The sequence below is a fragment of the Pagrus major genome, chromosome 7, assembly GCF_040436345.1.
Source record: "Pagrus major chromosome 7, Pma_NU_1.0".
NCBI classification, from domain to species: Eukaryota; Metazoa; Chordata; class Actinopteri; order Spariformes; family Sparidae; genus Pagrus; species Pagrus major.
In genome coordinates this window covers 3,335,769-3,407,857 of record NC_133221.1, presented here as the reverse complement: position 1 = coordinate 3,407,857, position 72,089 = coordinate 3,335,769, and the positions used below count along the sequence as shown (strand labels likewise).

At 41.8% G+C, this 72,089-nt stretch overlaps 1 protein-coding gene across 1 annotated transcript; it reads right to left on the bottom strand.

Annotated features, from left to right (window-relative positions):
• Positions 1 to 56,304: 56,304 nt before the first annotated feature.
• Positions 56,305 to 70,997, bottom strand: tmem81 (transmembrane protein 81). Its single transcript, XM_073469569.1, has 5 exons — positions 70,776 to 70,997; positions 70,548 to 70,693; positions 70,344 to 70,459; positions 69,863 to 70,056; positions 56,305 to 56,409 (listed from the first exon to the last, which is right to left on the bottom strand). Exons 1-5 carry the CDS (start codon positions 70,995 to 70,997, stop codon positions 56,305 to 56,307), a joined length of 783 nt encoding a protein of 260 aa, XP_073325670.1.
• Positions 70,998 to 72,089: the final 1,092 nt, after the last annotated feature.

Sequence of the window (72,089 nt, the reverse complement as noted above, 5' to 3'; positions counted from 1 at the left end):
GTAGCTGCATCCAACCGGAGAGGAGATGAACCAGAGTCACGGCCCGGGTGGCGATAAGAGAGCCATTAAAACTTTGAAATGGGGTTACCTGCAGAGCTTCGGGATGTGAGCTGTCGCCGGTTTTAAAGGGCGAAGTAATGCTTTAACAGCAAATGAGCCTTAACTTTCATCAGAAATCAAACATGATCACAGGGCATCGGAGATTTTATAGACAGATGCCGGTCTGATGCTTTAAGCTGCTTTAATGTGAGCTCTCTGTCCGTCTCACGCTGATGAACAGGGGACTTTAAAGGATAAGTTCAGCTTTTTTCAAGTTCTGCAAAAAGTTGTGCGCGTGCCAAGATTTAAAATCTTCGGAGGATATTTATCATTTTGTTTTAAAAGTTAGTTTCTTATCTTTAAATTCATAAATTGGTATATATTCTAAAACTGATCAGAAATATGCCTCAATTAGTCAGTAAATCTTACGTAACATTCAACGTTTCAAGTAACAGCATTATTATAATCTAGGTGCTGTATCGTGGGCAACTGGACTTGTTTCAGTCTCTTGAAGACGTTTAACTTCTCATCCAAGAGGCTTCTTCAGTTCTAACTAACTGGACGGGAGTCGCAGGGCTTTAAACTGTGTGGGAGTGTCCTTACAGAGTCGTTGGGGCCACTTGTGGGTCGTTGATCGTTCACACCTGGGCTCACCTAGCCCTGGTATTTCACAAGTCTGATCTCAAGTCATTTGATCTGAAAACCACAATTTTCTACCTATTTCAATTTTCTATAGCACAATATTTGAGCACTTATCAGATCCTACTTATTTCTAGACTGGAACCACCCAAATTCAAGTAAAATGATCTTGCCGCATGGACAGATAATTTCACTAATATTAAGTAGTCAAATTCAGTGTTTATGTCTTTTTTTTCCTTTTCTGCAGTGTAATAGTCTCATCTCCATATGTACACCTAATGGTCTCAGTAAATACTCCTGTATAGTGGCTTTGGGAAAGTATTGCAAACATTAAATGTATTTTATAGTGATGGTAAAGTGTGGAAAAAAACACAGTGGCGTGAATCGGTCAGTCTCAGCCCGACTTGAGCTGGCTGATGGCGTCCCCTGACCCCCACCAGCTTTGTCAAGTGGCCTGTGGCTGGTTTTAAAATGTAGGGCACATCATGTGTTTCTAATGCCAAAGTCTGTTAATCAAGTCAGTTACAAGCTGTCAGCTGTTTAAAATGGTTTTGGCAGAGGAAAGAGACTGGAGCGCTACAGGAATGAGTCCTGAAACTCAGACATAAGTTCGCATTTTTCAAACTTCCGGTTCACTCATCATTCTGAAAGCTTCTTCTCAAATAACTCTTTATTCTTGTCACAGTATTGTGCTGCTCTGATGACAGCTCTGTGACAGCTTCAATAGTTTTATACACTGAAGAAATTCAGAGGCGTTAATTCTGCAAATGTTTAAATCTCACCAACGTGTACATACACACGAAAAGATGGCATTTAACACATGGAAAACTCTGAGCGGATAACAGACTTGTTGGTGAATCTGGCATGAAACATTCGTATGAGCGAGAAGAGAAAGTTTTTGGGCTAAAAATACGAAATGTTCTTGCAGCCCCGAAGTTTTTTTCCCTGTGGCGTTGTGGCACTGAGAGGATCATTAGCTGAGTGAGGCTGGGACTGGGAGATAAGGGTGAAGAACGAAGAAGAAAGAGGGATAGAGATGAGAAGAAGAAGAAGAAGAAGAAGAAGAAGAAGAAGAAAAAGATAAATCTGGATGTGTGTCAGGACGGGCTGATGGGGGATAAGGAAATGGAGCAGCACAGATGAAAAGGAAGGAGAAAGACAGGAGGGAGGAAGGACTTATGATTAGCATTTCTGGCTAACACTGGCAAAGATATTCACTGATGTGTGTTGAACCTTTTTATAATAAACCAATAATACATGAAGACAAATGATGGAAATGACAGAGAGGAAGGTGAAGTGGAACAGAGTGAAGAAGCAGAGAGGAGGGACGGATCGATGAGGAAACTCTTAGCTTATATGGGTCTGCATAGTTGATTTTAACAACCTTGGACACTGTGGAGACAAAGGGCAAGTCAACACACACACCACACACACACACACACACACACACACATACACACACACACACACACGGATACAATTCATCCATTTTCACCCAGAACCATTTGTGCCTCAAGCTTTTCACCTTTTATGTTTCATCACACATACACACACCTTTTGTGTCACTAAAATCACTGATGTTGTCCAACTCAGCCGGCTTTAATGGACCCCCACACACACATACACACACATACACACACACACCTGCGTCTCCCTGGCGACAGCTATAATGAGGCATCGACAGACCTCCATCCGCGCCAACAGGCTGCTCTGCAGACGAGCATGTGATTGGGTGTCGGAGCAGCGGCTGTTCGGACGCTCCATTAAAGATAAGACTATTAAAACTATTATCGCCCAAACAAGGAGGCGCTCTTCCAGGCAGAGTGTGTGACAATAAACTGCTCTCCGCTCCTCGGAGGGCGGAAAAAGTGCAGAGAACGTAGTTTAATTCATTAACGACCACCTGCTTCGCTGCTGTGTTGGTGGAGATAACTGAACCAGCTGTTATCTCCCAGAGGAGGTGGTGGTGGTATTTCTGGCAGAATCATTCCCCACTCTGGGATTTAATCCCAGCAGATAGTTGATGTGTTAAAGATGATAATGGCTCTAAAGTGAAGAGATAGCGAGAATAGTGAACGTGTCATCGGGCAACACGTGCAGGCGTCACTTCCTGCGTACGTACGAGATGCGATAAGGTGATTCTCTGTATAATAGATGTGCATTTCAAATTCATGAGTGATGATGTCTGGGGGAATAATGGAACAAAGAGCTGACGTGTGGAGGAGAAATCCTCAGAGGATTCTACTGGACATCTGAAAAAAATACATATATATTGTTCTATAGTTCACCACAAACCAAAAATACATCCTCTTGCCTGAAGTGCTGCAGGAATCATTTAATCATGGAGGAGAGGCTCATGCTCACGACAGCGCAGAATGTAAACATTAACTGGCTGAAGTTCAGGATGTAGATCGGGTCGTACAGTACTTGGAAAAGGTGTCGGTTCAATTCCCTGGCTCCATGATACACATGTTCTTGTGTAAGTGTATGTAAACATTTTTACTACTTATTTCAAACCTTTGAGCACTTATCAGAGCCTGATTATTTCTAGACTGGAACCAACCAATTTCAGGTAAAATGATCTTTTAGTGGCCGTCAAAACATGTGAGAGACGGGGAAAGTTTTACAAACATACGTATAAAATACTCTCACCTGTTGTGCTATAAGAAGCATCTTATCATGGCGGAGAGGTAGAGCGGGTCGTCTAGTAATCGGAGGGTCACTGATTCGATTCCCCGGCGCCTTTGGCTGCATGTCGAAGTATCCTTGTGCGAGATACTGAACTCCAAATTGCTGATTGAGCAGGTCGGCACCTTGCATGGCAGCCTCTGCCATCAGTGTACTGCATGAATGTGTGTCTGAATTGGTGAATAGCGACCAGTAGGAAAGGCGCTTTAGAAATGCAAATCCGTTTATCATTTCACCATCGATGGCAACCTCGGCTAAGCTGTCACATGAGGGGTTCGCGTCATTGAGCGCCACAAGATGGGTGCCATCTAGTCCCAATGTATCTAGGTAAGGTCATCTTGATTTTGCAGTGAAATATCACTCCATCAACTGTGATGGAGATCCATATCCGAACCCCTAGTCCACTGTTTTGCATGGCCAGCAATGTATATCACCTCCAGTGGTTACCTTTTATACTGCCTGGTGTATACATCGCATACTTTATTAGTAGTCACCCCTCCATGAGAGTTTTTTGTTTTACAACATTGAATCAAAGTAGATTTAATGTGGCTGCTCAACAGAAAAATGACCGTATTATCTAGTGGAAACAGCTAAACAAAGTGATAAATTAATTACAAACATAAAACACAACACAGCTGTTTGCCTAAGTATTCAAAACCTCCGAGTTAGTGTCTATAAATGCAGCAGGGAGTCTTTGTGGATGGGTTTCTATCAGCTTTGCACATCAGCACTCTGCAATTTGGAACAGCGCTCGAGTTCTGCTGGGTCGCACAGGGATTGTGAGTCAACAGCCTGTTTCAAGTCCAGCCACAGAGTCTGGATTGCATTGAGATTTGGATTGTGACTCGGCCCCTCCAGGACACTAACATTGTTGTGAAGCTTGAGCTTTAAGCTGGGATCATTGTCTCTGGCAGGAAAACAAATGATCTCCCAAGTGGCAGGTTTCTTGCAGACCGTATCAGATTTTTGTCCAAGATTTCTGTGCACTGGTGATGCAAACAGCCAGCTGTTGTTATGTGCAGTCTCTCCAATCTCTCTGAAGCCCATTTCACAGGTCTCTGGTAGCCTCTCTCACTTGTCTCCTCCTTGCACAGCAATTCAGTTTCTGAGGTTCTTTCTGAAAAGTTGATTCAAGTAAGCATATTCAGTGACTGATATTTTCTCGTGTCTATCACTTGCTGTGGTGTTTGTATTGGTGTTGCAAGCTTGCTTCTGCCAAATCACTGGCAGTGTAGGAGTGCCCAACCTTACAAAAGTTGAAGAAAACTTTTAAATGAGGCCTCGTTGATCCACATGAGTGAAGATTCAGCTTCTTTCTCGCCTCGAATTTGTTCAGGAACTGATTTTGGTGAACTGCTCAGGTGAAATAACCGCTAGCCTACTTCTCATGCTCAGACTCCATTGGCTCACATAACGGCGTATCAAACCACAGACTGAATTTATCAGATCTGTCCAATATCAGATAAACGGTTGTGATTGGCACCGGGAAAACCGGGTCAGCTGCAAATCGGTCAGGAACAGGAGGGGCTCCAGACACATGATCCTGCAGATTCACCTAAGCAAGACCATAAATACAGCTTCCAAACAAAGCAGATATTAATACTGCCTCACTTTTTTCCAGTTTAGTATTGCATTGCCTTTAAAATGCAAGACAGTGTGAACAATAAAAACATGTCTCATCTACCCTCTCTTCAGTTCAGACTCACTAAAAGCCTGCATGAAGTTAGACGCTGTTCTGAGCTCTACTTTCTGACATCAACAGTGAACTTCCGACAAGTGAACTACAAAAACATTCACGGGGGTTCATGGAGATCACAGCCTCTGCTCGCTGTTTGTCAAACAGACTCTGAGGGTTTTTCCTTTTAAGAGTTTTGTTCATTTTATCTTGCATGTCTGAGACGACTCAGCCTGTCAGACATTTTATCAGCAACATTGTGTTATCACCGCTAAGCCTGGGTTATCAGCTGCAATGTGGGCATTCAGCTTTGAACGTGTGTGCAGCAACACCACCCTTCAATAGACTTTTTTTCGTTTTCCACGTCAGATTCTGCTTAAACGGAAAGCTCATGTTTGGTCATGTCCTGATTAAAGGTTGTCTGGGGATCATGTTGATGGTTCAAGGAGAGACAACATACTGTTAATGAGTGAAAATCAAAAATTTGGTTTGATTTCCTTCAGTATTTGAGAGTAAGATGCCCTTTCGGCTGCCTCGATGTCTTTTATCTCGTTTTTTGTGGGTTCAAGCTGACAAAAGTCCCGTCACAGCTAAAGGACGACTTGTTTTTCCATCAGAATAACAGGAACAGGAGCTTACTTGACAAATCACAGGAAAATAAATCCTGAGGTCCAACCTCGCAAAAAACTTTTATTATGTAATAAAAAAAAACAAGTTCGACAAGTTGTCTTTCAACAAATTAGGGTGAAAAAAGAGACACATTTAAAGAAGAATGATGCAGCCCAGTCACTAGGATATGTTAGCAGTTACATCCAAAGTACATTACATGCTTATTAGCCATATTTTTAAAGGACACTTGGGGACATTTCCAGCCGTTTTTGTGGCGACCAAAACCAAGAAGAGAAGTCGGACCATCTACGTGCGTGATAGTGGCGACAAAACATGCATTTTAAGCCAAACCATGGTGTTTTCCTAACCCTAACCAAGTGCATAAACCTAACCAGAGCATAAGCACGATGTTGTATAACCTTAACAAACGTAAAGTGGCAACATAAAGAAACATTCAGTTTTACTTCACGTGTGGTTTTGCAGAAATGTATTTAGCTAGTATTTATTGTGGCGACTGAGAATGATGACAATCAAACATGTGATGATCTTCTTGGTCAACATTCCCTGTCTGTTAAATTCACCTGTCTTTCAAATCTCCTTCCAAATTTTTCCTTCCACCCAGCACTCAAAACAAAAACAGCTATTTTTATTAAAATCATGACAAATGCTGTCGATCAAATAAGAAGAAATAAAGACACATAGGGATTGAAGCAGAAGCATGACAATCAACAGCACTTTGTAGCTAAATGTTAACTAAACTGCTGCTTTCTTCAGAGCTGTCAGTTCTTATAATTCAGATGAAGTGAAGCAAAAAGTTACCAGGCTCACGAGTTTGATTGATTTTCCTCTGGAAGCTGATGCTTTTTTTCTCTTCTGGGAGAATGTTACTTGTTTCAGAGTATCTACTAAATGCCTCTGTGTTTTGTTTTGTATTCATGAATACTCATCAGCATGAATTAATTTGTTTTTCAAGAGGAAAAAAAGAAGCGTGCAGCGAGAAAAAAGTGAGAAGCTGCAGATCTAAACGGTGAGAGAGCTGAGGCGAGATGAGAACTGACTGTCATCGGGGGAAACTTTAAACAACAACACGCAGCTGCCGTCACATAGTGTAATGTGTTTAAGCATGTGTGATAAAGGTTGTGGCCTGCTGCTGAAAACAGCAGGCTGTGGATTTGTTTGTGATCACACAGTTTTCGAGTGAAGTTTGAAAGCGTCACAGCAGGAACTTGAAGATGCTTGAGGTTTTTTGCTTGTGATCTGAACATATTTGTTCTTTTATTTCTGCCAGTGGCCTTCCTCTTCCTCTTCCTCTTCCTCTTCCTGTACGCTTGGAAACGTGTTCTTCGCTCATGTGTTTATGTTTCGAATGTGTCTGCCAGTGTGAGCCTTAAATACGACGGTGTGCTCGTTGAGCTCTTACCGGCCTGTCAATGAAAAGAGCCAATTAGAAGCATTATCAGTCCGGCTCCAGCTGCGGCTCTCGGTCCAAAAACCCACTCAGAGTAACAAATTAAATGCACATTTGCTTTAATGATTCACGTGGTTCCTGGAGGCTTTAACGCCTGGTTGAAAACCAGGTGCGCGCACAAGTGACAGGAGGCATTGACACGTTTGCATAGCATTATCCTCTCATGCAGTATCCTGATATACATGTGAATATTTATAATTGAGTGACTTTTGTGACTCATTTGCTCGTCTGTGAATTTTCATCTCAGTCATGTAGTCTTGTAGTTTCTCTGGATGAGTAGTTTAAGGACGAAAACACACCAGAAGCATTCAAATCTTTTGATACCTATAGCCAGCAGGTGATTTGAGAAGGGAGGAGGGGTGAGACCACCCCCTCTGTTAGCACAATTACCAAAATGCATCCTCTTTAAACCTCTCCATACCCCCTGAGATCACAAATAGGCGGACGGCTGTCCAGGTCCAGACCCATGCTGGCCTATCCGGACTTGGACCTATAGCTGATAGATTACGGGCTGGAAATCCTGGAATATTCTCCTTCACGTGACATATACATGATGTCACAGGAGTTGCATTAAGAGTCTGCAACAGGTCTCTGGGCCAGGATTTTGGTCGGGGTCTTCTTACAGGCTGGACACACTGGATGCGTGTGCAGCACTGCTTCGCTTTTCATTTTGGCGTCCATGTTAACAGCTTCAACAGTTCACACTTGATGCATGAGACCTGCTTCTCATGTGCATGTCAAGTGGCTGCTGCGTCGCTTCATCTGGAGATTTGGAGGCTCGCCCATTCCTTCTTTCGCTTTCTCTCCCTCCCTGTCTCCCTCTCTTCATCCCTCGTGCTTTTTCGCTCATTCAGTAAAAATCACGTCATCATATTTATTGATAATTATCAAAGGCAAACTCCAGGCAGGCAGGGGCAGCACTGCAGCAGCGGCGCACCAGCAGCGCAGTACACAGGTATCCAGTGTGCCCAGCCTGTCAGTCCAGCAAAGTAGGTAGGATTTGTATGCAGCCGGAGAAGTTGAGCTTTGACTTTCCTTTTAATTAGAGCTGAGCTTCTCTTAGAAGTCCAGCCAAGTGAGCAAGCTGAGCTCTCCTCAACAGCATCCATGGTGAAAATAAACATTAAAGTCGCTGCATTGGATCTCCATCGACACTTGTTCATAAACCCTTAGTAGTACGACATCATATACTCTTGATATTATACAAAAAACAACAATAAGTGAGCCACATCTGCAGCACTCTTTACCATCTCTTCTCACTCTGACGTGCTTTTCATCTGTAGAGGCACAGCTGCTGTCCACTCATCTTTTTCCTCGATCTGTCTAATTTTCCTCAGATGATCTGTTTAACTTTGTGGTTTCACGAGTGGTGTTCTCTCGTGTCTCTTAAGCCTCGTCGGCAGCTGTTGCTCGTGCAATGCACGTCTAAACTGCTGCTGCTCTGATGAGCTTTTGGTATAAAGGGATGGTGTTTCCTGTTTAGCACAACGAATGTAAAAACGTTCATTAACCGGCCCCAGATGGAATTCCTGTTTTATGGCATCAACTGATGATAACACAGCAAGCAGATTATTGCTGCAGGTATTGCAGTGACTATTATATTAATGATGAACATTATTCCATTTTCCAATAATGCAAAAATGATGGTGGAAGGTTCTTTGCTGGCTGCAGCACTGCAGGAGCCTGCAAACACACCAACAAACACAAAACACGAGATGTGTCCACTCACGCAGAGAGCCGCATGAACTCGCATTAACATATTATCCTGCCAAAACGGCAAAATACACACTTCCTGCAGAGCGGATTCATAACTCAAAGACAATACCTCCATCTGATATCATTACGGTCAGATTTGCGCTGAAGCCTGAAAAACCCCCCTTTTCATATTCATAATGTCTCTTTCATTAGAAAGCAGCCGAGGATATCTGGAAGCAACGCCGAGGCCGATTTAATGAAAAGCCTTTTGGTGTCCAGAAGCGAAGTGATCAGATTATTTAACCAGTGCTGAGAGGTGGAGAGAAGGATGTGAGGATGATGATGATGATGATGACGATGATGATGGATGTTTAAGGAGAAAGAGCAGCGTGGGATATTTAATTTTAGAAAGTTAAAAATCTGCATTCTCATTTGCGACATGAAGTTTTGAGATGTAGTAATGAGGATTCAACAGGTTCTGGTGAAGAGCAGCCCAATGCTGAATGCTACACATTGTTGTGTGACCTTGTTTCATTAAATAGTTTGCAGACAGTCTGCCGATTTAATGCATTTGTATAGTTTTTCTTTCACCGGATATTCCTCTAAACTTTTTTGAAGTCAACCAACAAAAAACTCTCTCAAACTGTAAATATAAAAACAACACCAAAATGTACATAACTGCAAAACCACAGATAAGTTAAAGCTGTTGAGGTAAACTTTCTGTTTCTCTCGTCACAGCGCTGTGCTTATTCTCTGGTTAGGTTTAGGCACAAAGAAAAAAACCATTGGGTCGGGTTTGAAAAACATCACATTTTGGCTTAAAATACCTGTTTTGGTCTCCACAAACGCAGCTGGAAATGTCCCGAGGTCTCCGTAAAAAGCATCCGATTTTGTCACCACAAACACGGCTGGAGATGTCCCGACTTCCCTTGAAAAATTATCCTGTTTTGGTGTCAACAAACACAACTGTCCTCCTTAAAAATATCCAGAAGTTTCACTCTGACAGATGCCAAAACACAGACTCGAACTGCGGTCGCCCACTTGGCAGCCTCGTTGCCAGCAGAGGAAGCAGCATTGAAATGCTATTTTTTTCTCATGCAGTAGTACCAAGACCTGTAAACACACTTGATGGAATTACCCATTAATGTAGCACTGACGCAATACCGGGTTATTTTGATGCAGTGCTGGTATTAGTCTTTACAAGGCTGCTGTCGGGGGTTGTTGGATCAAAACACCTTTCCGGTGGTTTTCTCCCCATTGGTACTCAGTAAAATGAACCCAATATTGCTCCTGTTAAAATTACGTGAATGAGATAAGATAAGTATATAACAAACTGAATAACCTTAAAAAAAACCTAGTTATTGAGGTTGTCACATCATTCTTTAAACTCTTGTTATGGAGGCAGGAAGTGACAGCTGAAGAAAGAGGGGAGAGAGAAGAAGGGGAATGTGTGGGAGGATAAACGAGGGACTAGACGGGAGGATAAAAGGATCGCGAGTTGATGAAGTCGGTGTGCGAGATGAGAGCACGAGGCAAGAGAGGTATCCTGAGATGGAGAAAGAGAGGTGTGCTGGTGTAAAGGATGGAGAGTGGAGGCTGAGAGCGACAAACGAAGAGAACTGAGGAAGAGAAAGAAGAGGAAGGAAAAATAGATCAGATGGAAAAACACTTCTGTGACAAAGAGAAAACTAGATGAGAGGATGCTGACTGACAGAGGTGGAGGATGTTTTAAGATCTCTTATTAAAGTAGGACTAGCACCATGTAAAATAATCCTACAAACAAAAACTGTCTGACGCCATTAGTTTGTTGTTTTTCCATATTTTTCTTACTGTCAACAAACAGTTCATGTCTCAGGACTTTATAACTGACCTGTATGTAGCACCCAGCTGCAAGCCCACAAGCTTCTACTGAAGATATACATCTTTAAAAACCTCACCGCAGTGTTTTCCTCACATTAACTAAGTGATTTATGTGCCAACACATCCTCATACATAAACAACTGAATATGACCTATACAGCGTACAAGCTACTGGTGGAGTGAAACCTGTGTATGGTCACAGTACGGTAAAGGTTTGGTTGGGATTAGGCAACAAAACCACCTCGTTAGGTTTAGAGAAACATCTTGCTTTGGGTTTAAAGTGCCGTACTTGTGTATCTTTTGTACCTATGTTCAATTATGTTATATATGCAATGTCACTTAACTATGTTGGCATGTTAAAACAACTCACCATTGCCTTTTAGTGTCACTGTGGACATGAACAGCACACTCCTGGGTGTAGATCCAACGTGGATATAGATGCGGTAGCATTAAAAGCATCAGACTTCCTCCTTTGCTGTCTTAATAATTACTACAGCCACTGGAAGAAGAAGCGTAAATATGGGCCGTAATAAGCCGCTATCATAGTCGACTTATATGGCCGTTTATTTGACGAGGACGAGCCGGCCTAAACCAGGTCTGACCTCAACCACAGCTGGGTGACACTGCTGATAGTGGCTTCAAACCAGGAAATGCTTTAATATGTGGTTCTGGAGTGCAGTTGTAAATTAAGCCTTTTGTTGTTTAATTGTTTGTTGTTTAACCCTTCCCTCTGAGAAGTGGAGTGAAGCATCAAAACTATACGAAAGCAGAATTTAATGAAGTGTAGTTAGTTACTCTCATTATTAAAAGTAGCCAACAGCTTTGGTCTAACTATATTTTAAAGCACCATGCAGTTTGTTCCTCTGCACACCTGTAGCTCGTCCCCTCATTAGACATTCACCTGAGCTTCCTCCACAGCTGCACAGAATCACCTCATTACTGTCTGTGCACATACAGGAGCCGCTTCCCTCCTAACCCTGCCTGCACACAGTACATGTTCCCTCCAAGCACAGGCTGTCACGAGTCTGAAACCACGTGCAAACCATATATACTGTTATTACAGTACGATCATGAATAAATCGTACTGTCTTGATCAGAAACATTGAATATCTGCTCTAGTTTGACTGTGGCTGATTTTAAAGTCATCAATGATCATGAACGCGAATGTGTCAGTGAATGTGGGAACTCAATGAGTAGAAATCGCTTTCAAGATGAAGGAAATTGAAGTGACACCAAGATGAGAGAAAACGAGCACCCTGCAGAGCAAGCAAGGAAGCCTGTGCATCACAAAATGTATTCAATGAAATATTAAATGATGTGTGAGTGATCCTAACAACTACATGTACTTGTAAGTCCGGCTGTTATTGTGTTACAATATTTTTTAAAATGCTTTAATAGTGTCTATAATTTTAAGGCTTTAATTTGAATTCTCAGTTGGAATATTGTTTTTTTTTTCAGCTTAGACAGAGGCAGTAAAGGTCAAGCTGTTGACGCTACTTGGAACTCAGCGGGGTGTCTTGTTAAAAATAATCAAAATTTTCAAGTCTGTCACGCATTGCCGACAGCGACCCGGAGCACCTGCTGTAGAGAGGCATTTGCAATCACACAATAGGTCGTGACCAGCTCGTTTTTCAGCAGAGTAGACGGCATTAAAAAGCGAGAGAGCAAAGGTTTGGACAGTTTCGTGATGGATTCTTAAGCTCATGAGCCCATTTAAGTTTGCAGGCATTTAATTTTGAGATTGTCAGAGACGTTTGCAATCTCATCCTGAACTCATTTAATGTTTAAGCGTCTTAATGTGACATCTTAGCTTAGCGCTGACTAAATGACAAGCAACATGATGCAGCCGTTTCACAGTTTTAAGCAAATTATCTTTAACTGTCAGTTATTTCCCCTCCACATATCTGCTACAACTCTTTTAGGAGGCTATTGTGTTACATTTTCCAAAACGTTGGGTGCATGTATTCATGGTTTTCACAATATAAGGACAGAAAGTGCCAGTAGTTTAATGTTTGATGCTCTTAATTGAGTCTTAAACTCACCTTAACATGACTCGACCATGCAGAGGTATAAAAACAAGCTTGTAGGAGGAATAAACAGAGAACAGGTGAACAAAATGAGGGAGAAGAAAGATGGTAAAAATTCAGACACATTTTTTATATACATATTGTAACTGATTTGTCACAGAGCTGCTTGCAGTGAGAGATAAGTCACCCACACCAGCCTCCTGCTAGTCGGAGATATGACACCTGTGTATTTGAAGAGACTCCCGTAACAAACGTTGTCTCAGGTAATTATGATGCGATGAGATACTGATTCAGAAGGTTTCCTTATCCAGCCGGCCGGAGGTCAGACGACAGAGATGGTACTCGAGGGCTCGAGATCACTTCAGGTCAGGAGTTAAACCACAAACTAGACTTAATGAACGATCTTTAATACTGCAACACTTCTTGACCTCTTACACCTCATTAAAATAAATCTAATTGGATGTTTGTTATTCAGTCATGTACTTAGAAACACTGATATTTGTCTTCTTGAAATGAGAAAAAATAAATCTTGTGCCCTCCAGTGACAGGACAGCATCACTATGTTTACTGTTGCGTAAATAAATCAAACCATCAGCTGGTTATGACTCAGAATTCAGGAACTTGATCTGCATTTTGACTCGAGGAACGTAGGACTACATTTAGTTCCCATACAAGGTCGCGGCTCAGCGGGAAGACTCAGGGGTGAACTAGGGTGAGTCGACTGCATATGGTCGAACACAAACACCCAAACAACCACAACTTTGCGTAACGCTTCATTCCAACCCAACAACATCACTGCTGCAAACAACTTAAATGTTGCATTTTTTCTTTAGGTTAAATTTTCAATGCTTATGCTCAGTTAGGTTGAGTACCAAAACCCACTTGGTTCAGGTTTGGATGATCATGTCTCAGCTTACAATATACCTCCTTTGGTCACCCCACACACGGCTGGAGATCTCCAAGCTTTCCATCCAAAATATCCATTTATTATCAACACAAACAGGGCTTGAAATTGTCTCTAGGTCTCCGTAAGAATTATTCATACTTTATATGTTGAAACACAGTCTCCGACAGTGGTCACTGGCTTTGCTGTTTAGGCAACAAGTGGGGCAGTGGTGATCTAAAGGTTAGAGAAGTGAGCTCGTGACCACCATGTGCTGGTTCAAATCCCTGGACCAGCAGGATAAATCTGGGTGGGGAAAGTGAAAAGCAGCACTTGCCCCACTGAGGTGCACCTTGAGCAAGGCCCCTAACCCCCACAGTGCCAGGCAGGTCAGACTGTTGTTGTACTGAGCAGCTTCAAAGTGTGAATGTGTAATTGCGTGACTGTGATCAGGATGTTCCTACAAATAAAATCTGTTCATAAAATACCGACCAGTTTTAACCTTTAGGACTGGTGTTCATGGAAACACATTTTCCATTTTTAACCTCTCTTGATAGTCGCAAAAAATGGTCAGTTGGTATCTGCGAGCACGATTTCTATAGATTTAATATCATCACTATTTCACGAACTGCCGTGTCACTGGGTCGCATTTTAGTACTTACATGAGGTTGCATGACAACGCCATCTCCATGCCAACTGAACAAATCCATTCCCTGATGAAGGCCATGAAATGTTAAAGGTAGTCAAAACTTTTGAAAAACATCACAATAAGTAAGACCTTGTGAGAAGAATTGCATTTCAAGGATCAAGAATGAACCGTTCAGGCCTATTCAAATACAAACCTTCTGCCCCCATTGTGATGGTGAAGTCGAGATAAAAATACTGCTATCGATGCCAATTTGTGTTAAGAACTAAGTAAGCTAGTGTGGAGCGGAGATACAAGGCCAGCCATATCTAAACTGAAGCCTCATTACTGTGTTTAAATAGCACATCAGTCCTGGCTAATGGTCCAGCAGCTTCATACACTAACGGAGAGAGATGACAGAAGATCAGGAGAAGAAAAGAAAAGAGGGGGATGAAAAGAAACTGCTTAAGATGAAAAATCAATACCGACAGTGAAAATGAAGTAGCAGGAGACGATGTACTGTCAGACTGTAACATTTAAATTACTCACCATCTGTTACAGAGTTGTCACATGATGTCTGTTAATGAAACGTATTATTTAAGCCTCTGAATCCCACACAGACTTGCTCATATATGCAGACAAGGTCGGGGTCCATCCCGTCACTTTCCATAGCCAATAAAGTTGGTGTTGATTCGTGATTAGTTGACGAGTCAGTTAAATGTTGCTAACCCTCGGTTTGAACAAGTCTAGTTTAAAATTCCATTTAAATGTTTTGGACATTAACTGTCAGGAACATCCCTCATCAAAAACAAGTGCTTCACATCTAAGTTACGCTGATTGTAAACGCCATCTGGAAGGACACATACGTCTCAGCGTTTTCTGTTCTAATGTCCCTATCTGCATTATTTGTCAATGACTTCCAATTCCAGTTGGTTAGATTAAGGCACAGAAACGAACTGAATAGGGAAAATGAAACATTTAGTTGTTGGTTGAAGTAATTGCCTCTCTAATGTTATGTGATCTTAATCTTAATTGTTACGACAACTGATCAAAATTTTGGACAATATGATAAATATAAATATACGGGCCCGGAGCAGCTGCACAAAACAGGCTCACCTTTCCTCTGGGCCGCCGCCTGCTGCCACAGATGCTCCTCATGGGGAACAATTGAAAAAAGAAGATGTTGCTCAGGAAAAAAAAAACGCTACGTGGACACCGGCCCTTAGCCTATCAGATGTGGAAAAAGCTAGCCTGGCTTTACCCAAAGTTAAAAAAGCTGCTTTTGCATGAAGTTTAGGCCAAGACCAAAGACTGCACATGCTTCTTCATGGTTGAACCTTAGTCACAAGAACCTTTTGTTAAGGATTTAAGTTTGAGCTTCTCCAACTCAGTATCAGTCCACCGTTTCACACGTTCAAACATCACGTCTCATTCCCTGATCAAATTATAAATATGAATATGCTACATCCAGTTACACTTTCAAAATAAAGGTTCCTGTTTATGAAAGATTACAGTTCACTTGAGATAACAACTTCCTTTAAACACTCATCATACTATTGACTTCTCATGTGACATGAACGCTTCTAAGGGGGCTTTGAAGCTCATGACTGAACTGTGTGATTCTCGTACCTCACCAGGGCTCATGAATTTATTTACTCGAAATACCAATTCAGCACATATAAACACATATAAACAGCACTGGTACGACCCTGTTTATCCAATAAAATGTCAGATACTTGCTTCAAACTCTCTGTTGCAGCAAAAACAGGCAATTAGGAGTGAAGTGACAAGGCAGACAGCTCCCTCGTCTCTATTAGAGAGCTTCTCATGTCCTCACAAGTCACTTAGCACAATCGCTCTGTTCATTTACTGAGCCCTATTAAAACAGAGAACATGTTCTCTATAGGGTTCCACAATTGGACCTGTTCAAACAGTCTCTGTGGAAATCAATGTCATTAAACAGGACTGGATAAGGCCGGCCGCTGCACTGGTATCAAGAGAGCATCACTTCATACCAGAATGATTTTCGACTTTTATTCAGTCATACACTGCTGTCCAATCATGCACAGTCACACCTGCCGCGTCTAGCAAGCAGAAACACACACACACAAATGCACACACACACACACACACACACACACACACACACACACACACACACACACACATCTCCCCTGAATAGAAAAAATGCCGGTGTTTCCAGGGCTTTGCTTCTATAGCTGTCAGGACTGCAGACGCTCCTTATCTTCAGTCGCTCTCACCTGTTTTTTTCCTGGTGTGCGGCAACAATGTATTGACTCACACCTGTTCCCTGGAAGCTTCAGGACTCAGTACCCTCCCACTGAATACGGTTACGGCCTGTCCTCTGATCCTATCTAAAGGCAGATGCCTGTTGACGAATGGCCACACTCGGCGGTGGATTGAACAAGCCTGCCGTCATAGACAGAGGCGAGACACAATGAATTATACAAACTTGGGATCACACACGTAGTCTCGCCTTGGAGGCATTCGTAGTGATGCGCTTCTTTGTACAACATATGAAGAATAAAGAAAGAAAACTGCAGAGAAAAGTTAAATCCCGGCTGACAGGAAGAGTAAATTCCCTCAAACTTTCTTCAAACTAATACCAAGTCTTCACCCTGAAGGATTAACTGTGTCTCCTTAGGAGAGAAGTGAGTCACAGAGTCTGGCTGTGTTAACAAGATTATGGTCAATACAGCATGACCAACACACAACCCCACACACTCACACACATGCTGTCTTAGTTTATCATTAGAAGTGATTGTCACAGCTCATAATCTGCCTGTGTCAACACACTTAAAGGTACAGTATCCACGCTGTGCACACAGCACAAACACATGCTTGTTCGATGCCATTAAATTGATTGGTCTTGGTTCAGGCTTTTACCCTGCTAACAGCTCAGCAACATGAAACTCTCTTCTATCTTCATGAGGAGCTTGATTCAAAACCTTCAATTCATCCAAGCCCCATATTTTTCCATTGAATTAGTAAAAAAAAAAACCTTTGCAGAGGTTTTTGTACTAAAAAACGCTGTTCTGGTGGCGTCTGACCTGCTCACCAGGATCATCTTATTCACAGAGAATATAACTGGAGAGTAAAATCTCGTCTTTCAGCTTTAACGGCAAAGACTTGAAGAGCATTTATGTTTGTGAACTTTATCCTTTTCACATTAAAGCAAGGTGATTAGTCAGTTTCTGAAGAAAGAACAAGATGAGAAGGAAAGAAGGAAGGAAGTATGGAAGGAAGTATGGAAGTCCTGGCAGAAAAAGAGAGAGGTTACACTGCAGGATGAACGGTGGATGTTACTTGGTAGCAAAACGTTAGCCTTGATGCTAACAGCTGAGCCAAAGGGTTCAATGAGCCGAGATTAGTTGATCTCCCGTTGCCAAGTCGTGTCTAAGGTTCGTCCTATTTACTGCAGTAGAAACACGTTTCCATTGCATGAGGACCATACGGGTTATTGTTCCAACTATTAGTCAAACTCATAGTTGAAGTGTATGTTTTAATACCCAAAGTGTCGTCCATCATCACTCTTTGGCCATTATCTCTTTTTAATAAGGCTGTTGCTGACTCATCAGTCTGAGTGTGTTGTTGCTGGTTGAACTGCATGTGATGATTGCCTAACTAATTCTGAATTCATGAATGTTTCCATTGTTTTAATATGTATATTTCTGCTCATTAGCTGATAAATGAACCGATTTATGTAGGCCTAGTGCTCGATGCTTTATGCTGGAATGGCTGATGACTTGTGGCAGGCGAAAAAAGAAGCGTAAAAGAGAAAAGGGATTCTCAAATTTCAACCCGATCCTTCCTGTGAAGCGCTTTTATAAGAAGGACGACCAACAAAGCTGTGCAGAGGTGTTCTCACTCTTCACGACGCTCCAGCCACTTCTTAATGTACACTAGTCCCCACTTCCAGCCTTACCAACGCACACAGACCACAGATAAATCTAACTTGGCCAGCATCGCCATCTGTGACAAAAGAGGAGGCGGAGAGGCGAGAAAATAAAAGCAACCCCGCTCGCCTCTGGCTCCATTTTTCTTCCCGTCTGTCCGTCTTTCAAGTTTTTCCCTCGAGCCGTCGCCTCTGTCAACTCTCTGTGGAACAAATTACCTGAGCATTACCAGACACACACAAACAAACACACACAAACACACAAACACACAAACACACATACTCCCAGCCATCTTATAACCTGCCATGGGAGGAAGCTCATTCGGTTTGAACTTGTCGCTGTGTGCACTTTAGAGCTGTTGTCCTCCTGTATCCACTTACATGAGTCAGTCTATATGTCAGTTTTTGGATAACTCATCATCACATTACTGTCTTTTTAGTACGTATTATACAGTATCTGGGAACCCTTAAGCAGAAATAGCTCCAGCTTGCCATCTGTAAAAGAGCTGTGAGTAACCAGAATGATGACTGCATATCTGTGAAGTACATTGGTAATATTTTCTTCCCCCTGAATGTTCAGTTTCTCCACAGTTTCTTCCCAGCACTACTCATGCAGAGCTAATAAAAAAGGCTGTTTTAGCATCATTCAGAAACTACTACTGAAATTGTCAGTTACGGCCTCGCGGTTCAGAACAGCTTGTTCAAATCAAAGTCAGCACATCAAAAATCCTGTTGTAGTGCCGGCGCCATCCTTCAGAAGCACTTACTGTAAGATAACATATCTTTAACAGCTAAATCCACAGCAAGTCTACAAAAATACTTTATATTCAGCAATATACTTGATTTTTTTGACCATCAGAACTGCGAAACACAAAAGGAAGCAAGAGCAAGAAAGAAGGAGGGAGGGTTTGGAAGGAAGGAAGAATGGATGGAAGAATAAGATGAGAAGGAAGGAAGGATGGAAAGAAGTAAGGAAGTAAGGAAGTGGTTGGGGGAAGGGAAGGATGGATGGAAGAACAAGATGAGAAGGAAGGAAGTGGTTGGGGGAAGGGAAGGATGGATGGAAGAACAAGATGAGAAGGAAGGAAGGAAGGATGGATGGGTGGGTGGATGGATGAATGGATGATGATGGATGGATGGAAGACAAAAAGGTTTGAAGGATGAAAGGTAAGAAGTGAGGGAACAAGGAAGGTGTTGGAAGGAAGTGAAGGAAGGATGGATGGAAGAACAAGATGAGAAGGATAGAAGGAAAGAAGTAAGGAAGAGGTTGGAAGGAAGGGAAGGATGGATAGAAAGACAAGATGAGAAGGAAGGAAGGAAGGAAGGATGGATGGATGGACGGAAGACAAAAAGGTTGAAGAATAGAAGGAAACAAGTAAGGAAACAAGTAAGAGGTTGGAAGGAAGTGAAGGAAGGATGGAAGAACAAGATGAGAAGGAAGGAAGGATGGAAGAAAAAGATGAGAAGGAAGGAAGGAAGGAAGGAAGGAAGGAAGGAAGGAAGGAAGGAAGGAAGGAAGGAAGGAAGGATGGAAGGAAGGATGGATGGAAGAAAAAGATGAGAAGGAAGGAAGGAAGGAAGGAAGGATGGAAGGAAGGCGTGGCAGAAAGAGAGAGCGGTGACACTGCAGGATAAACGGTGGCGGGTACTTTGTGAGGGAGCGTGAAGGGAAGAAGAGACAAATATCGGAAAGTCCTTCTGCGAGCTGAAACTCCATGTTTTTGTTTTTTCCTGGACCAATCAGGTCATCTTGTTCTTCACACCTTGTAGCTTTTCCATTCACTCAAACACACACAAGTCACACTTCTCCCCACTCACACATAAACACACACACACACACACACACAAGCACATACACCCACATTAGTCTCAAGGTTGCAGATTGGCAGATGGTACAGAGGATCTGTCATCGTCGGTCAGGATGCAGCAGGAGGTGAACCTGACAGCCTCTGTGTGTGCATGTGTGTGTGTGTGTGTGTTTGTACATGTGACAGATGGACAGACGGCACAGTTTGTGAGGACAGAGATGTCCAAGTGACTTACACAGCTTTAAAATCCAAAATATGATCTGAGAGCTCTACTCCCACCAAAACTTTCAAACACATCAAACTTTCCTACAAAGGTTTTCTCAGCGTAACCCTTAAATTGACCTCAGTGACGAGCAGAAGGCCGGGCTAAACCTGCCAGATCAACATCCAATCTGGTCTCTTTGGTTGAGCTGCACCAATGTAGAAAACCAAATTAAATCAACCCATCACTCAAACTTTTATTCCTTTTTGATGAGTGTGCCTCTGCGTGACAAAGAGCAGCCCAGAGCCGCAATTTAAAACAATAAAAACCACACAAAGCGACGTCTTATCACTTTGTATTGTTGCTGTTGTGTGAGGGATCCAGGCGAGTCAAGTGATTCAGGATGAATACATACCCAAAAACATACGGGTCGAATAACGTGACGCTGTGTTTAAAGACGGGTCATAATAGTCGGACCAGTAGGCCTGAAATGATCTGCCGTTCTTCTGTATGAGCCTCATTAGTCATCAGAACAGAGGTTGAGCCGGGTCCTTTTGCCTAGTCACTGTTTCTAATCAGCCTTCACGAATGAACGCAAAGCCGGCAGCAGTCGTCGAGCAAACAGTCGAGACCTAGCTACCTGCCACGTCCTTGGTAACCTGAGGCACAGAGGCTTTGCGCCGACCTGTTTGGTCAGCTGCCCTGCACATACACTTCAATGATAAAAACACATTAGCGTCCGCACACATGCTCACTAACAGGTCAAGCTTTGGAAAAAACGTCAGCTTGTTGTAACCACACCTGAATGTTGCCAGATAGCCTGGACTTGATGTTCTCCGCACCTCCACGACGTATTGTTTCTAACAGTTTTAAAAATGTATATTAAATAAAAACTAGAAGAAGTTTAATGTGACATTTTAATTATCAGTTTGTTACCAAGATGTTTGTTTCATTGATGATCGATGGCTGGAAAATAATAGAAAGTGTTTAGCACTCTGGCTCCGTTTTGCATTTCTCGACCCTCAGGCCTGAAAAGAAAAGACATTAATTTTTTAAAAATGTATTTGAGGCACTTGATCTTGATTAAAATGTAAATATTATTACACATGTTGTTAGTTTTCTCTTGCACGGCTGCCTGTGATGCATTCAAATGATCATGTAGGTTGCACCATGGAAACACATTAAAGTCAGTGAAGGATGGAGCGTAATTAAGCCTCATTAATAATCATGTCCTGTCCTGCTGGCTCTAATAGACCCTCTCATGGTCACCAGGCTTCTGTAAACTCTACTAATCATCTGAAACCTGGATGTAAAACTCATTTTAGCACTGCTTGATCCCGCAGAATGCCAGATTTCACTGCTGTAAATCGAGTGAATATGTATATTTAATTTCTGCCACTAGGGGTCTCTCTATCAAAACAAAACCACGGACAAAGGAGAGAGTCAGGTGCAGATCGAGACCTTCTGGAGGAATAAACAGCCCAGTACCTGATGCTGTTTACCGACGGGAGGAGAGCTCAGAGATAACTTTTTAACTTTTGGGATTAAAAAGTGGATTTATCTTCACTTCTGTTTATCAACCCGACTGCAGCAGTGATCCGCAGAGGTGACCTTGTCGGGTGTTTCTGTTCTGTGATGTTGACTACTGACTGGAGCTGGAAGAGAAATGTACTTTACTTCACGAACGTAACGTTACGGAGAGAACGAGTCTCTGGTGAGTGCTGAGTTCTGTCAGAGTTGACCTGAATTCAAACACACACACACACACACACATCCATGGTACTTGTCGTTTGCTAGCTCATGGCTAATATACAGTAAAGTAATCTGGCTGTTTTCGGCACATAAACTCATTCACAGGGGAGGTATTGTATTAAAGTTTTGTTCACGTTACTTTAGGTCTCACTCTTCCTTACTATTACTCACTCTCTCCAGGAAGTTATAGCAACAGGAAACCAATTTAAAACACATCGTTACCTTGAGTAAACATGTACATTTCAGTACACAACTCAACTGAATCTATAACGAAGGTCTGGTCGTTTTTAGACTTTTTAATGCATTCATCTCGCATATTATATCTTCAGGGAAAGAAACAGGAAGACAATCTGAAGGATGATTTGTATTGCCGCAGTGTTTATTAAAATGTATTAAAGCAGCAGGAAGCCGTTAAACACAAGTGAACTCATAAAGAGTTTATGACAGATAGCTCAATGAGATGCTGCGTTGGGGGATGATTCATGCGTTAATGTGATGCGTGTTCGCCTCGTCTCTCATCGGGCTTTAGTTTCTAATAAACAGGCAGGTGTTACCATGATGTGTAAACCTCAGGAAACAAAACTAGCTTCAAATTTTGTTCTCTAAAAGCTGACGTTGCAACAAAAGGACCAGCTATTAACAGAAAAAAACATGCTGAATGAAGAGAGAGTAAATGGATTCAGCTTTGCCCAACCATATTCATCCCAACTGTATAGTACTTTCAGCGCTGAAGCAGAATGTGGGATGAATCATCAGAGTTCAGCTACATTTGGAGGAAAGTCATAAAGTTCCTATTATTCCGGTTCCTCGGATCCAAATGGAAGAACTCCAACCGCCTCACACTTTCTGTGGAGGCAAAGAATCGAACTTGTTGATGTCTGAAACAGCTGCTGCCTCTTTGCATCTCTATACCCTCCAGAGAGCGTTGAGAACAAGAACCTGCAGGCTATTGATCTGTTGTTTCTTTGGTCTGTTCGCCAAGTGTCCACATTTACATAATGAGAAGATGAATATTCATATCTGTATTGTGCATCTGATATGCAAACTTGGCAATGGAAATATATTATCATGAAAAGAAAGAGCGTATTAAGGACTACATTAAAAAAATTATCTATAAGGATGTCTCAAAGTCACAGTTCAATAAAAACAAGACAAATGACAGTCTGAGACATGTCTACAGGGCTAAAGGCTAAAGGCTCAAGAGACCGTGACCCTTAAACTCTTGAAGTGACGGCCGTCTTGTTCTAATCAGCTGACCTTCAGTTTCATCCTCGACAGTACGAGGTTAAGATAATAAATGTAATCTGAGTTGACTTGTTGGGGCCAAGGTTTTGTTTTTACATACATGCTTTGACCAATTAATTAGACACAGTGCAGGGACTGAACAAGCTCTAACAAATAACCACGTAGTGATTGTTGTGTTTTCATTAATTGTTATAAAGATTAGAAGCACAGGGAAACAGCTAGCGTCAACTCTTACTACACTCTGAACACTTGTTTAGATCCACACACAAACAGCGATGTAAAGACGGCAATTTGTGGGTTTCCATGATAAAAACGATTATCCATCGCTCCAGCACATCTGTGCAGCATCTCCGCTGGTTGCCTGGTAACCTCACTGTGGCGACAACACTCTGGGGGTGAAGTCACCGCACCCAGCTGTTCATCCTGAAGCAGCTCACAGTCGTTATGCATCACAGCCAACCTTCCTCATCTTGTACACAAGATGGATACGAACACACACAGAGAAGCAATTAGACCTGCAATTATCACAAAAGTGCTGAGAGCCCACACACGTTATCACAGACACATATTATTACACCTAACAGCAGAAGATGACACCCACTTTGTCTTGGCAGTCTTCAGTGGTATAAAAACTGTTCAAGTTGTTGTCTGGAGGAAGATGCTCCACAGCTACAGTCCAGAGGCCTCAGTGCAGGAAAATGTCCTAACTGCTTGTCCTACCTTTACCCTGATCCTAATCTTCCTATTACAGAAGCAATTTTTAATCTCATGGCTGTGTCCTATGCCTTCACTTGTCACTGGTAAATTAACTCGCTGTAATGCAAAAGGAAAATATGAGCCTACAATTTAAGCTTCGATGTGTCAGCGGACAGGCTAACAACAGCTTCAGCTCCTCCAACATTTATGGTTTGAGTAATGTTTTGGTTTTCACGTCGTTCCCCATACAGACCTCACAGTGGTGCTGCTGTTTTTTGGCTAACATAATTAATTCTTCAGTCAGGGTGAAAGTCAGGTGCTAAAATCCTATTCTAAGAAAAGACAGGAAAGTAGATTTTCTTCAGGGGATGGTTGATTTTTGAGTCTTACTCCTGTCAGAGACTCAAAAATCAACTATCTTACAAGTTGGACCTTTAAAGCAGTTTGGAAACACGTGTCTGTAATAGCAAAAATCCTAAATGTCATCACAGATTGTTGTGAAGTTTGTTAAAAACGCTAAAGAATAAAAGATTTGGATCTCCTGAACGTCCCTCTTATGCCACACTTTTTTGAAGAGCTTCACTTCTGACCTTCAACCTACTGACCAACTATGCTTCCAGGCTACAGTATCTCACCATGTCACAGGGAGATTATCGTGACATTTATTGTGTGTTTTTCCCTTCACCAAAATCCTTCCCGCTACTGTAAAATAAACATAATACCATGCTGGCACAGGGGAAATGCTTTATACCAAAACATAATAGTCTTTTGTACTCTTTCTTTAACGTTAAACAAGATGAATTATCGAACTACCTGCTCCGTTTGAATTTGGCTCTTGAGCCAGATAATGCTACACAGTCGAGAAAAAGGTGTTTTTTTCCCTTTCATCTCGACATCCTGTTTGTCCCACCACAACAAAAAAAATCAGTGTTTTTCATTTTGTAATTAGACGGCTGCGTTTATCAGCCGATGTGTCCTGAATTAATTTCCTTTCCTTTTTAAAGAGTAAACGCGACAGAAAAGACGGGAGATGGAGTGCAGCGGGACATGAAATCCTCCTTTTGTTCCCGGTGAATGCAGGCAGGCCGGGCGCTACTTTATCTTCCTCCGTGGAGGCGGATGCACGCTAACACAAGCGCTTACACACACCTGGAGACACACACACACACACATACACACACACTGGGGGACAGTACATGCCTGCTTAAATGCACAAACACCGATAAACTGACATGCATTGACAAACCGCCAAGAACACGAAGGCACACACAAAATGCAGACTCACACTCACAGTGAAAACAGACACAAATACACAACGAAGCACCGTAAACACGAGGAGACTCCTCCGCCACAGTCATTACTGTAACCTTGATCATTGTTGGACCTTGTTCCTACATCAGTTTCTGCAAAAACACACTTAGAATAATGAATAAATGTAATAAGACGCTTCACCACAGAGTCTCGCACACCTCGTTAATTATCTTCAGAGATTCTCCGAGGAACTAATAAGAAACTCACTCGCGCTGTAATGAACGAATGTGGTTGAGGCTAAATAAAAGAAGCTGAATTTCATCCCTGCTTAATGTCTCCTCGGCCGACCACATCCTGAGCTGAGGGATGCTGCTTTCAGTTAACTCCTCGGCTCATTTTCATTTATTTATTTATTTACTTTTATGTTACGGGCATTGTAGCATTACTTTTGGAAAGTTAAAAAGTGTTTTGGCGAATATCTTTACAAATATATGCAGCCTCTGAAATGCTAAAATGCAAACATATGTTAAATATAAATATATATATATATATATATATATATATATATATATATATATATATATATATATATATGCCGTTTCAAGATTGTAAGCATGTAAACACCGGATGTTGTGTTTGTGGTGACAAAACCAGGTATTTTAAGCTAAAACCTGATCCTTTCTTGCCCTAACCAAGTGGTTTTTATGCCTAAACCTAACCAGACCTTACGCTGCACAACGTGGTCCTGACATAAAAGCAATCAGAGCTCAATAAACCGTCACTGACTGTTGGTTAGAAATGGAAAACAAACAGCTGACTGACATTTTGTCGACCCATTCAGCCACACAAACTACTCACTCTGTAAACTTTGTCGCTTGACAAAAATAACGTCACGTAGAGGGCTTTTGACATCTGAAAGAAAACCTCTTGTTTCTGGTGATTTCCTTGAAATAATTCACATATCTACAAAAAGTCTAAATGGTTAACCTCTTCGTCACAAGTTAAACCTCCCCGAGAAGTCTTGTCCAACGCTCATCAGCTGTCTACAAATCAGAAATTCTGATCCTTAATCCTGATATAAGCGTTGCACTAAATCCAGGTCTTAACCCTTAAAAATAAGTATTTTATTTAGTAACTACAGCAACACGACCTCACTTTTGATCTGTCCTCATCATCATGCCCTTGTGGGGACATTTAATCTTCACAGGTAATACGACAACACGCACATACAGAGCCACAGCAGTGAATTGGTATTCCAGACCTAATCCTATAAAGTCAAGGACATACGGACCGATGTGACTGACTGTGGGTACATCCAGAATGTGTATGCTCCACTGTGTTGTTGTGCTGTGTGGCTGTGCATGCATGCAGTGGCATCATGTTAGTATGCGTATTGTATACTCATGAACTGTATGTACTGAGTGTGTCAGGGCCATTTTAATTAAACTCTCTGGAGAACGGGTCAAATTAGATTAAAACTCAGCACTGCTGCGAGAAAATCAGAACCAAGAAAATGAGTTTGTTTCACTGAGAGCTCAGAGGGATTAACATGGTTTGACTGATCGACAGGTAGATAGGGGGAAATAGTGATCAGATGAGACGAGACGTGATGAGTTGAGGGGAACGAGAAGAGGAAAGAACAAGAGATAAAATCAGAAAATGAGACTGAAGTCTCAAGCGGGGCTTTAAGGTCTTAAAGTATGAAGAGTGCTGGTGGTTTTGCTTTATATTTCGAGCCTTCAACGGTAAGAGGGGTGAAAAATGTCAAGCTCATCCTGTAGGTGGTGGAACTAGAAAAGGTTACTGGGTCATTAATATCAGATAGTTTTTCCTCGAGGGAGCCTTCAGATGCTCAGTAAATGTCATGTACATCTGCAGGTGAAGAGAAAATCCCTATTTTGTCCTGAAGGTCGTACCAGAGGAACTACTGAGAATGTGCAAAGTGTAAAAGGTTCATGAATGTACTCTTGCCTGTTTAATTTATTATGACATATTATGATTTATGGACTGTGAAACAGTTTGATCAGGTTTAGGACAGAGATTGTGCTTCTTGGTGCAACCTATCCAACCACCCCGACCATCCCCTGACATGGTCTTATGTGCACCTCCACTTCCACAGATGACACCAGGGGGGTAATTACAGCGTCATGGAGGGCCAGTGACCAGGCTGCTGCTGTATTTGACCTCTTGGGAGTGAGAACAGGCTGCACATACAAAGCTTTTTGTTTTTCGAGTATACAGACAAAAGAAATAACATATTTACATCCCTTTTAATGAGTGTAGGGTTACTCTGGTACCCACAGTTCTGACTGAGACCATCAACTGTAAAAACCTGAAAGTGACGGTTTCCTCTAAACAAGCAAAGTAGATGAGTTTTAATTGTGCTGGTGTGATTAGCAAGCGCTTTGTGTGCCAGGGAAACTGGAATGGAACAATAACGTGTTTGGCATAACTTGAATGCCATGAAAGTCTCTGCTGATGAATGCCAGCAGAATCTCCTGAATGTCGTTTTAACGCACAGACATGAATTGAGATTCGTTACTGAGGCAGAACAGGAGAGAATGGAATAAGCAAAAAGCTGCAGGCAGAAAGGGGAAGAAAGAAAGCGAGAAAGAGAAGAGTAACAAGCCACATGAGAAATAATGACGCTGTGCAGAAGAAAGGGGGGAAGAAAGACGGAATGGTAAAAATAAGTGAGAAATATCACGCAGGAAGAACGAGCAAACCTCCGGCTTCATTCACAGATCTTAACACCAATTTTCCTCTGTCCTCTTTCTTTGGCTTTTCTTATTCATGCCTTCTGGGCTCTTTGATGAGGACGGCCAACCTGTACCTGTCAGCAGTGCTTAGGAGACAGTGTGACTCCACCGAGGAGACAAGAGACACGGCTGATTGCTCCGCACGGTGAACAAAGTCACAGGAACTGACACACTCGCACTAATCAGTCAGACTGAAAGAGAGTCCAGACAGAAGAGGATGCACATGATGAGAGAGGACACACACACACACACACACACACACACATCCCAAAACATACATTCAAATGATGAGAGCGCCAACAGTGACAATAAATCAACTGTGCCTAATGAAAATTTTAATATTTGGATAAAAGGTCAAATTGTTTCCACGTTAGGAGACAAAAACTCTGCATGCATGTTTCTTCTGTTTCTGTTCACTGTGACTTGGGTGTGGTTCTTTCTTTTACGTGTTTAAACCGCCAGAGGATGAAAAGTCGGCTATAAATCGTGTTTTGGACATAAATACTGGACTTGATTTAAAGCCAGGCTATAGGGGTTTAAATCTACTATAAGTAGAAATCAGTATGTGAGACTGAAGCTGAGATTTATATGTCCCACCCTGACTAACAGCCCTAATCCGTCACCTCACAGGAGCAGGTTCAGTGTTTTTACCTTCAGGAACATTGACAGGGACAGATGAGGAGGCTGTTTCCAGAGTAGACTTGTGTTACTGTCATGTATCGTACATCAGCTTTAGTTTTTTTCCAAAAAGACTTCCTCAGGGTTCACCTAACCCACTGATGTCTGACAAGAATTGTGCTAATGTTACTTGGTTCGCTGCTGAACAAGTCTGTTGCTGCCGCTGTGACTCAGTTCTTTGGCTGAGGGCCTGTGTGCTTTGTGCTAACATTACTGGGTTAGCTGCTCTTTGGCTCAGGGGCTGTGTACTTTGAGCTACTCTGTTAGCTGCTGAACGACAGTCTGTCATTGCTGCTGCCACTCACTCATTCTTCAGGTCAGGGGCTGTGTGCTTAGTGCTATTGAGTTAGCTGCTGAACAACAGGCTCAGGGGCTGTGTGCTTAGTGCTACTGGGTTAGCTGCTGAACTAATTTCTCTCTGTAAGTCCATCCATTTTTTTAACCTCCAAAATCCCTTTCTGAATAAAGACAAAGGCTGCGCAGCTGCAGATTTTGCTTATTTGACGTAACCAATTTACTGAAATATCACGACAAGGTACTCTGATATTGTTTGGTGTGCCAGACGACCATTCAGCTGCACGTCCTTGGCATTCTGTTCATTTTATAAAGACCAACGCCTCGCTTTATTCACTTTCAAGCTCCTTTCAAAAAGTAACTCTTCACTCAGCAATAATAAATAAGTTGATTAAACTTTTTTTATTCCTGACAGACTCAGTCATTAAAGGCTCCTGTCCTTTAATGTAATGTTAATAGTGTTTTGGCATATTTTATACAAATACAACAGATTACACAAATTATGATCCTGTTATCATTCACTGAGCCTTCTGAACTCAATATTAGTTTCACAGCAGGGGTTTCTATAAACTCCATAATTGCCAAAGTACATCATGGATAACTGGTCCAATTTAACAGTTGTGTTTAAATGTATTCATGTCCACATCTATCTCTTAATACGTCTCACTTCTTAATCTTCCTTTTTCTTTTTCAAACATCCTTCATTAGCTTCTCTTTTGCCCACACGCTGTTATAATGTCATTAAGGTGCTCATTCAAAGGCCAGCAATTAACATCAGGGGTGAGCTCGAACAGTCTATCTTAACCTAATGAGTTCATTACAACAGAACCCTGCTGATCCTCCGCGTCTGTGAAAAAGTTTGCTTTTCTAAAGTTCACAGACTTTTCCAACTTGGAAATACATCAGATGAATCTTGATCTGTTCTGATGAGAAATTCCAACAAAATAATTTTAAAACACTATCTGGTAAAAACAAAGAAGAAGAAGATTCAAAGCTTTTTTCAGCTTCAGTTTCTGTCTTTAATTTTCCACACACATTCATCTTCCCCTCGGGAAACTTGCCGATCCCGTTAACTTTTCATCACCAGGTTAAAAATCGAACTTTCTCCAAAACTTTGTCCAATTATTTTGGTTTTTCACCAAATACTGTGAAACCAACAGCATTCCCATCAGCAAGAGCGATCACAGTCAACTACCAGACGTGATCAGTTCTACTTCAGAAACTTATTTTTTTACCTTTCCTGTTTGACAAATTTGTTTTCGAGACATTTGGATGCCTCTATGAATGGTAATTGTTGCATTTCAATTGTCAAAACCTCATTTGGACAATCAGTCTCTGTTAAAGGAGCAACACTTTGTCTACCCACCAAGTTAAAAATGCAACACAACTTAAATGTTTTTTAACAGCCGTCTTACCTCTTTGAGATTTTCTACTAATCTGGTTCATGTTTCAGTCATCACGACCTGACATTCAGCACAATCTAATCCCGTTAAGGTCAACATTTATTATTGATTCAACGTTGGATCATTGCTTTAAAGGTTGGTTTAAATTAATAGTGTCCGTCTGTGTCTTCAGTTATCATCAAGATCATCAATATAACAACCAAAAGATTAATTAAATGTTCCAAATGTTCAAAGCCATTCAATAATAGATGAGGCAGTGATTCTTTTGTGCTGTCAGCTTCTTTAATAGAGATGAATAGAAAGCTTTTGTTTTCTGCACAAAGTTACAAATGATATATTCCTGATGTCCTTGCACACACAGAAAAACAGGTAGAGTAGTTAGACATAAGCCGTATTTGCAAAGGCTACATTGAGGGATGTGTAAATTGAAATTTAAAATGATAATCCACCCAAAACATGGATTTTAGTATCAGACTAAAATCTATGTAGGCTCTTACATAACTACGTGGGAGATTGTGAAGCCTTAACTTTTCAATCATACATATATTTTGTGTGATGTTTATTGCTTTGTAATACTTTTTGGGTTGATTTTTTTTTTTTATGTTTGCGACAAACTATCACTTCTTTACTTTTATTTCCTTAATACTTTCTTTGCTTCACTTTTTATGTCTGCCATTTTCACATTTTCACTGCTGTTTTATGTCTTCAGGCATTGTGAGCCACCCTGCAATGTTTCTTTATCTGGATGTTACTTTTTTACTACCTTTTTACATAACTGAGAGTTTGAAGAGAGGGTGTTTTTGTGTCTCAAATTAAAAAAAGATTCAGGCTTAAATGGACCTTGATGTTATAAAACCCTTCAGAGCATACATACACACTCTGTTGTAGTACAGGCTTTGTCTGCAACTGATTGAAGACGTTTTCATAGTAATAGACATAATTCCTTAAAGTATGTTATGCAACTATTTTACCTGAAAATATGGTACACTCATTTGTACAACACGAGTTCCAAAAGAGTTGAAAAAGTTTTAAGGCTACCCCGCGCAACAGTTGCTTCTTACTGCTGTAGTTGTGTGCTTTGTGCTAATGTCACTTGGTTAGCTACTGAACAAGTCTGTTGCTGCCGCCGTGACTCAGTCTATGGCTGAGGGCCTGTGTGCTTTGTGCTAACATTATTGAGTTAGCTGCTGAACAAGTCTGTTGCTGCTTCTGCTGCAATGTTCTTTGGCTCAGGGGCTGTGTGCTTTGTGCTAATGTTACTTGGTTAGCTGTTGAACCAGTTTGTTGCTGCCGCCGTAGCTCTCTTCTTCGGCTCAGGGGCTGTGTGCTTTGTGCTAATGTTACTTGGTTAGCTGCTGAACGAGTCTGTTGCTGCCGCTGTGATTCAGTTATTTGGCTGAGGGCCTGTGTGCTTTGTGCTAGCATTACTGGGTTAGCTGCTCTTTGGCTCAGGGGCTATGTACTTTGAGCTACTCTGTTAGCTGCTGAACGACAGTCTGTCATTGCTGCTGCCACTCACTCATTCTTCAGGTCAGGGGCTGTATGCTTAGTGCTATTGAGTTAGCTGCTGAACAACAGACTCAGGGGCTGTGTGCTTAGTGCTACTGGGTTAGCTGCTGAACAGCAGACTCAGGGGCTGTGTACTGTGAGCCCAGCGAATCGATGTTATATGTGAACAAAAAATGGTTCTTATACACTACTACTAAATAATAATAACTTACCAAAAGTAGCTTTACGGGTGGAATGAAAGTGTTCTTTGAGCGCTCAACAACTTCCTGGTCTTATGTTGTTAGCGCCCCACTTTTCTACAGGTTGAATTATAGTGTAAGGGTGAAGTGATGGCCAGGAGGAGGCTTTTAATGTGTGCATCAGATGAACTGCATATTTAATGTTTATAGGTCAACACAAATTATTATTTCTGCCTTATTTAGTGGATATGATGACTGGATTACATCCCTACATAATTTGAATCCAAAATAAATTCTCCCTTTCATTTGATCAATGTGTTTTGACAAGTTTGTTCAGAGATATTCAGTTTCTTTGATATCTGCGAAATATCTGGGCTGTCTTCTGACACACTACATTACACTGTATATCAGAGGAAGTTAAGCTGATGCCAGCGAAGTGATGAAAACCCATAAAGAAGCCAGAAGATGATTGTAAATCAAAGGTGACATCTTCAGTCCTCTCATGGTGAAATGAAAGTCTCTTTTCTTTTTATGGAGGGAGTTTCGCCAAGTAAACCGTGAGTTCATAAAAGTGAAATCGATAGAAACTTCAGACCGAAGCTTCCATAAAGTCAAAGTGGAAAGAAAGTAGATTCTGCCTTGCTCTCCTCAGATATTACTGGATCTATCAGTGTTAATGTTTTGATCTTCAGGGCTTCATATGAAGTCAAATAAAGTTAATAATATTGGGTGCGTTATATTCACTGGAGGACATGGTTTCAAAAATGAATGTAAATCTTTGAAATAATTTACTAGACTATAATAAGTAATAATCAAGTGTTTTAATAATGAGAAGATGAATATTTAGTGCCATAAAAGCCATTATTAAGGCTGCTGCTGCACCATATGCATGATTTAAAAGCAGGTGACTCATTGCAGCTCCCAGGTAAAACCATTATTAGCATAAAAAACCCCAAATTGCAGTTTCATGGGTTTTACTTGAGAGCAATGATGTTCATTATAAAACTGTCTAGTTTTCCTATTGCCACAAATACAATACAACAAAACTTTTTTTTTTTTTCAATTATAACTACCCTTGGATGTAACAATGTAAGTTAAAACTGCAACTGCTACGGAACTGGGCCACTTCTGGTTGCTAATAGCAGCAGAATGAAATATGAAATATTCAAAGAAATGAGGCCAGAGCTTGTATTAGTGACTGACTGTGTAACTAGTCCTGCTCAAAGGGAAAAAAATTAAAAGTATTAATGCCATGTAACTCCATACTAATAACACACATCTTAGTCTTGGAAGAAGCAATTTTATTTCTGTCATTAGCACTCCGGCCGACACTGTGGTACCACAAGGCAGAATCAATAATGAGGAATAATTGTCTGTCAATGTGATTCCTACGAGATTAAGTCGGCTACTCCGAGGTGATTCAACAAAATAACCAAAAAGCTTCACCACATCCGTTTCTTGTTTGCCATGATATAAAATTAGTCTTCCTTATATAAGCTTATTTCTACGGTGACTGAAACCTAAAACCTCTGGTCAAAAATGTATCAGTTATACCGCATTCACACACCTTAGTGCTGTGTCAATATACATCGAGGTCAGACCTGTGATGTCTGTATTAACTGACAAACCCAGACTGCCCCAAAGCCCCGAGTAAATTGCCTTTGCGGCGACACAAGAAGCAAACTTCTGATTTTTTTGAAGCGATGCAAGAGCATCCTAATTTGAAATGGATTTATTAACATGCTGTCCTTCAATATAATCCTCTCCAGCCCCTATACATTCAAACCAGTCTTTCTGCTAATTGAACCCTCAATTGATTTTCGGTTGATGGATGAGCAGCTGCCGTGGGGCTCGAGGTGTGCCAAAGGGTTTGGCATTAAACAAACATCATTCAGGGTCCAGGTTGTTGGTGGCAGGGTGATTAGTGGGCTTCAAATGAGAATCACAACAGAAAGAAACATCGACCTGCTGCTCCTCTGATGAAGAGGCCTCGGTAAAAATAAAAGGCTTCCTTTTTTTATATAGAGACCAGCATTACACTGAACCACCATGTAGGAGGTATGCTTCAATTTGTTGCCAGCTTGAAGATGGTTGGGTGTCCAAAGTGTCACCTTGGTTCACATCCAGTCTGCGACTTACAGCGATCAATGGTTTCTTTGGACCCCGACGGTGCCCTTTCTCTAAGTAAGAATCAGACAAAACATCCGCACACTGCAATAATAGCTCCCAGCAATTTAAACGGAGCAATTTTCGATCTTAGTCAGACATTGTCGAATCACCTCTACAAAGCAGAGGAAGCAATAGATGGATGCAGACACACTCATCACTCAGCTGATTGTGATCTGCAGGATTGGAAGTCTTTTTTCTGATTCTTTCCTTTTAGTTGCTCTTTGATCCGGCACATCCATCCATCTCCTTCCACTTAACCAGGGTCGGGTCGCAGCAGGCGTAGCAGGTTATTACAGACGTCCTTTTCTCCAGCAACACTTTCCAGCTCCTCCTGGGGGGACGGCCAGGCGTTCCCAGGCCAGACGAGATATGCAGTATAATCTCTCCAGCGAGTTCTGAGTCTGTCCCCCGGGGTCTCCTCCCAGTTAGTCGGACCCAGAAAACCTCCAGAGGGAGGCACCCATGAGGCATCCTAATCAGACGACTGAACTACATTATCTGACTCAGCACCTGTAGAAGTATTTCGGATTGCATCAACACCTTAACCAAGTAGTTTTAGCTGCCTAAATGTCTAAGATGTTAGTTATTCTTGCTGATTATACATCTACTCAGGTTGAACTATGCTGGGAGTTACATGACTTTAGTGAACTCCATGTATGCCTGATGATATACGGTGTTATTTGTAGCTTGTCTAGTCTTATTTTGTCCATTCAAACTGTGATCAAACTGCTACAGAAACAGGCAGAAGGGACTTGAATCTCAAAATATCATGTGCTGATTGTCCTTGTCATCTTTTTCATAGACCTGGGCCGATTGCTCAAATGCGTCTCAAGGCCCTGAGTTTTTAAAGAACACTGACAAAAAGCACCATATCAGAGGCAGATCGGCACACACTCTGTTCAAAGACACGATCCAGGAGCTAAATCGTCAATGGGTGATATCTGATGACGAAAACGAGAGAAGCATTGGATCGTGGAGGTTAGTGTATTCATTGCTACCACCACTGCCGATGAAAGTCTAAGTGACAGAAATGTTCACAAACAAGGTCGTGTTGTAAAGTTTTATTCATGTTATGTCTGGTCAAGTTCGCCGACTTCAATCTTTACTCTCACGACCGCGGCCAACCCGTGACGATCCCTCTCTTTCCATCAAACGAGCCTGTGTTGCAAGACTCCTGCTCCTGCTGTATTTCACATCATGTTCGCTTTCAGCAGTTTCAGGAGGTGAAAACCCAACATTTCCTGATTTTGCAGCTTCATAATAGAAGGTTTTAAATAACGAAATAACAGAGTTTTATGTGGGAAATTTAGAGGAAATGAAATGTGTTTGCCACCGATTAAATGGAGCTTTCTTAGCGGCTTTATTCATTAGTCCTGTGGTGTTTACAGTTGCTCCTCTAACCACCAGACAAGACAAACGCACCATCAGTCAAAGACACAACTCAACCAAGCAGGCAGCCCTGTGGTAATGGAAATGCAAATCCCCGCCATGCTGGGCTGATGCACCGAGTCAAACCGAGTCGAGCAGGGCCGGCAGATGTGGAAAAACGCCATCTGACCTCTCCCGGGAAATGATAGGGTGGGTAACCAAATGAAACGCACTGTTACCTTAAGCAGAGTCTGTGTTTCTCTGGGTTTGAGAGGTTGAAATGGAAAGAAGACAACACATTGCAAAAAAACTCAACTTTCTCCTCCCATTGTGACCTCCATATTCATTCATGGTAGATTATTGGAGGTCTCTGAACAGTGAAATGGTCCTAACACTTATTTTCTGACCAGGATCCAGGAGAACGTCTGCCACATCCACCCCTCTGATGGTAAACATGTCAGAGCTCTGTACCGTGATCAATATCCTGTTGATGAATGAGTTCCCGCAGTGAACAAAGGCCAGCCTCTCCTTTTTAATAAGCTGTCACAGCCCAATATGCTGCTACTCGATAACAGCAGGAATAATACATGTGAATGTTGCTCTAATAAATCGGTGGGTGGGGGGAGAGTGTCTCCTGTGAGAAAGCTGTTAAACGAGTTATGGAAAATGTCAGAATAAAAGGTTATTTGAGGTCTGCGTTTCTAAGCAATTATCTGGTTTCCCTCCTTTCAGGCTATTTTGCTTTAATAGTCATTGCTGTGATGTTTAATTATGATCAGAAAGTATAAAGTCTTTGCTGTAAGGAGTCTCTTGTACAATACAGAGAAAATTGCTAATGTAAGACTTTTTAAATGATCTGAAGTCTTCCCATTCGGTCTGAACTGCAAACTTTGTTTCCCCCTTTGCTCCACCAACCACTTTAATGTTCATTTTCTTACCATCAGTCTTCTTAAAAAACATCTTTTTGCTGTGAGTTTTAAGTCAATGCGGAGAGTCCTCCAGATATTTGATGGCTCATAAAGAAGTTTCTCCTCCCAGGCCTCCGTCGGTCCATCGGTCACAAAGTTTTGAGACGAGATCAAGAGGTTGGTGAAGAATGATCTGCCACTATGAATTGTTTTAATCAAGTGTTATCTGACGATCTGGGAAAGAGGACCGTGCGCTGCAGGACAGAAAGGATCAAACTCTGTAAAAGTTTTAGGACGGCAGAGATCAGAACTGTAATACCAGAAAATTGCGGGCGGAAATTACTTTAGACGAGAATGTCGGTGAGTGTGACGGATGTAGATGATCTGACGGATCTGTGGTGCCGTTCTTCTTAAAAAACTGAGCATGAAATAAAATGTATTTCTTTATTTAAACCCAGCAAACTTAATTTCTTTAGAAAGACCGTTAAAAAAGATGGTGAATCGGTTTATTGACATTCTCTCTGTATGGTTATATATGTTATAAAGCACATATTTTTATGGTTTTCTATTACTATCTATTTCATTGTATTTATCTTATTGTCTTTTCTGTATTTATATATATATTTTATCATTTCTCTGTGCCGTTACATTCCTATTCTTGGACAAAGTAACTGTAACTTGACTGAATTTCTGCCCTTTGTTCAATAAAGTGAAGTTATTTGCTGAAAACTCACTCCCACCCTTCTTTTGTCACATTTTTTCATTCACCATTCGTCATCTGATTCGGTTCTTCCCTCAGTTACTGATATTGCAAAACACTGGCATTCAAATTAAATCGAATTAACACATGTAACAGGGGTTTTTTTGGACAGCATGTTTGTTCCAAAACACAATGTATCCTCTTATTCCGTCATGTGGGCACAAATATAGCATTTTGGGGGTAAGATGGTTTAGTTACTGTCATTATTTGTACCACGCGGGAATAAATATGTGGCATTTTGTCTATTTGTCTATTGTCTACACGAAAGGGTGCCTCACCTGAGAGGAGTGTACTTTGCAGCTCGTTCTGTACATCTTCCTGCGATCAGCTCATCACTCCATCCAGCCAACACACCTGCTTCTCATCAAATCACCAACCTGCAGTTCATCTACCCCGGCTTTCCATCCATTGTTGTCCCACCCCAGTGGTAGCTACACTCCACCCTCCTACTCCTGCTCTCTGTGTGTTTTTGCTTTTGTGATTATTTTCGTACACTCTCAGCTCATCAGTCTGCTGGCCAGCTATTCCCTTCCTGCCACGCTCCTTCATTCATCCCTGCTTACACCGGCCTCCCTCCAACATTCATCCCAGCCGCTCTGGACTCCCTACTCCCTCACCAACATTCATCAAAACCCTGTTTTTCAATAAGAGCACTTCGTCCAGACTCGTGTTCGTGACAGGTAGAAAAATAAGGCAAAGACACGGTTGAAAAGATTTCAGCTTACTTATTCTGGGGCCTTATGGGAAATGTGTCTCTACTGCTGCTGGTCACTGATGCTAAACAGGAGGAGCAGCTTGGTTGTAGAACTGGTCTGACTGACAGCTGTAATAAATCTGAATCCCACTATAATAAATAATAATGAAAAAAGTTAGTTGAGAAAGTTTGAGTTACAGATCTATGGGAATTAAAGACGAACCTTCGAAAACGAAAACAAAGAGACTGGCAGAAAGACAGATGCATAGAAAAGGAAATTGGACGAGAGACTAAAATTGGAAATCCACCATGTGGAGCAGGTTGATTAGGGCCAGACAAGGTTAAAGAAACATCGATTACTCTCCCTCTTGAGACTTTTCCTGACAGACTTTCTGTTCGACTCCATCAACACTGAAACCCAGAGTAAATATCGCAGCAGAATAAAATAAATGTACAGTGTACGCATACATTAATATCCACCACAGGTGCTGTAACATAGTATAGACATAGATCCTCTCTGTGTGAGGAGGTGAAAGAATGGTTGGTTCTGGTTATTTATTAAAAAGAAATCTTAAAAGTCATTTTATCAGACGTGGCCTCTCACAGGGAGATCTGGAGCTTATCAAACCTTTTCTGCAGGACTGGTTTCAGGCTCCAACAGTAAATACTGGCCTGCTTTCAGGTATGCTGCTCCATCAGTTATATTCTACATTATTTATTCTACTTCACTTTATCTCTAAGTCCATAGTTTATAGAAGAAACACAAAAAAATATGCCAGAATAAATGTTAGTTAGTGTGTTTCTGCACGTTGCTGTATGTTTTTTCCTCTGGTCACAGCGCTGTGCTTATGCTCTGATTGGGTTTAGGAAAGCATCATGGTTTGGCAGCCTCGTTGGCTTGTAATAACGCCACGACCCTCCCCCTCCACCACCTGATGCAACAGGTAGTGGAGGGGGAGGGTTACCATTACCATATATTATTAACGTGATATGCCACGTTTGGTACAAATGTCGAGCTCGGACGTTACTGTGGTTTGCAGAAACGTTAACTGCTAACCTAATATCCTGGCCATCGAGGACAAACTCCAGCCTCTAGAAGTGACTTAGACAAGCGGCTGTATAGGTCGTCTGTGCATGGATGCTCATTAAAACCCATCTTTACGGATGTTGTTAGGTGGCGACCTTTAGTGGCCGTAGAAATTATGGTGGGAGCAAAGGAAAAGGTCATGTGGCGTAGTTTAAAGAGCAGCTAAGTCTGCACGTTGAGGAGGTCGGGGTGACCTTCACTTTCATTACACTTACATCAAGTACAAGCTTTTGATCATTTCCTAAACCTGACCAACTATTTTTGGTGCCTAAACCGAACCAGACCGTGTTTCACAACTTTAACCAGGTGACCTTTCCACCATTTCATTTTCTTACAGTAGGTATGAGGTCGTGTTTTTAAGGTGTGTTCATATTGTGACTGCAGGCACATAAGATTGAGTGCAAAGTTATTTTTCATCTCACTTATTTTGCACAAACACATCACTAACTTTCACGTCTTTTTTTTTGCCATTGATACTTTTCACTATATTGTATTTTGTGTGTCTCACACTTTGTCTGAGTAAAGGCAGTGGGTGACCGAAAGGACTGCTGAAAAACCAATAAATCTCTCTAAACAGCTGTGTACTGACAGACTTCAGCAAAAAACGACCGCATTGATCAAATGACCCAACGAAACCCGTTTAAACTCGAGCGACTCTATGTGCGCTCTCTGAAATTGATGTCCCTGTAGTCAAAGATCCGGGGTCATGCTCAGTTCGGAGAAAGTTAAAGGAAAAATTCAATCTCTCACACTCTTACACTAAAACATCAATCGGGGGAGTTCAGTGCTTTCCACAATCTGTTTTATGATGAAGTGTTATTAAATTTTTTGGTCTCCTGCACGTCCCAGAAATGTTTCGACAGTTCCCAGAGAACAGAGCCGAATCTGTTCTGTCTTGTTTAAAAATAACTCGTCCTGCGCCTGCAGTGGATTCAGAGTCATCACCAGCTGGTAAAAAGCAGCTTCTTCAAGAGTAAAAAATGTTACAGACTTCAACTTGGGATTCCCCCAAATAAGATGAAAACATTTTTAAATCGGCGCTGGGCAACTTTGAAGAATGAGAGTGACGGCCTGATGAGGGAGGTTTCATCAGACAGACTGGTGGTGTAACAGTCTGAGAGGGAAGAGGAAAGAAGTCGTCTGTAAGATAGGGGGACCAGACGTCCCCGGAAACGTCAAAGTTTCTTTTTAACCGCGTGTTAAAAATAGACCACAAAGAAAGCTCATATTTCATGTGGCAAGAAAGAGAGTTAACGTCTCAGACATGTTGTGCTTGTTTACGCCAACAAAGTGGGCTGCTGGCTGTATCAGCCACGTATCGCTCATCTACTAAATACTTGTCGCTGCCAGAGACCATAGATTGTTTTTCCTATTTTTTCCAAAGCATTTTATATTTTGATTGCTGTCTGGATGTTTAGAGATTTTATACAAATATATATAATAAACTAAATGCTTGTGAACAGAATTACCAACCCCAGCTTTAACACATAATACCCCATAATACAACTGACTGAACCCAAGTTCTGGAGAAGTTCTCCACCAAGTCCAAAACATACTGTCTTGCCGATCTCTACATCACAAGCCTCCCTCAGGTCACATACAGACGACACATCAGATGACATTCATATTCTAATTATTGTAGACGACAACATTTTATTAGCCTTCACACGGCTATCTTAGCAGATAATCAACAATGCTTAATCCTGAGATTAATTCCCCGTCATCAGTTTCTGTCTCTGCATACTGATCTTCCCTCCAGTCTCAAACAACCTTCTCCCTGCAGCCTTCTCCCACACTGTCTGCTGCCTCCTGTCAGTTAGTGTTGAGCAGGTCACTCTGACTGAAGGAAACCTGTCACCGCAACCAACTCCAGCTGCACTTCACAGACAGGAAGATAATATCCGGAGCTGATCTCAGGGTTCAGGCGAAGTGCAGAGTCTCAGATCTCTGAAGCATATGTCTGTGACGAACATATAATTTTCACTATAAGGATTATGGATATTGTGCAACACACGTCAAGTTAGTGATTTATATAAAACTCATCCATGAGGGCTGTTCTGTACACATTTTTCCAATCCCAAACAATGTTTTTGAGACGAGATGGGCTACAAAAACGAAGCAAGCAATGGGAATCTGTTACACAAAGTATTTCATGTTACAGTGTACTACATATTATTAAAGATTTGAGAGGAAGGAGGATCTTAGAAAGTTAAAAGATGGCTCAGACTGGACAGTTCTGTCTGTAGCGTTCCTGTATTTTACTGTTAACTACTACATTTACTTTACTCAAGTACAAGTACTTTGAATTTATACTTGAGTATTTTAATTTCATGCAACTTCAAACTAAAGACTTTCTACTCCGCTACATCTCAGAGGCAAATATTGTACTTTATAATCTGACAGCTTTAGTTACTAGTTTTTTTTCTGATTGCAATTTTTCATCCACTTCCTGTCAAGTGGAAACCGTAGATCTCCCTGTTTCTTGAATGTTTGTGATAAACTGAAGTGATCCTTTTAAGCATTGAGAAAACTGAATACACTCTTTAAAAACCCTCTCAGATGAGCTGGAAAACGCATCGCCGCAAAGCTAAAACCATGAACAGTCGACTCTTTAGAGATATGTGGTTCTCACAGAACAGCCTCACTACAACTGTGTGATGCACCGTGAAGAATAAACATCCTAACAGTATATAAAGTAGTTAAAACTGTGTACTAACACTTTACTGTTGACTGTTTACTACAGTTTACAATTACTAAAGTCCAAATACATGAAAAAGGAATTATCCCACCCAGCATTGGATATATTTACGATATGTTGACCACCAAACTGTAATGGATGACCTTACTGTAAAGATAGCTGCTGTATTTTGACATTAAATAAATGAATGGCGCCTCGCTTCCTCTATCCAGCAACCTTGGACTGTAAAATGCTTCTGACCCACAACTGAATTCACACGAATGGTTTAAACGTAACATGTGACCTTGAACACGATCTGCATTGTTTGTTAAACACATGAACTCACGTTATTTGATGGAGGTCAGACGCCCTCGATCCATTTCCCCTTCCAGCTACAGTCAAGGTAATGAGCAAACGCCTCCTGAAAGCTCCTGTTCCCCGCTTTTCCTTTATTTACATTTGCCTCTGGGTGTGTGTGTGTGTGTGTGTGTGTGTGTGTGTGTGTGTGTGGGTGTGTGTGTGTGTGTGTGTGTGTGTGTGTGTGTGTAGAGGCATTCAATTGTCTGCCTTCATGTTCAATACCTGTGTTCCTGCTGCAGTGTTTGCCTCCATTATCACGTGTGTGTGTTTGTGTAAGACTTTACATGTTTGCCAATAATCCTCTTCTGCATATATCATGTATCTCCTCCTGAGTGTGCGTGTGTGTGCGTGCGTGGTATGTGTGTGTGTGTGTGTGTGCATCCTGAGTGTGTGCATGAGGACAGCGCACATGAAACTCCCCTCACAGACCGACACACTTCATCTCCTCCATTGTAAACAGAGACGAAGGCCTCGAGCCCCGTTCGATCAGTGCTTGTGATTAACATGTTGGGGTAAATCAGAAACAGCATTCAGGGTTGTGTGACATGTGGGGAAACTGTGAACACTAATGATTTTGTGAGACCTTTTTAAAAGACGCTGTGCTTCCAGGCGGAACGGCAAATAAATCGGTAATGTCTGTCTGGGTGTTTGCAATCATGATTTAATGTGTAATATTTAGAAAAACTTATCAGACTGTAGAGGAAAGACAAATGCTGCTTTGTCAGGAGAAGATGAGACCTCACAGACAGGAGGTGCTGAGTTGCAGAGATTTCTATTGAAATTAGCGAGTGACAACACCAACGCTCCCCTGCTGCGCCAACCTCCCAGTCCGGTCTATCAAGTTCACATGAATAAACTCCATCCCCTGAGGACAACTGTAAGCCGAGGTTAAACGCTCCTGAAAAAGCTTGTAAGTGGACTTTGAGTTGTTTCCGTTAAATAACTTGTTTCAGCAGTGAAATATTTTATAATAGTGACTCCCTTCTTGTTGAAAATATAATTTTTCAGAGAGAGAAATATCTGCAAAGTGACACCTGTTGTGACAAAAGGAATATGTGATGTTACTTGCTAAATGTCAGCAGACATTTAAGCCGTGCGGGTGTGTAACGTTTATCAGAACCTTCTTCATTTCTGAGATACAGAATCAATTTAATGCAACTTTAGTTTAAATGTAAAGTCATTGGACTGCAGAAGGTCTGACAATAATCTTTGAACACTCTCTCCACACTGTTCGCTCCATCCCTCGGTTGGTGAATCTTCATATTTAATCGATATACGCAGTCTTTTATCATCCAGTACCTGATGAACTCTGAACATGATCGTCAGCTCTGCCCTTTAAAGTTGAATCATTTTAATTATTGGAATTCTGAATCAATAGTTTTCAATTCTGGCAAACTGAAGGCCGTATAAATATTAATCAAAACTCACAGTTCCATCGAAGTATTTGTGCTGTTACTTGATTTAATCACTGATGCTACCACCTACAGGTAGGTCAGGGGTCAGCTGACGAGCTTTCTGACTCAAGGACGCTTCATTTTCTCTTGTTGTTGTCGACGCACTTCTTCTGTTTCTAGTGCTTTGGCATTCTCGAAGCCCCCTCGTCCCTCAAAAATGTATTATGCTTCTTGTCACTTGTATGTTTGACCTTCACTGTGCAGAAATGATGCATGTGGGTTTGACAAAGAAAGCTTTTTTTCACACACATCTGCTTTCTCTGTAAATGTGACTTTAAGGAGCGAACAAACAAGCACGAGTTTGTGACTGTATGCAGTAAACAAAGTGAATTGCTGAACACATTCAGTGAGGATGGACATGAAGTGTTTGCTTGTACATGGATCCTGGATGAGGGAGGATGTGAATGTCATTTTAAGATATACTGTAGAGGAGACATATTATGCTCATTTTCAGGTCCATAACTTTATTTTGGGTTACTACTAGAATAGACATCCTTTAATGCTCAAAAAACACATCACTTCTTTATCTTGTCCATTGCTGCAGGACTGTATTCCCCCTCCGTCTGAGACGCTGTTTTAGCTCCTGTCCCTTTTATGAGCAGCTGTGCTAAATTAATTCTTACGTGCCAAACTAGCCGCTAGGCGTAAATTATGGAAAATGTGTGACAAGGTGACGTAGTGTGATGTCACAAAGTCACAGAATTAAAGGCGGGACTACAGACGAGGTCTTTTCAGTTGGTGCAGACTAACTTTTAAGACCTTTTACATGTTAAAGAACCTAAATAAAAAACCCTGAAGGAAAGGGGGGAAAAGCAAAGTGTGTCTCCTTTTACAGCAGTTAAATAGATTATTTGGGTCATTTTTGGACACAGCACTGACCTTTAAACACCAGCCAGTCACTAACGTTGTCAGTGTACTGGTGCTGCATGGGCAGGCAGAGTTTTGTGAGTTTGTGAGTTTCAGTCAAGGTCATGGTTACAGATTCAGCGATTCTGGAGAAAGATAGTCGATTGTTGAGTCTCATTCCCAGGATGTCAGATACCGATGCTTTGGACCAAGAAGCAAACAATCAACTGTCAAATATGAACAGCATTCCTGGAGATATCAGACAGGTTGACTCATTGAACCACTCAACAAACAACATGTAGGATGTGAAAATGGAAAACAGTTGTCCTGTTGGTATAAAAATAAAAGCAATCGGTCGATATTCAGTGACAGTGTTGATCGGGCAGATGGTCACTTGAAGCATTTGCGCACTGCACACTGTCACACATGCTGTTCACATACGCATGCATCCAATACAACAGTTGGCTCTTTAGCAATTTAAATCTCTGCTCTGAAGCTACAGCTGATAGTACATACAGTTCATATGCGTAGAAGAGCAACGACGTCCACGTGATGAGAAGGACAGGCTGGATGGTTGGGTTAAACCAGCACCGAGGATGAGGACAAATGTAACTTAATTGACTTGCATAACGAACATATTGTACGCAACTTAAAGCATACTTATTTTCACCCTTACAACAATCTTTCCCTAAACCTAACCGAGTAGTTTTCCTGCCTGAACCTAACCAGTGTGCCTGGTGCTGGTATGCTGCAATGGTCGAGCTGTTTTGGGAACGGTTACATACCTCGTTTTGGGAGTCACTAGCAATCCACCTGTACAGTGGTTTAGGTATGCGGATGTGTTGCAAGCTGCTGGGGGTTGACGGGCGGCGGAGCAAAACCGAAGTGGAGCCGTTCCACAACGTACATGCAACCAGTGGAATTACCGGGTTAGACAGGTCTCTGTCATTCTCTTGAATGTTTCCAAAAATGCAGGGAGTCAAACAGCTATCAGCTATGGATAATTAACCTTGTGGCTGTCATTCATTTTGAAGCTATTCCCATGATACGAAGAACCTGGTTGAAATTTGCTCTTTTGTTGTCATCACCAAAAGAAACACATCAGACTGACTTTGGTCTCATTGAATGACTTTGGGATTGCATTACTAAAATAGGCTGAGGTGGGCGTTGAAAGACAACTTCACAAAGCCACCCAACTCTTTGTTTCCCCGTCATTTACTAACTCACTCATCATTTCAGATCCTTCCACCATCCACCCTGCAGTAACCCCTTTTTCCACCATTCCTCAATCAACTCACCTTCCCTCCTACCTGCACACCTGCTCCCACTTGTTGTTGTTGTTGTTGTTGTTTTGCTGTTTGTCTCATCTGGCTGGCTTTGAAACATGAACATTTTATCCTAATCTGTCTCTGAGACGTGTATCAGGGACCAAACCCACCTCTCTGCTGAGTCGTAACACAAAGAAGTTGAGGAGGCAATTTGAGCAGTCAATTTCAAACATTTCATGCCAGCAACATATCATTATGTGTTATTACAACACGCAAGTGCCGTGTTTGTTTTGCACCTGACATTTCCTCAGAGCTCTGACTGGACTCGCTTTGATCATCATGACGCTCCGGTTGCTCTCAGTAATCAGAGGTCTTTTCCACGAGACAGAAAGTATACAGCTCCATTTTTTCCACATTATTTCCATGCAGACACATCTCCTCCCTAAGTGTTGATGACATTTAATCAGTTGAATCAACTCGAGGAGGGTAGTTGTGACATTAAGACGAGCTCATGTTTGCTGGCATGTTTTGGGTATTGTTTTGCTTGTCCTTGGCTTGAGAGCATATCGTCCATTTTTTTTCTCCACACTGTTCATCCACGTGTGTGATGATAGGCAGAGATCCCACCATCAGGTTAGAAGCAGGCAGGGGGCTGATGTCGGGGCAGTTTTCAGTGACTGCAGCTGCCCCGTGTTATTTCTCCCAGGACCAATCAGCCGGCCAGGTCATCAGGAAGTGCTCCCAGTGCTCCTGATGAGCAGTCCAGTTTCAGAACAGTAGATGTTCTCATATCTCCTGGGGATATCTCACCTTCCACCTATGGGTAGCAGTGATGGAGGTGAGCTGGCTGTAAGCAGCTTTAATAAAAAAGGGGGGCAAAAGAGGCTGGCATCATTTAAAAGGTAAGTAAACGTAGAAATTCACTTAGCTACCAATTAACGGACGTTTCTAAGTGAGATGTAAGTCAAGGTTGTTGGTGATTGCAGCAAACGTCGCATTAAAGTTATCTACGCTGACTCAAAGGTAGCGTTTGTAAATCTGACATCAAAACAAAGTGATTAAGATTAACTTCACATTTCACCACGCAGCAGCTGATTTCATTCTTATCAAGTTCAACATGTTGTCGACAAGGAGAAGTGCTCGTCTTCACGCAACAACTGAAGGTCAGGAAAATCAACAGATTAATCAACCACACAATCAGCCAACATGTTATTATTATTCAAGCACATCCAGCTAATCTTGAATTTTGAATCCTGTAATCAGTCATCATCTTTTATTCTATCAGCACGCCTTCTCACATTTTTCCACTCGGCAAAGAAAATACGGACGGATCCACAATCCATGTCTTGATCGGATACAAGGAATTCAATCGATCAGGTCGTCTGCAAGAATGCCAACAATTTCTCTTGATTATCATCATAGATTTAATGTCCGTAACGTTACCTTATGATGAGAGTGAAATTGTAAATGTCGAGCAAGTTACTGTAGTGTGTGTGTGTGTGTGTGTGTGTGTGAAATATATCATGCTTTATTTTCAATCGGTGTGTTTCTCTCCTGTGTTGTCTGCCAATATAGACCACAGTACTGAATCGATTTATGATTTCTACATGATAGATGTGATAATATGAGCATTCAGGTCTGGTTTTGCCGTCTCCTCTCCCCGGCCATAGAGTCATTGTAAAGTTTTCTGGCAGTGGGGAAGAAAGACTTTAAATAAAAGTCCTTGTTGCAGCGCAGTTGGAGGAGCCTTGAGCTGGAGGAGCTCTGCTGCCTGATCAGCAGGTCGTGGAGAGGATACGACCACCTCCAGGGGCTCCAGAGCCGTCCCCAGTACAGAGCCAGCCTTCGTAATGACTTTGTTCAGTCTCTCGGTGTTGCTGGCCCTGATGCTGCTCCCCCAACAGACAGCTGCAAAGAAAAATTGCACTGGCAACGACAGACACATTAAAAGATCTGAGCTTCCTCAGGAAGATGTTGCCTGATGTTGTATATTATCCATTAAGAACAAAAGACTAACTAACATTAACTTCAGCGGGGAATAATAATAATATCATCACATTACATCCAACTTCCTGCCCTGTTTTCAAGTTGCAGTCATATAGCCTTATATAGCGCTATTTATTCTTGTCACTGTGTGGTGTCCTGGCCTAACAGCAGCCTAACTTTGACTAACTGCTGTCTCTTCTCACACTCAGAATTAATAACAAAGCATCAGCAACAAAGTCGAGCTGCCTCTGTAAGCAGCCATTGACCCAGATGCTGCAAACTGGCTGACTCTCAGCCCCTAATTGGCCCAAGTCCACTCCTTCAGGAGCTATGATATACTGCACTATATGGCCAGCTCTGGCTGACATTTCGTATATTGCAACTGAGTGCAGCCAAATGTGACAACTGGCTTTCTTTGGTCCTATTATCCCCGTCTGAACACACAAATGATACCACAGGTTCCTTCTATTGAGTCAAAGGTTGGCAACTCAAAAGCACAACAGTCCAGCTTCATCAAAGTGATCTGTCCATGAAAACATACTTCAATCTGTCAGAAATAGGCGTCTACTCACAAACTCGTTGAAAATCTATTAAAGCTCAGCATCATCCTATCAGTACGGCAGCATCCTCCCCACTGCACACTCCTGTGCCTCATAAATTGAGTGTTACGACATGAAAATTGAAAATGTAGATAAATGGCGAACACTAGAGAGGATCAGCAGCAGAGGTGGCTTTATTTCAATTCAGTAATTATCTTACTGGAGCTCCCATATTGTGTTGAGCTGAACTCCAACCACAGTATGAAACCTTTACCCTACAATTCAACGTGCTGAGTGAAGACCTGATTACAGCTGTCAGCAGTGATCCTGTCTCAGTGAGAGACAATGATGCTCACAGTGTGACAGACATATTATTTAAATTCTCAGATTGACGAGGTCCTCTGACAAACGGCGTATCAGGAACAACCGAATGTACGGACTGTAAAAATATCCAACTTGATGTAAACCACGGGTGTGAGGGTGGATTAGTGATTAGAGGGAATTATCTGTAATTAAAGAACCCAACACGTTTCCTCTGATTACATCAGTTTTGTAAACCAGGGACAATTAACTGAACTAATCCTTCGTTATCAGCTGATATGGTTTAAAGCATGACACAATCACGTAAAAAAGTTCAGAAGCAGCTTACGGAAAACACAATTTCATGTTCGGTGGCCTCATTCAAAGATGATGGATCGTTTAACGCGTTAAAGACTGAAAATTGCAGAGCTCAATTGCAGAGACTTTCTGGAGGAATAAACATCCGGAGTCACATCAGATTCTGCTCTGATCCGGAGTCATTTACCGACGGGAGGAGAGCTCAGAGATTACTTTTTAACTTTTGGGATTAAAAAGTGGATTTATCCTCACTCCTGTTTATCAACCTGACTGCAGCAGTGATCCGCGGAGGTCACCTCCATTGTCGGATGTTTATGTTCTGTAATGTTGACTGCTGACTGGAGCTGGAGGGGAAATGTACTTGAACGTAACGTTACAGAGAGGAGAGGGGAAGAAGAAGTAGAGAGAGAACCAGAGTCTCTGGTGAGTGCTGAGTTAAGTGATTGACCTGAAGTAAAACCGACAGACATACGCCGTGCGCGTTGGTGCTCACGTTTGATGATATCACCTTGAAACAACAACCACTGCAGATGAAAATCTATCTGCCATGACTCGCGCACAAATGTTCACAGACTGGGTGATGTTTTAATGTTTATTCACCTTACATTTAGTCTCATTCACTGACGTCCTTCCTCACTCACTCCCGGAAGTTATAGCAAAAGGCAACCAAAAGAAACGCAACTCGTAGATGTTGGAATAATTAAAAACTCTACTTCATTCATCTACTATTTGGGTGACGTTTTGTAGTCCGAAAAACAATTCCCGGGGCTTCACAGCAAAAAGTATCTATCACATTTCACAGCAGTTCTTCTAATGTTGTCGAGACATTTTCAAAAACAAAAGGAAAAAGATAAACCTCATGGTGGCACTAGATAAATGAGAGGATCAGCTACTGGGATTTTTCCTTTTTCTTTACAAAATCCCATGGTAACCAACATTGCCATCGCCATCTTTACTGATCTGATACTTCAGAGGGATGTTTCTTCTCTAAAGAGCTAAAACGGTCTGATCTGCTTTGTTCTGAGTCTTTACCCCTGAAATTCTGACTGCTTTTGGTTGCCAGTTGCCTTGATTCTGAAAATGGGCTTAAAGGATCAAAGATGAAAGATCAAATTTACGGTAAAATGTTTGAAGAACAATCCAGATAATGACATTTTAAATATGTCTTTGAACAATTTGATTTGGTTGGGTAAAGATTTAAATTTCACACTCTGGGGGGATTTTTCACCTGAGATGACAGAAGATTAACTTTTCATGCTCTACGCTGGATTTAACACATTACCCTCGTAGGTATGGGATCAGGTTTTGCGCAACGTTTGAACTAAATTTAGTCCAAATACTGCTGATACGTTTGAACAGATGCTTGTGTGCTCGGGGATTGTTTCTGTCTTCGTTAACCCTTATTTCAAATGGTAAGAAATTCATATTAGGCAAAAGAAACTGCTTATTTGTATGATACTGCAACAGTGAAAGATGTTCGGCAGCAGAGGTGGCTCTGTTTAATTCAATAACCGTCCTTTTCAGAGTTGCAATCATGGGCTGAGGCTGAGCATGAAACCCTATAATTCAATGCTGAGTGAAGACATAATTACAGCTGTCATCTGTGATTTTGTCTCAGTGTAAGCGTCTCAGTTGATGAGTTTTTGAAAATTAAGTATAAAAATAAAGCCCGTATAACCGTAAATCATTTTGGAGACTCCCCTGAGTTTCTGCTTTCAGCCGAACTCGTCGATAATAAAAGCGGTTGATGAAATGCCACGTATGAGCGATCAATTGCTCCCCTGTACATGTGATGTACAAATAAATAATCCAAATCTCATTGGACCTGCGGTGGAGGCTTGCAACTTGTTTTTCCTCTTTTCTTTTTTTTATTGTAGGTCGCCCTGACCATTCAATCAGTTCTCTTCTCTCAGATCTTTCTTGGCCTCTATAAAAAATATCAGCTTTCAACATGTTGCAGACGTCATACCGGACTCTAGGTCTGACACAGATGACGTCTAACTATACGAGGTGAGTTTTTTAATCTATTTTTTGATTCAGCTCTTGAGTATTGCATGGGGCAGGTCGTGGATGGAGCTCAGCAAGTGCAAGAAAAAGTATCACCGCACACAATGCAAAGCCTTCCGCCTCCCTCTCCGCTGCCTCGTATCACCACTGAAGTTCAAACAGCAGCAGGAGCTCAATGAAACCCTTTTCCTCGTGTGGCCCGCTCCGTACCTCAATACCTCGGTCTCTCTTATTCTGACTTGTCTTCTCAAAGACACCCCTCCAGCATTTTGAGGCCTCAGGGCAGAGCGCCCCAGGCTCCACATGCGGCTGTGGGGAGGAAAGGATTGTCCACACATCCTTTCAGACAGCCTCAGCAACACTCGGCAGTGAGGGGCAAGTAACAACTAAGGGCCTGATTTCTCCAGGAGGGCGGTGCCGTACTCTTGGACTGACCTCAAATAACACAGGAAACGAAATTTGACACTTTTCGCTTTGTGTGCAGCTCAAATACTGACGCCACGGTTTCCAAACTCATCAGTACTCAGTAAACAACTGTCTTACAAATTGGCGAAGTCCCTCCCTTTGGGGTTTTTATTCATTTATTATGTCATGCACATAGAGCACCCAACCCTCGTGGCTTTACAAGACACCAAAGGTACAGTTGCCGCGGTCAAACAATTCATTTAATTTCATTTTCTTTTGCAGCTCAGTCTGAAACACAATATTCTGCCTTCTCTCTCAAGCTTGACAGAGAAAATCTGCTACAGAAAGGTTCCCCTCCCTAAGCACTGTTCAAGTTTTTCATTATGAGCCAACCAAAATAAATCAGCATAAATGGAGGACATTTTAGTAAAAAGTGCTTTTCTTACATCGTCATAGAAGGTAACTGTGCACAGAGGGATCTTTGCCTTTTGTTTAGATCACACTTCACTGACTGCTGTACAATTATTTCCTGAAATAAAGTCCCATGGGGCCCACTGGAAGAGGCAGCATGCTTCCCTGTGTCATTAAATACAATAGGTTGCTCACAGTACATTGTAGTGTGCTGTAAGCAGAATTACCTTTGTGTGCTACAAATACTATCCTGCCAGTACTGCCAGACAGACAGACATAACACCCTGTCTTTCTGAAAACTGGAAGATGACTGAACAGAACCGCCCTAGATGTCACAAATATGGTTGTGCCCCTGGCAGACAAGCCTCTGACCGGACTGAAACACCTTGCATTCAAGAAATAATACTCCGCCTCTGGCAAATTGTACTGCTGACCAGACAGCTACACATATTGCCCTGCCTTATCAAATTGTTCTGCCAACTCATCAGAACTGTCCTGCATGCCAGAAATACCAGCCGGTCTCTATCAAATCCACCAGATGACCAAGTCGAATCACCCCGAAGGCCACAAATATCATTTCCCTTGTATCATAGAAATAGTTTTACCTTTTGCACCTGGCAGAAATGTCTTGTATGCTAAAAAAAAATTTAAAAAACACCCTTCCTCCATCAATCTACCTGCTGAGAAGTCAAAACCAGCCCACATCTAAGAAAAATCAACCTCCCTCTATCAGATTTCCACGCATGTCAAAGATAATGTCGTGCTGTCCATCTGAAATCCTCTCCGAAGTACAAATTCTTATGCAGGGTTTGGGGCTCATGGAATCCTTGACATGTTGTTATTTCACTTCAGGTGAAGGAAAATTGAAGTGGAGTACTCGAAGTCTTCATTTCTTTAGATTGAATAGACCATTCTTGTTTCTGCCCTTCTACTCCGATAGCTCAGTTTCTATTATTTCTTTAGCTGCAAGCAAGAGATGAGACACGGCAGAGCGGAGAAGGGAAATGAGGTGACATGCACTGAAAGTCACAAACCCCGACCCCCAAACTCATCGAGGTGGGACACGGCTTCAAAGGACCCCGGGGCTCCAATTGAGACACATCACATAGCAGACTTCAAATAGCAGATTGAGGGAGGAGAGGGTTGAGGCCTGGGGTTGATGGAGATCAGAGGTTCTTGATTATTTTCCACTGACGGAACGTGTCCCAGGGTCTCTGTCGCACTCATAATGAAACAGATACAGTAACTGAGTGTCAAATCTGCAGCAGGAAGTCCAGGTCACGTCACACGTGTCAAATTGTAAGTGTTTAATAACTGGAACTGGACGTATCGATGCTTTCAAAGTCTCCCCAAAACTAATATCTCTTTATCCAAGAGATCTTCCAAGGACAGACAATCTTCCTTCTGGCAGACAGTCCTAACCTCATCAGAGATGATAGCAGATGTCAAATTGGCACATCCATCCCTAAAGCCTGAAGAATTCATGTGACATTGAACTGTGGCTCTTCAAAGAGGCACGCATACATCGGAAGTTCAGTTAGATCGCGCTGTGAGAACTTTTAATGGCGTTAAGGGCGTCCTGTCGAGCAAGAAACTGTGAATAATAAATCAAACTTGTGCGACAAAACTCAGATGCCATGAGACTGAACTGAAGGAGATGAAGGGTTTCAAATTTAAAGAGGGGCTCCACACTGAATTATTATTTTGAGCCGCTCACACAATTACATAACAACGAAACACATAGTGTGTAAGAGGATACACCAGATACCAGAAAGTCATTACAACACATGATTAACTGTTGCAGTTTGGCTGGGTCTAGGCACGATTCGGGCCGAACCGTGGTTTGGGTTAAAATAAATACATAATGTTACGTACCAACCCGATCTCAGGCATTTCATAAGCCCGCCAATCCACCAGAGGTCAGCATGTGAGGTTGGCGGTTTAGTACATGCATGTATGAAGATGCAGAGCCAGCAGGGGGTGATAATGACAGGATTCATAGAGCAAGAATGTCTGTGCTGGGAGGGTGTTGTGGATGGTCGGCGTTTTATTTGAAGGACCCTCACCGATGCGATGAGGGTTCGAGTCCCGTTTGAGGCAAACAGCCGGTGGTGACGGTCTTGAGTTATTTTCAGCGAATCCACGATCTTTTCCTAAACCTAACCACGTAGTTTTGATGCCTTTATTTTGAGAGTCTGTTATTGGTAACTTGACCGCGGAAGAGACTGTGTTGTTGTCATAGGACACATAAGAGTAACTTATGCATCTGTATGAGACGCTAACAGGCGTAACAAAACCTTGTCTGCTCAGAGTCTCTAACTGTGACAAAATATGCAAGACTCTGAGGTTTAAGTTGTAATACAATAATGCAATGCTCCATTCAGAGGATAACAAGATATTCAGGGCTGACAAACATAAATGTTAACGATGATAAATGGCACAGCTATGACAATGTACTGACACTCCACACACACAGCAGGTAGAGCAGCTAGCTCCGAAATAACACCCGTACTCAGTGACCTGGCTTTTTTGTGGTAGATAATAATATTTCTTTCATATTTACGACCTAAAACCTGAAGCCATTAGTTGTTATTATGTTATTATGTGTTTACTGCAGCAAGAGTTGGGGTGACGTGGATGGACCAAGCACAGGGCTCACAAAGAAAAGCTGGAGTGGTTGACATGTATTTTTCATTTTCCAGTATACATGCATGAGTACACACACAAACACACTCAGACTCACAATTATTAAAAAGTTGTTTTGGTGTTTTTTAAAAGCAGCAGCCCTTGACGACCAAACGCTGAAGAGTTTGACGCTCTACAATCGAGCCTGCACTCATCACAATGATGAAACCCTCCACAAACACTCAGCATCACGAGGGCCTTTGATGGAGGGAGCGTCTCTGACAGCCTTGAACTTTGAGAGGCTGTCAGACGGGAGGAGAGGAGGATGAAGAGACAGTGTGATGGAGTTAAACATGGACAGAGGCTGCAGAGTGAGCTGCACACACACAACTTTCTCCATAACTCCCTTGTTTTAATTCTTATGGGGAATCTCGAAAATTGGAAAGAAAGTCAGAAATTTCCAAAACTGGAAGACCTCCAGAAGTCAGAAAGTCAGAAGAATCCCACCAGCCTTGACCTTCCTCAGTCTTCAAAATGAGAAATCTCTTCATGTTCACTTTTATTAAAAACATGGAGGCACGCCCCATCGAGACACGCTGACATTTCTGGCTTAAGGTCAGTTTCCAGGTTTTCATTTCAGCTTTGCAGACTGCTACAAATTGTTTTAAAGTTTCCACTCTACTGAGCAACTTCTAGCCTCCTAATAGGCCACCGAGGCTTGAAAGAGCAAGTGATAAATAAGTGCTGAGGTCTGAGAAAGCTCCATAAGCCCTTTTCTAACTCTACTAGATGAGATGTCAGCCAGATAAAAACTGTTGTAGGACTGGACCGCTGAGGCTGCAACCATTACAAGCTCATTTAAAGTCTTGTAGTCGTTTATATGCGGCCACTACTTTTATATCGCTTATTATTCCTTCGCTGTCCCCACTCCTGGGAACCCAGAGGAGTCTGTGCTTTTTAAGAGAAAATGAGGAAAAACTGCAAAGTGAGCTACAAAGACGCCCCCAGGAGACATGTGGCGCAGATTTATTCAAGTCAGAGGACAATCAGGGAATAATACAGATGTTGTTGAAATAATTCTGGACGACAAGGGGTGGAACAGGATGGATGAAGACAATGATTCATGATGAACAGAGCCAATAACAAAGAGCAAGCGGGCTACTTATTGATCTGTTTGTGGATGCAAACAGAGAAAGAGCAGCTCGTAATTTGTGGACAGGAAGAGACTCATGTCCTGTTGAGATTGAAGAGACTTTGATTTCACAGCCGGCGGACTTTAAGAAGGAAACTCCTGTGGACAGAGACACAGAGGACAAAACAAACCACTCACCCACCGCTCCTCCCACCTGCATCATTTTCACTTCTTGGATTTCTTTCTGATGCCAGTGTAAAGCGCCTAAACTCTATCATTTGGGTTGATTTTTTTAACTTTCGCTTCACTCCGCATGTTGCCGCCTGTCAAACACTCGCTGCGAGAGCTGGCAGAGGGAATAAAAGGAAGGCAAAAAACAGAAAGCGATAGACAGGTCTGTGGAGGAAAAAGCTGAAATGTGTGCCTGCTGTTACTGCAGCATTATAAAATATTTGAAAAAGTGACAGTTTGGGTAATGGTTGTAATACGTTGCCCTTTTTTATCCCATCTTTGAAAACTAAAATGATTCAGTGCACTCAACTCGGCTGGGTGCTCGCAGCAGAGAGTTGGAGACGAGAAAGAAGGGCAGCATTAAAGGTGGGAGAGAGCTTCCTAATGGACGGAAAATAACAAGAGATGATGGACAGTTACGGGACTCGAGTAGGAGGACTGAAAAAAGGACAAAGAAGGCAGAGAGAGAAAAGAGCAGCAGCACACAGATTCACTGCTGTCTCGAGGGGACATGCTGCTTCTCAAGTTTAATAAGTTTAGTGTCGCAGTGACAAATACAACCCTAGTCGTCGCGCTGACTACCATTCACACTCACATTCAACCTGTTGCCGTTCCTGGAAATGTTTGTAAAATGACCCTAAAACGCCAGTCTCAGCCGAGCACAAAGAAAAGCCAGAGCTGCTGTTGAACCAACAGTACACACACGGCTGTAAGATGCAGAAGTGGTGCTGTCATTGATCATTGATCTTGAAAACAAACTGAGGCGGTGTGATGTATGAGGTAACATTTAGTTTTATTATACATACAGTTCAAGCTCCACGGGACGCAAGTAGAAACTTGGCATACTCATACTTTTTATTCTAACTCTGCCAATATGTGTTGATCTCCAGGAAGGCCTGAGGGGCCTGAACGTCACATGGAGCCAGAGTGTGCGACACTGCTGTCGTCTGATCGATGTGCTGAAACTGGAGGCAAGAAAAATGTGCACAAACAAAACATAATTACATCTATAATGATTATGCCTTGAGTGAAACAAAGAGTTTCATTCTAACTCTGGACGAGACCTGACTGAGAAACAGGAAAGACTTCTTAATTTCTCACACATCAGATTTAATCATATTTATATGACATTTGCTACCCTTGGAAAGCACAAACACTGACAGGAAAACCAAATATAAAGCCTGAGCTGAGCCAGAAACCATGAAAGTTGGACGTCTGTGAGTGAGTGATATGAGGTTTCACACTCGGCAGCATCCGAGATCATTCATCTCACGCACTCGTGAGCCTGCTCTTGAATTTCATGATCTTCATTGAGTTCATTCATGTATTACGAGTGTGTTCGTGACCAGGATATGAATAACGCTGACCCTGCAGGAGACCTTAAGCACGGCAGGTCATAACAATACAATGAGCATGAAGATGCTGTAATTGGAATCATTGAGTTAATGCATGTTCTCCTCGATCAGATAACACGTGGTCGTGTGGATTAAGTGGATATTATGACAGCCGCTCTTGAACATCACATCAAAAAGATACTGTGATTAAAGCGACGGGACGACTGCCTCGCTATTGAAAGACATTATGCAAATAAGTCGTTGCACCGCAAAAATTCTCCTGACGCACTCCCTGAGCAGCTCTCTCTTTTAATTACCCTTTGCCAGATAAAGGCAGAGACGGGCGAAGACAAAGGGAGATAAACAGCAGGAAAACAGGACCGGCATAGATTAAAGGACAGAAAGACAAACAAGAGAAAAAGTGAAGAGTCCCCGAGCTGCACCTCAGTTATTATAAACCTCATTATGAGCTGAGTGTGTGTAGCTCAAGACAGTAATTACAAACATAATGTGTAATCGTGAACATGTTTTACCTCTTTCAAGCAGAGTGCTAATGAAACACTACATACAGTTTATACGACTGTAATCTTTCAGCTCAGTTCAGTTTAAACCAATTTCCTCTAAAGTTTGATGTCTCTCGTGCAAAGTGTGATGTGTCTCCCGACCCGTCTTCACCGAAGACACCTCAGTTTACAGCGAATGAGGTCAGAGGAAGGTTTCGATGACAGACAGAGAAGAGAAGAAGAAAAGTTTGACCCACGTGCTGATTACGGTTAGAAGAGAAATCAATAAACAGTTAAACCATTGAGTGTTTTTCATTATAAAAGGTATAAAAGGTGCATTGATTATTCATCCAAACATGTTTTTTTCTGATATGCAGCCAGTTTGTGGCCGTGACAATAGAGTCTCAGCCGCTGCAGTGCCGTGTGGAGGTGCTGGAGGTCGATGGTTTGTTGTTCAAAGTGTCTGACTCCGACAGCAGAGAACACTTTCGGCATCCTGTTAAATATTGACAGTAAATATTGGGTTCTCGGCAGATCAGAAAGCTGTGAATCATTCTTCATATAAAAAGACATCAATGTCCTGCTGCTCTCTTACAACCCAGTCACCAGAGTAAACATTGGCAATGTACGTTTCTGCAAACGTACGTGATATGTTGCAACTTTCTTTAGGTTCAATTTTTTATTGTGTAAATGCTCTGGTTAGGTTTAGGCACAAAAAGCACTTGGTTCGGGTTAGGAAAAGATCATGTTTTGGCTTAAAATACCTGTTTAGGTCGCCACAAACTCAGCTGGATACTGTCTCAAGGTCTCATTAACAATATCCACTGGTTTCAAACTCCACCATCATTACTTCCTCCTCTGGATAAAAAATAAGGTCATACACATGTCATGTGACAGTCAGTGTACTCCTATGAGACGTATAAATGTGAACGTATCAGTGGTTCTGCAGAAAAAACATTAACTGCCAGCATTTTATCCTGCCGACTGGACTGGGTTTTTGTGGTCAGTGGCCAAATATTTGCTGCTTCGGTTGGAGAACTTGTGTGATTTATGTCTAGAAGTAATTTATGGGCAACAAGAACTGAGATAAAACAATATTTTACTTGATTATTCTGAGTTATGCTCACATTTTTTTAATCATACTTATTTTGGTTTGTAACATTTAATATCATTTCATTTTATTTTACTGGATTTGTTTTTTGGGTTTTTTTGTAGTTCTGCTTTTCATCTCAATGTCAATACAGATAAATAAACAGATAATTGTATGAATCTTTTCTCGACACTAAATGTCACTTAGTGTAGTTTACAGTAGTACAGTATATGCTTAGAAGAAAGCCGTGTGAATGAGGCAGTTAAGACAGATTTTTAAGTGGATTTTTAAAGTTTTAATGCATCAAAAATGTCAGTGTGTCACTGTAAGAATAAACAAATGTCACAATTTAGTTTTGAAGCCAGATATTTTTAGTCTTCTCGTAGTTTTGCAGACGTGTGAAGGCTCAGTGTGCTGCTGACGGAAAAACACCTCCGGCAGAAATTTGGGCTGTTTTTTATTTTTTTTTAAAGAAACAACAAATATATAAAAGTGCTTCCACAGAGATGATGTTACCCGTCTGAAATCCTTCATGCCTGCTGGCATCATGCTGCGCGCGCACACACACACACACACACAGACACACACACCGGAGTGGTCAACCCTCACCAACAGCTCCAATATATAAATGTCAGACCTCAAGTGAAATTAATTTCATGTGCTCTGTCGTCACTGCAGAGCACACACACACACACACATAACACACACACACACACACAACACACACACACACACAACACACACACACACACACACACACACTCCCCCCTGTGACTGTCTCCAATTACTGAGCAGGTGCACCTGAGCAGGTCTTTTAGAAAAAGGTCATCCGTGTGTGTGTGTGTGTGTGTGTGTGTGTGTGGGTGTGTGTGTTGTGTAGCCACCGTGCCCTCAATTTCAGCACCAATCTTCCATCTTGTTTCCTTTTAATTTATCTCAAAGTCAAGCAAATACTTGATGATAGTTGCTCAGCTGCTTGGTTTGTCCGTTTGCATAACATGCTCATGTGTCCACACACACACACACACACACACACACACACACACACACACACACACACACACAACCTGAGGAGGGATCTTGCTTTAACGCTCAGTCACATCCAATATGTCAGTTTCTGCCCCAGTGGTCAGCAGATAAATGGAGGCTGAGACATGTTGGGTTGAAGTGATACTCCATCTGCTGCAACAAACAATGTTTAAAAACTTTCAATTAATAAAATTGTTTAATCTAAAATAAATGTAAATAAATATTAGTATTTTGTAAAATGCCTTCTACTTTTTCTGGGCCAAAAGTGTCATTTTTTTAATATTTCTTATTTTGTCCCAAAGTTGGAGGAAATGAGCAGCACATCTCCAAATATTTGTTTTTTTTCTTTGAGCAAAGAAAAAAAAATACAATTATGGCATATTGCATGCTGACAGTATTACTTACATCATCCCACTGACTCTTGACACATCAGTGGCTTCAGGACTCAGAGTGATCGTTAGGAGAGAGGTTGCACAGCAAGTCACACTGCCCACACAACGATCAGCTGTTTTCTTTTGTCAACTGGTGGTCTGAGTGCTTGAAACTAATGCAATATCCCACAGGGTTTGTCCATGAACTCTGCGGCTGTTGAGTCACGAATATCAAACACTGGAGTGATGCACATCAACCAGTGAATAGACACGGATGGACAGAAACTCACTCCAGCAGATAATTTAAGGACATCATCTCATTAGAAAATGTTTTGTTTTTTATAGAGAAAATTAGCAAAAACTCTGTTGATGTTTCTAACAGATAAGAAACACTGTGAGCAGAAGATGTTATATTCTTAAAGCCCCTGAAAGGCACGTATGCTGGTTTTTCGAAATCCCAGAGACAGAAGCCTGCAGACATCTCCTGACATTCGAGGTGAACAGCTTTATCTGTGCACCGAAAACAAGCCGACCCGATCCCACAGACTTGAATAAAAAGGGCAAGTCCACAAAACACACCAGATCAGAGTGACTTCCACAGGCGAGATTCATGCTTCTGTGTATGAATGAGCCAGTCCTGAATGGGGGCTAGGTCATGACATGACCTTTTGTAGACAGCCATTGACAGATTAATTGACAGCATGTCTAAAATCTCTCCATTGTGGACTCTAAAGGTGTCGGTATATTCCATTAGAGATGCTGGTTAGATGGTAGGATATCTTGGTAAAACCCGCTCCACTACTTTCCAGTGTTGGAACCGGCAGAACTGTGTTCAACAATTTCTGTGGCTTTCAGTTTTTAATGTGAGCCGCTGAGTCCAACGCTATAACGGACTTCAAAGAGGGACTTAAAATATGCACCGTTATGCTCATATTCAAACAATTACCATGCCGATGACATCCCGCTTTTCACTCTACCTTCAAGTGTGGCCATTAGGAATAATTTCGAACACTTTCGCCTTCCCACACAGCTGAAAAACAAGTCAGACATACTACTACTTTTATAGCACAACCCGACTCTACCTTTTGTCCAACCCTAAACTTCATCCTGAACAGGAAACCCTTATATAGAGAGTGCAAAAGGTATCTGGCAAACTCTTTTTGCAGATAAATGATGCCCTCAAACTACAAAACTGTCCACAGAACTGACTTTGTTCATTTCCTCATGTGGCAGTAGGAAATGAAGGTACAGGTTTTTGTTGCAAGTCAACAAGAGAGAATCATCCAAAGTTTATTAAGTATTTAGTGTAAAGATGCCTTCAAATGATCCTAACGACTGAATGGGTCGACTGTCAGTGACTCCACAAACGATATATACGGCTGTTCCCTCAACGACACAAAAACAAAGACATGACAGTCGGAGAGTTCAGTAACATGGGAAGCGGACCAGACCTTCAAGTGACAACGAAAACCAGTTTAGTTACTGTCACATGATTAACATAAGGAAACAGTCGTAGTTTGGTTAGGTTGAGAAAAGGATCATGGTTTGGGTTAAAAGAGCAACATAAAAGAGATGTCGCGGAGTGTCATGGTGACACACTGATGAGTTTGGTTCCCCCTTTCCCGAGTGAAAGTCCTGTTTTTGTTCGTCCCACCACCAACCTCACCCTCATCCTCGTGTTGACTCTTCTACTACGCTACCTGATTTCCTCCTTCGCTCCACTCATAATGACAAAGGCCACTAGAGGTCGCTACCTAGAAATAAAAAGTAAGAATGGGTAGCAAGAAGCTGTTTGCACAGACGACCTGTACGGACATGTTTCTGGTGCTGACAGGCTGCAAGTTACTGAATTAATTACATCAAATCAATAGTGTTACATTACCAGAGCCTACACTAGTTTAGTCAGTTACAAAACGCAGTGCTATCAGCAGACAAACAGCTGCTTTTTAGTCGAGAGGCGACATGAAATTACTGAGTTAATTCCCTCCTTCATTCCCTCTGTACACAGATTATTAAAATTCCCCCTCAACACCTGCCAGCGCCGAACAAATGCTCAACCATCAGCTCTGGATCACAGGAGACATCCTCTCTGGGTTTTGTTCAGGTGAGCTACATTTGGACATCACATTGACATTAACAAAAAAAAATGAGGCACTCACGCACAAAAGAGCTGGAGTGTTTCACTGAAAGGTCAATGTTACTTTGGCAGATGGAAGGGAAGAGAAGAGGACGGCACCAAAACAAACAGTGGAAGTGCTGCAGCGGGAAAAGGTTAAGAGCCTGCAAACCTAGATGGGCTTTGTTTTATTTTCTTCTATTTTTGTAAGTTAAAGATGATATTTTCAGGTATTCTGTGGAGACTCGTGGGGCTTATAAAAAATTTCTTTATATATACCTTTTTAAGAATTAGTTTCACTGTGTATAAATGTAGAATTGACATCATTGTAGTTTGTTGAAAGTATTTCTGGTCTGGAATAAAGTTCAAGTGGTGAACTGAGCAAACAGTATGAGCATGCAAACAACTTATTTTATCATATATATCAGTTAGAGAATCAGATGCTACGGCACCGCAAGAACAGTTTCTTCTCCACAAAGGGCGGCTGTGGTTCAGGAGCTAGAGCAGCTCGCCCACCGATACCAGGGCTGGCGGTTCAAAGTGTTCTTGTATAATCCACTGAACCTCAGGTTGCTCCTGATGTTTAGGCTTGCCACACTGCATGGTGTCTGTTCACGACTGCAGCCGGGCCTCATCAACAACGAGGGGAAGGCCTTTGTAGCTGTTGTTGGAGAAACTGAATTTCAAGCGCGATCATCATGATCTCCTCCGTTTGGTTGGTGGTGGTGGATTTCTAGACTGGCATTGGTCAATATGACATCAGATAGTAAACTCATTATCCATCCATCCAGTCTGCTTATCCGGGGTCGGGTCGGGTCGCAGTGGCAGCAGGTTTAGTCGTGTAAATGGTCAAAATGAATTAAATAAAAGTGACGATTTCTCAGACTTAGACCGAACATTAGCACATGCCAGAGAGAAACAAGCTTTATTATATTGACACATTTTAGTATAAGTTTATTTAGCCATCATTAAACTCAATAAATAAGTGATTCGTTTATGTGACATTGACATTGGAAGTCATCCATAACATCACCGGCGACGGGAGCAGTAACGCTCCAGACTGCTCGACTCGCTGCCGTTATTGCTCACCAAGGTGACAGTTTCGGGTCATTAGGGCTCAAGTTGGACCGCCGACGTGTTCTTGTGCTGGCTGTGCAGCTCTATTAATTTTTCTTATTTCATGGGCTGTGAATTTTCCTTTTTCTTTATTTTTCATCCTCCAAAGTTAAAATTAAGACGCTGAAAGATTCATAGAAATTTATCCTTGCAACACACGCTGCTTGGCAATGACTGTAGACCGGCCGTAGTTAAGCCTATGGAGCCTTTTATGTGCATCTCTAAAGAGAATTCAGATAATATTTGCTGATGGTTTGACATTTCAGAAGCTCAAGGCCAAAATGCAAGTAGTAAAATGAGATATTTTAACTTTGTGATGACCAATCCAGCACACCCCCCTGTCAGAAATAGTTACTCTGCAGTCTCCAAACCAATGAGGAACTTTACTTGCTGAAAAACATCAGTTCTTACCGGTGGGTGGGTGGGTGGATGGATGGATGGATGGATGGATGGATGACTGATAAAAACATTTTAACGTGCTGTATCTGTTTTATGTTCTTCAGGGTGGATATTGCAGAGGAAATGAAACATTTCTTGTAGCTGTTTCTCTGGACCAGTGGGTCTTTGTACCGTCTGCCCGATGGCAGTAACTGGATGCGGTGATAAGTTTCCTCTGTGATCAGGGTGGCTTTCCTGATCACTGAGCGGTCGTACAGTTCAGATGGAGGAGCTATGGATGAGCGATTATTGGCTTGGCTATTGTATTTCCTTTCAAAACCTGGTCCACAGACTGAATTCTCTGCAGATGTTCAGGGTCCAAACTAAAAACACTGGAGCTTATTTTTCCACTGTACCTTTTTGCAGACGGCAGACAGATAGATAAAGGTTAGGCGACAGGAAACAGAAGAACAACATCAAAAAAAGATTTCCTTCATGCATAAATGGAGGCATTCTCAAACACTTCCCTCCTTCACATGAAGTTTAGATGAAGTTTAGCGTACCTGCAGACACGCTGGTGCCAAAATGTCTGAAATGTCCTTGTTAGAGAGGTGACGTAAGCGCCTGCAATTTCTTCACGCTCGCCGCAAAACAGATGGAAGATTGACGATGTGAGCAGCACCTTGTCTTGTTCTCTGTAATTAAGTGTCTTCTACTATTAGAGGTTGCTACATCTCTGTATTCACTGTGTTGGGCACATGCAAGTGGTAAGCTGAACCTGCAGACCTGCAAGTTTCACAGAGGACAGAAAGACAGACAGTAAAATGTGTTTGTGCTCTGTGCTCTCTGCCCTCGGCTTGAATAAAAGATCATTTTACCAGCTCAACCTGATGAAAACCATTTTAAGTTTTTTTTTATTCCACTCTCTCCTCTCAGGTCCATAACCTGGGACCCATTTAATGTCATATAAATGAGATTCATATAATTAAAATCAGGGGGGACTTTGCTCTTTCCAAACATGCTTCTGGCTCCGCTCTCAAACATTTATTTATAACTTTTTAGTGACGTGTTCAGCCGCAGTCGCTGCACTTGATATTAGGTTATAATACTAAATTAGAGTTTCACTTTTAATAGTCTGGACCAGTAGCTTCCAGTCAGGCTGCAAATGAACACCATGACGCAGCCACAAAAACACTCTGCAGAGACTTCACAATCCTGTAAATTCTCTCTTTGTCCCTGATTATAATGGCCCTACTTAAATGCCATATTTCTGCACGTAAGCTCCATTATTAATCAGCTGTGCCATCATATGGACAATGAAATCTGGAGATGAAGATGATTAGAGGCTTTCTTTCCATGGCAACAGTATATCATTTTTAGTGGAGATGATGCAAAGCGAGGACACAGTCGGTCTGTATGAAGAGTTGCGTGACATACCGCATAATCAGACAGAAAGGGAAAGGCGTTGTGGGTCTGAGCATTGTCCCATCATGCTTTCATCCAGCCTGAGAACAGTTGAGTGGGTGAGTGAAAGACAAAGACAAAGAGCGAGATAGGAAGTGTGAACTAATGATGCTGTGAGGTGGAATCTGTGGGAAGGATGTAGTGAGAGTTCAGATCAGTTCAGTGACAGTGACTGACAGAGTGACATTAAGACTGATGGAGAAGGACTGAGTGTGAATCATGAGGGCAGATCTCATACAGCGCTGACAGGCAGAGGGAGAAAGAGAGAGAAACCACGAGCTGTGGGTCAACGTGCAAACAAAGTCAGTTATAATCCACGGAGGCTCCAGCCTGAAGCCTGCACGACTCAAAGTACAGATACTCTGATTCAATTTGTTTACTCCAGTAAAAGTAATAGAGTACAGGCTCTGAAATGTAATCAGAGTATCAGAGTAAAAAGTCTCCCTCTGAAGGACATTTGTGGTCAAAGCTAACTGAAGCTCACGTCATATTAATATAATTCAAAGACTATTAAAGTTAAAGGTAGAATCAGTAGGGTTTGTCCCAGCTGTTCCTGAACGCACCACAAAGACAGTTGATTGTTGAGTCTCATTCCCAGGACGTCAAATAGCCACATGTTGGGTTGGTAAAGCGTCCCGAGCAGCAACAAAGTGAGAAAATAAGAAAATCTCTGCAGATACGAGACACTAACCGACTTTTCTCCCCATTCCAGCCTCCCTCTCTGTCTGTTCACGTCTTTTACGTCTTTGTTTCGTCTCGCTGCGTCTGCCGTGCGTGATGTGCTCTGAACAAAAAGTATAAAGTTCAGATATTTGTGTTCAGATGTAGGGAGGAAAAAAAGACAGACAGAAAAAAAGTGTTTTTACCAGCTCAACCTGATGAAAACCATTTGAAGTTTTTATTTTTCCACTCCCTCCTCTCAGGTTCATAACCTGGGACCCATTTGATGTCATATAAGTGAGACTCATGTAATTAAACTCAGCAGGACTTGCTCTTTCAAAACCTGCTGCTGGCTCCGCTCTGCAACATTTATTTATAACTTTTTAGTGACGTGTTCAGCTGCAGTCGCTGCACTTGATATTAGGCTGTAATACTCGTACTTATTTGTACTAGAAAGAAAGTTAGAGTTTCGCTTTTTAGTAGTCTGGACCAGTAGCTTCAAGTAAACTTACTAAACTAAAGTAACGGGTCTGTTTTGAAAATGTGAGGAGGAGAAAGTTCAGATATTTGTGTTCAGATGTAGGAAGGAAAAGTCAAAAGTTGTCAGTAAAATACCTGAAAAATCCACTAAAGCACAGTAACAAAGTAGTTGTACTTTGTAACTGATGTTGTGTGATGGTATTTAAACATCAGAGCCACTGAAGGCATCTGTATTTATTGTAAAGTACCTGAAAGTCACAATAAAGGTCGACAATCTATCTCGAGCACTGACTTAAAGTACAGTCCGTTAAAAAACTATTACTTTAGTTACTAGTTACTTTGTAGATTTGATTTAATATACAACATATAATCAATCAAAATGATGTAATATTATAGATTAACATAAAACTGTAATGATCTTGAGGGGATGTTCACAAGCTGCTCACCAGACAGACTTTATAGTTACATTACTTTTACAAGCTTTAAAAAGAAAGAACAGATGAAACCATCAGTTGTTATAATTCAATAATGTCATGAACTTTATTCTGACATATTCTGCCATCCTGCATAAAGGAGTGCTTTTAATTTTGATACTTTAATTATATTTGATACTCGTACTTTTGTACTTTTCTTTAATTCAAAATTTAAATCCATGACTTTTATCGTGAAGTATTTCTACACTGTGGTATCTTCATCTTGTTTTACTACAGCATAGTACAAGATCAGAGTACTTCTTCCACCTCTTAACCAAACAAATCTCTTTAAAGTAAAGGTCAAATGTAACTCTGTTTGACATTTACTTTAATTAAACCTTCAGTGCAGAAAACCGAGTGACAACATCGTTTGTTAATCTCGTCTCTCCAGGGCTCAACATGGTTTTAATAAACATCAGAGCTCTTTATTGTTATTTGAATCCTCCTTTCAGACGCTCTCGTTCTGGAGATATCACCCGTTTACTGATTCGACGATAGCGTGTTGTGTGATGCTGCGGCGGAGCGGTAATTAAATTGTTTGTGTAGTGAACATTTGGGAAAACAGTTACATCTGTCAGACTGATGTTGTAAATAAGCACATGGCGGGAAATGACGTCCTTGGAGGTTTAGCGGGGCCGGTTCTACAGAGGGAAATGAATGAATGAATTGTGGTAAGATTGTCGGCTTAATTACATTTGTGTTATTTCCCCGGAGTCCCTCGTTCTCCTGCTCCTCACACAAATGTCACGCACGAGCAGAGATTCTCACTCTGTGTCTCACAACTCTGATGATGTCAACATCTGGTGTTATTGTGGCACGTGCTAAGATCAGCCTGAATGCACAGATCAGCAAAAAATCTGCAAAACAGTCATCTCATTGTGCAGAGCAGTGTTGCACTGTGTTGTTGTGGAGTAGCATCACTGATGCATGAGGTGAACAGGAGCACTGAAGCTCCTCTAACCTTAATAAAGCAACAGACCTGTTTCAAATCAGACATTTTGACTCGACAAAGCAGCGGTGGAAACTATAACATGAACGTTATCTCTCTATCATGTTGTAATAAAGTCATATTTTGTGCGATGTGATGCAAAACAACTGTCGTAAATACAAATCCCAGGTTTCTGTAACAGTTTGTCAGACGTGCAGCACGTCACACCAGTGTCATGTCCTGAACATGTATGTCCTGAGGTAAACATGCTGAGAGTCGACTTTCCAGCAAACTCAGAGGGAATTTTATCGATATTCACTTGAATTAACAACACAACCCCACTCTCAAGGTCCTGAAATCATTGATTGATTGATCAGCTACTTGTAGCGCCGCCATAATTCATTCGGTACCCTTAAAAGTAGAGTGTCCCGAGGAGAAATATGATTCTATGGGTTAAAAAGCAGCGAGGAGTCAGCTGTATATGTAACAGAGCAGAGTAAGTCAATAAATGAGGTTTTTTCAGAAATTGTAAATCAGCACAACCTCGAAAGCTCCTTGAACATGCAGTCGTAAATAAGCAAACCCGTGATCTAACATGACAGCGCTGTTTTCACATCGCTAAAGGGATTTCTTTTTCAGCAGTATGCTGCCGTTCACTCAGAGAAATCAGCCTTTGTGAGACGACTTGAGCGATGACATTTCTTGACGTTTCTTGATATAATAATCTTAACTCAAGGTCACTTTCTTTCAACTGTTTAACTTTTCAACATAATGAATATTCTGACGTGTCTGTTTTCATGATGATTCAGATGTAGTCTACAGTTCTGAATATGATAAATAATAAAACCTTTTGATTTTGCTTAATATGACCTTGAGACACGTTCTCACTCCTAACTTATCAAAAACAACAGCTCGGTCAGCGGCCTTCAGTCAGTTTTGCACGTGAATGGCTCCACGTTTAAATTAGCTTTAATGTGTAATATGCAACGTGCAGTCAACCTTTCAAAATAAAGCTCGCTGACTGACTTTTGGAAAGTTATTAACGTCAAACAGTCAGAGAAAGATCATACCTCGGGTTAAAATACCTACATTCAGACTCGTAACATACTTGAAATAACTTAAAATCAAATCACTCTTGACTCTTGGTCACAAACGGGACACAAACTCGGGTCTCCAGAGGGAAAGTCCAGTGTGTGACCCGTCCAACCAGCCCACCAGAGGAGCTCTTCAAGAAGTGACAGTAGAGGAGTAACCACAGTGTCAAACCTCGAAGTGTGAGGCCTCTGACCCGGCTGCTGCATTTCATGTGCTGGGAGTGAGAATGTGTTGGACTTTCATACCTCTTTCTAATAAATTCCTCTTTTTAAAAACGTATAATTCATTTAATAAATGTTATAGACAAATGTTTTATAAGTCCTCAATAAGACAGCCTCTTTGGCTGTTAACTCTCCACCAGCAGGACACTGAACTTATCTTCATGCAGACTATCTGGACCAAAAGTCTGTTTATCTGCAACTTATTAACATTTATATTAAATCACAGAGCATGTGACTGAAAACACATTTGTTTTATTTTTATTGGAAGGCATTTAATGGATGAACATCAGCCACATAACTGATAACTCATCTATAAATCATGAGTAATATGAGCGATACGGATCTGAGGGTCATGAGTTGTTTCCACTGTGGCAGCTGAGTCCCGTCACACAGAGGAAATAATAACCAATATGTTTACAGCTCGTACTGTCCCTTTAAAACCTTTTTATAAACCAACGCTGCCATCTCCTGGCAGAGAGGTAGACACCACTAAATGGACTTCCTGACACTGTAATCTCCTCAAGTTTCTCCTGGAGCTGTTTAACGGTGGGGAGGGTTACAAAATCTGCAAATTCAGGTGTTTTAATAGAAATACTAATTATGTTCTTTCTAAAATGACTTTCTAAGACAAATAAAAAACCTTTTGTTCTGCAACATATAAGATTTTTGGCTGAAAACATTCAAAACTGAACTGAGATGATCAACAGAGTGTGAGGGAACAACAGTTTAAATGCATGTTTAGCATGCTAACCAGCTAGCCCATCCCGGTCCACAGCTCCTCCAGGTGCTACAAGCTCCCAGTCCGGACCACTAGCTGCACGGCTAACTGAGCTAAGTAGCTAACCTTAAATTTTTGAGTATGAATTTCTTACATATTGCACATATAAAACCAAGAATGACATGTTTATAATGCTGCTGTCTCTCTTTAATCTCTAACAAATGTGTATAGGATTATTTTAGCCTGCAGGAAGAAGATCAGCAGGATCAGAAAAGCCAGGACGCCTCCAATGAACGAACCCATCAGCACCTGTGTGTCCAGAGAGAACAAAAACACTGCAGATGAGTAGACTTATTTATTATTATTTTTAATAATATGCACAAGATTTGAAGTTTTTTTACAATACATTCCCAAACCCATCACTTCTGAACCCAAACCATACTATGTGAAGAAGAGCCTCCGTGTGCTCATGGATGTCTGACACAGTCTGGTTCTGCTGGTTTCCGGCGGAGTCCCACTGGGCCTGAGAGCTTTCGTAGTCCAGATTGAGAACTCCAACGGGCAAAACCCGGATCCCCCAGTGAACCCGCTTCACTCTCCGGAAGGAGGTGTCCTGCACATCACAGCGATACGTACCTACAAATGACAAGATTACATTTCAACACTAGATGTCACAAGAGATCCAGACGCTCCCAAGAGGAACATGATGAGACTGAGAGTGTAGCAGCACCACAGTCCATCAGGACAACTGCGACACACCATGTCCTCATTTCTGATGACGACAGTTCAGTTTAACTTTTCTTCTGAAGAAGAAGATAAATAAAATAAGACTTCAGCTGAGTGAGACTGGAAAATAGTATTATGATCTAAACCATGTCCAGAATTTTTAGAGTCCGCGTGCACGCATATACAGGTGTGTTTACCTGCGTCCTCCTCCCTGACCGGGTCCAGAACCACCCGGTCCAGCAGAGGAGCATCCCAGCGCGTGAACAGAGAGTCGTCAGAGCTGATTACTCCTCGGGCGTAACGCCATGACACCCTGAGATAATAGAAAAACATACTTTTAAACTTTTAATTTGATTCTGCACTTGGTATCTAGCTTTGTAGGTTGTGTCCTCCATCCTTACCTCCAGGAGAACCTCCCCATCGCCTTCATGACTTCTCCCAGACAGTCGATGTCCACCTTCTGTCCTGAAGTCACGGTCATCGTCCTGAGTCCACACTGCCACGACTCCACACACTTCACCTTACGGACACGACACTCCTCCGACACCTGCCATCAATCCAGAGATGAACAATAAGTCGGAGCTATTTTCCTTTTTTCAGTCTTCATGATTAAGACGTGTGTGAGGTACCTCTGCTCCAGCTTTATCTTCCTCCATCGCTGTCTTGCCGTCCTTCAGTACACACAGGGTTTGAGTTTTCATGCCGAGCCCGCAGGTGACGCTGCAGGGGGAGGCGTCAACAACCACCTCCACCGGCACTTTATCTTCCTCCTCCAGGTCAGCTGAGGTCAGAGGATGGAGGAGGAGGAGGAGGAAGAGGAGGAGGTGAAGCCTGACAGTCACATGCTGCATTTCAATGTCTGATGGTAAATCTGCAGGAAGTAAAAGTTTCCACTCAGTGCACAAAGTATAAGGACGATTTTGACTGTTTGTTCTGTCAGAAATTGAACGTATCGCACTAAAAACACACAGTTCAGTTCACTCAGTCTTCCAGCGGGGATGTTATCTGATTGTAAGTACACATGGAAGAGCGATTCTGCTTTCACACAAGGGTATTAAAATCCTCTCAGCTGAAAAATGACAAACTAAGACAAAGAAGGATCAGCCTCCAGCTGCACTTACCTGCACAACATCCAATACTTCATATGACGCTCGGCTGCCTTCAGGGTTCAAAGGTCCAGTTGAAGTTAAACACAAAGAGTAGATACAAGATGGTGTCCAATCTGCTGCATCTGACCATCTAATTTATTTTAATTCAAATGTTGTGTCGTGACGACCAGAGGTCCAGGCTGCAGGTTTCTCTTCTCCTGTGGGTCAAAATGCACAAAACTAATATCTAAGAGCAGCACTCTGTTATTATTCATTTCAGTACTCTTTATTTCCCTGTTGCTTTATCCATTGAAATCAGCTGTTAGACACGTTTTTGATTATGTTTAAGAAATAATTTAAGATTGAATAAAAATAAATAATCATCGTACAAAACAAGATGATGTCTTAAAAAATGCAGATTTCAAATAGATACAGGAAATGTTGACGTTTTGTATATTTACAGAATCTTCTTGGAGCACTAAATGTAACAGTTGGAGTCAATTTCAGGACATAAAGTCATGAATGTTGGATAAATAAAGCTGTTGATGGACATTTTACTCATTTTGTGGATCAAACCTGTGACGCTCCAGAAAAAAAAAAGGGGGCGTGTGCTTTACATTTTGTCACATGGCCACTAGGTGTCAGACGAATATCAGAGAGACGGCACAGAAACCCACCTCAGCATACAGCCTTCAGTTCATTGATTACCTTTTATATTTAGAAATAAATCCATCAGATTGTATTTTTGAGCGTTGGATCATCTCCAGCTTTCAGTTTTTAATGCTCCCCAGCTGTGTGAACAAGCTGCTTCCCTACGAGTGCCACTGAAACTGTCAGGGTTTAAAACATTCGTGT

What these genes read in the sequence shown, in the direction of transcription:
- tmem81 (XM_073469569.1), bottom strand. Translation starts at nt 70,997, where the DNA reads ATGCAGCATGTGACTGTCAGGCTTCACCTCCTCCTCTTCCTCCTCCTC. An exon ending in AAGATAAAGCTGGAGCAGAG is followed by an intron (nt 70,694 to 70,775) that starts GTACCTCACACA and finishes GATTGATGGCAG; the next exon opens with GTGTCGGAGGAGTGTCGTGT. An exon ending in GGTCAGGGAGGAGGACGCAG is followed by an intron (nt 70,057 to 70,343) that starts GTAAACACACCT and finishes TGTCATTTGTAG; the next exon opens with GTACGTATCGCTGTGATGTG.